Source organism: Centropristis striata, chromosome 20, assembly GCF_030273125.1.
Source record: "Centropristis striata isolate RG_2023a ecotype Rhode Island chromosome 20, C.striata_1.0, whole genome shotgun sequence".
In the NCBI taxonomy this organism is placed as follows: Eukaryota; Metazoa; Chordata; class Actinopteri; order Perciformes; family Serranidae; genus Centropristis; species Centropristis striata.
Genome location: NC_081536.1, coordinates 21,643,156 through 21,704,103, shown reverse-complemented (window position 1 = coordinate 21,704,103; position 60,948 = coordinate 21,643,156). Strand labels below are relative to the sequence as shown.

At 39.1% G+C, this 60,948-nt stretch overlaps 2 long non-coding RNA genes across 2 annotated transcripts; one reads left to right on the top strand and one right to left on the bottom strand.

The window, feature by feature from the left end:
* Positions 1-12,611: 12,611 nt before the first annotated feature.
* On the bottom strand, positions 12,612-51,603 carry LOC131993655 (uncharacterized). The gene is made up of 4 exons (XR_009396338.1): positions 51,463-51,603; positions 48,661-48,788; positions 44,219-44,333; positions 12,612-13,032 (listed from the first exon to the last, which is right to left on the bottom strand). It is a non-coding gene; the product is annotated as an uncharacterized LOC131993655 (long non-coding RNA).
* Positions 43,254-44,151, top strand: LOC131993656 (uncharacterized). The gene is made up of 2 exons (XR_009396339.1): positions 43,254-43,316; positions 43,985-44,151. It is a non-coding gene; the product is annotated as an uncharacterized LOC131993656 (long non-coding RNA).
* Positions 51,604-60,948: the final 9,345 nt, after the last annotated feature.

Genomic DNA, 60,948 nt, shown 5'->3' with positions numbered 1-60,948 from the left:
ATTTTCTGCAGCTTATCGCCATGCACCTTAATGTCATTAAAGCTCCAAAATTGCTCCAAAAATCCTTGAAATCTCTGAATAAATAATTATCCAACAACATTTGAACCATTATTATATTTCATATCCTGATAAATGTACCTGACACAGCTGTCAAAAGTTTCAAGTTATCGAGAAGTAACAACATAAGTAAAAATTAAAGTCACATGATTCAAAAAACCTGTCTATAATGGAGCTTACATAATCAATCTCGTAACACTATAAAGTATTATGGATGGTAAAGGGGAACATGGTGACAGATTTGCAATACATATGGAGAGACATATACTTTTTGTTTCTTCCTTTTTGTAGATGAAGCTGATAAAACAATTGGTTTCAACATCCTGACATTCACACCTGATCAAAATAAAATGATGGTGGCTCTGATCCAGGAAGACAAAGAAGAAAATGCTGTGTACCCTGTAACCTCACGGACACAAAGGCCTTTTAGTGACACAGATTTGCGGCTAATAAAGCACTCAGCATATTTTAGCCTTCATCTGCCATGCAATAAATTAATATATGAAAATGTTGGATATCCTCATCTGAGCTCCCATCCAGACATGAATTATTCACCTCAGCATGGCTACTCCATTATGTACTCTGCCTGCCACCAAGGCTGGCTCCTCCTCAGCCCCATGCATGCAGAGACATTAGACCCCTCTCTCTTACACACACATATATACATACACAGTAACACACAGTGCATGTGCACATTCAGACATACATTGGAATCTGAATGCACATTTTAAACCTTATACTTATATTTGTATAGCACATATAGACATATGTGTTGTGTAAATACAGTAAGCACATGCCTGCACACAAGACATTAATGCATGCCAAGGCGTTCAATAAAAACTTCCTATGAAAAAGACATTTCTCTCTTTCACACACACACACACACACACACACACACACACACACACACACACACACAAGCACACACAGAAACCAAACAGTGTCCTCTTTATCTCCTGACTTGTAATCAGTGCCATGTCGAGATCATCTCTTCTCCCAACAGTGTACACACTGTAACCTATCATTCCACAAACCCCAAGTGTCATTATCGACTTCCCTCTCAGTTTAGAACACCACTCCTTTATCTGGAGTAAGTTGTTATCAGCTGTTTGTTTTGCACACAACCACAGGTAGTACAGAGGGAGAAGCGAGGAAGCGACCTCTGGCAGCCCAGACTGATGATGACAGCTTTACGGGCCCTGATTGGAATACAACCATCAATTATGGCGCACTGCACGTAAAAGTAGACAGTATCAAACTCGCTTGGCATGTCATCAAACTGCCAACTAGCCACACTGGCAAATAGCTGAACATAACAGCTTGTGGAGAAATCCTGCTCTAATCTATAGTGGGATTTTACACCGAAACAGGTGTAATATTAGAAAAGTATGCAAACAGCTGAGTCTATAATGGATTGTTTTTTATTAGCAGTGCAAGCTTAGTATCTTAATATATCTACATAAACGGTATCATCCTTTAATCACTGAAAACAAAGACTCTCACTTGCCCTTTTAAAGACAATGAAACGTTAAAGTTGTTAATAAAAAGACAGTTTGTAATGGATCTGAGATTTAAGATTTACACCCTCTTTTACAACATGATTGCTAGTGGAAAAACTCTCAGCTCACTTTAACTTGATTTATACACCTTGCGGAACACTTTACTGATAGAACAACAAAATATCAAGCGCAATTACAAAAAACAAAACAGGGAAACCATCTGTTTTTTAAATATAGACCAAGTATGAACATAAGCGTAACAACAACAAAAAAAACCCTGAAACACTCAGACAGTAAGAAGATTACCTTTGGCTGTCGCTGCAGTTCAGATTTATTACTGTAACATTATAACTCATTGAACACTCAATGGCAGAATTTATTTTGGGTCACCAGACTGAAATTTCAAGACTTCTCAGTTGCGGCGCAAACATTTAGGCTCATTTCATCCATATAGACCTTCTCCAGCCAAAGCGAAGTTTCCCTCCTGTTCTCAAAGAGGACAAAAACTTGAGAATAGCCCTTAAGTCAGTGATTAACTTTCTTCCCGTCTGCTGCAAGCCCAGCATGCCTCTAGTTCCAATAGTGCCGGCAGTGTGATACATTACACTACGTTCTCATTATGGCCACCTAGGGTTTTCCAACAGCTTGTACGGTCCGCGGTGAGTCTGCTCTCCCGTAGCGCTCGGAGGGTTGGGCACTGCTGCTAGCTAGCACCAGGTGTGAGGAGAAACTGGAGCTCCCTTTCCCCCCTTCCTGTACCACCACATGCATCTCAGAGCCAGAATCACTTTATTTTCATCAGGTACAAATGCACAAGGAGCTAAACTGGGCTTATTTACTTGCACCTGTGTAGGTTATCAGAACAAAAACTTTTCTGGGCTCAATTTCTGTCTTATTACTTATGGCTTATTATGTTGTATATTGAAGAAAAAAAGGAACTTCTGATCACTTATCCAGTGTTGCTAATAAAGGAAGTAAAACTTTCTTCTTTTAGATCGTTTTGCCCAGAAAAGTGGCCAGACTATAAATATGTTAGATCTTATATTAGATCTTGCTGCAATTAAATTATGTGAAAACACACAGTTACACATTAAAATGTGTAAAAACAATTTGACCCACAACTACATGTTATTTTTTTTTTACATATTATGTTACAGTATGTACTTATTCCAAATGTTTCCAATAATTTTCAACCCTAGAGAAATCTGTCAAGATAATGATTTATTATTTCATTACCACTCATTTGGCTGCCCATCAATGGCATCATATCCTTTTTTGTGCATGCGTCAGTGTTGTGATTGACTGCCAGAATCTGTCAGAAATTGACATTTTAATATGTTTTAAAATATGTTTTGAGACACATTTTCACAACTTTTTAGATCTTTGTCATTTTTAACTATGTTTTTTACCCAAATGAAGAATCTTAAGCCATCAGCTGTGTTTTTACTAGTTTAAATACCAGGTAAGTTTTAGAGAGGAGGAGTCATCTGTGGATAATTTGGACTTCTGGTAAAAAAAACTTCCCAAACTAGTTATCAGAGAAACAAGCTCTGCTCACAGCCCCTCTAAGATGCCCTCTGTCCACCAAACAGCATCAGAGAAACACAGGTTTTTAATGTGAGACTGCTTTATTCAGAGTTTTTCCAGTTTTAATCGCCTGGTCTTGGAGAGGAGGAGATCTTGGCAGATAATTTGGCTCCTAAACAAGAACACTGAAGGAATCCTAACCAGAAAGAGCTGATAGCAGGTAATAGACTATCCTGGAGCTCCGTCTTTTGTTATTGTTTGGATTGAGGGCCCCTAGCAGCAGAAAATGACAAATCTTGCATTTAAACTTGCTGTAATCAAAGCCTTTGTCTTGAATTAATGGATAAATATATAAATTATTAACCCGCTTCATTTACGCCACAAGAGTCCTGTTGACCCTGTACTATGTGTATTAGTGTGCACTGTGTGAGCTGCAAGTGTCAGTGAGAATTCCTGCACATGTATTATACTTGGCAATTAAAGCCATTTTTGATTGTATCAGGGAAAGAGAGGAAGCCTGCAGAGGACACTGTAGGTTTCGGGTGAGAGGGGAGCTGTAGCCTCAATCCACAGCATCACCCCATGAAACATGCATGCAATCAACAAGGTCATAGCTCCACCGACAGTTTCCAGCCAAACTCATCCATCACAGGGAAACTGGATCTGCGGGGGCCTCCATTCTGGCTCTGCACTGACCAACCCACCCGCACAGAACGGTCCATCAGCAGCACGCTAACACTAACAGGACTACAGAGCAGCAATACGATACACGATAAGCTCTCTCCTAACAGCTCTTGGACCAGTTCCAATACTTTTTCATTGTTTTTGCTCATTTTCTGCACCCCCTGGTTCCAAAACCAAAAGGCATTACCTCAGCTCCGATGAGGTGATGACTGAAATGTCAGTGGCTATAACATTAACGTGACATGGCGTAAAAATTTCTAAATGAAAACCAAGGAATGGAGCTCGGCGGGCTGTAATGTTTCAACATGAAACCCGGTCCCATTAATGTGGTCTGTGTTTTCAAACGAAGAGAGCGGCTCATTTGATGTCCGGCTCTCTCGCTCGTTCACTTTCAATGGGTGGAAATCAATTTCAAGCAGTAACGTAGAGAAGTTGGTCAGGCCTTTGGATGTTTTTCCCCTGAATCCTCTATGTGGTCAAAGTCACAGCAAATAGTGGAGACATTGATGATGGATTTTTTAAAGAAGTGATTGTGGTTTGCCATCTTTCGCTACATGTAATGAACAATAGTGCTCAATAAATATTAATTTATTTTCAGTTATAAAATGCAGTTAAAATGGGAGACCGTTGTATCTTTCCATCTGAACCAAAATCCTGCACTCTTCCAGTTTAATTACATTCTCTTCTCTGATGCAGTGTGCATATCAATCTCCTCTTTTCCCCTCTGTCACTCTCCTTTCGACAGCTTTATTCGCCTTGTCGACGACCACACATAATAAATTTGGGCCATCTACGCTTAATGTTTATTCTTTGTACGAGAGCTCCCTGTGACGAACCATTAAAAAACTAGATTTACTGCTCCGCTGAAAGCCACGCGTAGGGTTATCACGAAATTCCAGCATCACTTCCTCTTGATTTTGCTTGCCTATCCATATGCAGTGGGAGAACACGTTGATGGTGCATGCGCTTGCTCGGCTAAAGTAATACATTTCAATGCGCCAGTTAATCCTCTTTTCCTCGGCATGGGAAATGGCCAACCCCTTAAATCAGCCACAACACCGGACTCAGCGCGGCAGGAAGAGGAGCTGCTGTATCCAATGCCCCTGGCTGACCCTCTTTAAATAGGATGTCTGGATGTGTTATGGGGGCTATTGTTTCCTATAAACATCTAGCACCGGGGCAATAACAATCGCATCAGGCCAAATGAAGTTATCTGAGAATGGAATTAAACTCGGTGTGACCCTGCTGTCTGCTCGGCTCACAGGCCCTCCATTAATAATGCCTAATCTAATCAAGGAGCTAAGATGGATGGATGGGAGGTCTGGATGAGTGTGCGTGTGTTGTGTGTGTGTGTGTGTGTGTGTGTGTGTGCTTGTGCGTGTGTGTGTGTGTGTGTGTGTGTGTAGGGGGTTTGATGTCTGCACATATATGTGTGAGGCTGTACGTACATGCATGTTTGTGTTTCTCAGCACTTGTTTCTTCCATATGTACATACTGGCGTGTTTGCAGCTTTTTGTGCAATGTGTGTGTCCATATGTGTGCATGCCTGTATGTATATGTGTGTGTGTTACAGAGGATCAGGGCCAATGCCAGGCTCTATGCCAGACCAGTGTTCTTCTATTCAGGCCCTAACCAGACCCACGTCTGCTGCAAAGAGCTAATGAACACAAACAGAAGACAGAGGAGAAAAAGAGGGGGGAATATGAATGTGTGCATGTGAGTGTGTGCGAGCAAACGGGGAGAAAGAAGGGGAAAATGAAGACAGAGGAAATGGGGGAAGATAAGGAGGGAGAATGGACAAAGGAGAGTGGACGACAGACAGAAAGTACAAGGGAAAGAGGACCACCACATGGTTTCATCCTCTGTTATCTCACTCTTGGCAGAGACATGCCCTTGTAACTGATAGACAAATAACCCTACTGTGACTGATAAAGCCTGGTTACAGATGGAGAAAGAGAGGGAGGGTAAAGAAAAGGAAGGGAGGAAATGAGGAAGGGAGAGTGGGAGAATGGGCGCAAAGGAACAGACATGGAAGATAAAGAAAGGGTAAAGGAGAACTAAAGGGAGGAGGAGAGAAGGAGGAGGGAGGCAAGATCGTGGGAGTGTGCAAGGCAGGAAGGAATACTGGTGGGATGGAGAGATGGAGGAAGAAGGAGATAAAGAGATAGGACAGAGAGAAAGTTAGAGGGGATGACAGTGAACACAGACAAAACTATACGGACAGACATTACTCATTTAGTGTCGATTACTGGAAGAACAAGACTTCCATTTGTCTGTTAATAATTGTTTTGGTTTATAAATCCAAAGACACAAATGCTCAGAATATATAAATGCTCAGTACGCAATTTACAAAAACACAAATGCATACAGCACATAGTACATGAAAACACAACCACACAGATCTGCAATTCACCACAGGAATTAATAACACAGTTAATTAATTCATGGTCAGAAGTATGTGGACATGCAGTTTAGATCTGAGCTGCTGGTGGAGGCCCTTTCCTGAGTCAACATGACAACACTAAAGAACGTAAAGAGAATTGTTCAAAGCCCTGATATCATCCCCATCTAACACCTCTGGGATGAATTACAACACCAACTTAGAGCCTCAGAAGAGGTATTTTGCCAATGACTCCCAAAATGAAATAAAATGAAAGAACCGTTCTATTTAAGGTTGTCAAACAGTCACAGTTTAAAAACATGTGATTAATGTTGTGAAATGGAACTACTTGGTTAGGTTTAAACAACAAAAGTACTTGGTTAAGTTGAGGAGGAGATCATGCTTTTGGTAGAAAACAAACAATGTTACATGACATAACTGCTTACCTCCCTAAGCTCAAATAAGTCAACGTTAATTGTTTGTTCCACGCAGGACACTAAAGGCTGGCTGGTGGGATGTATGAACTATGTGGACTTTGTCACTCTTCATACTTCCTCCTTCATTCCTGCCACAATCACTACAGCCACTAGAGGTGGACGCCTCACAATCAACGTTTATATTGAACATAACAATCTGCTTTCACAGACCTCCTATAAGTCTTTTTTTTTGGGGCCAGGACAGCCATTGAATGCAATGTTCAACAATCAGTCATTATTAGGTGTCAACAGTTTTGCCATGTAGCGTACATGCTGGATTTCTGTGTTTACAGGTCCAACTTTACCAATGTATTTACTTTAAATGAGCTAATATAAATCCAGCAATCACAGTCTGTGGAATTGTACTGAAGAAGTTGTTTAAGTTAGTGTAAAGAGAGTCCAGATAATCTACTCAAGGCAAAACTTTACTCCACCAAGTTGGAAGAACAGTCACAATACACATGATATCCCTGAGAGAGAAATGTTCTTTGATTTGTGCTGGAGAGCAAGGGCTGCCATCAAATAACTGGTGATTTTTCAAAGACGAAAAATGATGTCAATGTAAAAAGAAAAAAAATCATTTTAAAGGAATAGTGAAGAAAATATAAACAGGAAGTCTGGGGAAGGGCAGAGAAAGTGCAATATTTAAAAGACAGACAGAGAGAAGAGAAGAGAAGAGAAGAGAAGAGAAGAGAAGAGAAGAGAAGAGAAGAGAAGAGAAGAGAAGAGAAGAGAAGAGAAGAGAAGAGAAGAGAAAGGAGGGAAGAGAAAGGAGGGAAGCAGAGAAGGGTTCAAAAGCTCTTGGAAAATCGTTGCTATAATAATAATCTGCTTCCTGCTCTATTGATGGAGAAAAAAATGACGTTTCCAAACATCTGAGAGATCCAGACATGGGAATTTGTAAATGAGAGCCAGACCTGGTTCAAATAGTATTTGCAAACACTATTGATGGTTTGTTTTAACTCACTGTGAGTGCCAGATGGGGAGATTTACCACAAAAGACAATGAAAAAAGTGTGAATGATTTGACATAAAGGAAAAAAAACATATGAGGCATAAAGCAGTTTCTGATAGATTGAGCAGGTTAAAACAAAAGTCAGCATGCTTGAGACACATTATGAGTGCTCAGATTTACAAGGATTTATACGTAAACGAATAAGTACAGTTGTATTATTCAAAATCTACAGTAACCTGGGCCTATTGTACATACATTGTGGATCTTGTTCATAAAACACAGCATAACAATTTAAAGGTACACAGCAAAGATTTCTTGTTTACACTCAGTTCCTGGCATCGAACAAACATGTTGAATGCATTTACTTCCTTTGGCAGTGTGAAAAAATAGACATTTCATGTGATAGACATGGCCAATTTTAGTGGTAAATGCCACTTTCATTCAGCATTACAATGATGTATTTTTGCATGCCGGCTTTACCTTCTCCACTTTGTCCTACAGCTTTTTTCTGCTATTCTATCATCTTTGTTTTTCATGTTTAATGGCTACACTTTTATGCACTCTGGAACTTACGATACAAAAAAATGGGGGGCCAATCATCAGAAAATTGTGCCATAGCGCTACTATTGGTTAAAACTCCACAGCATTTTTCATAATAGGAGATGTAATAATTTAGACTGTCGTCAGAAATGTGTTTTGCAGTCATAAACAGGGGCCAAACGTGCAATCATCTAAACTATCTCTAAAGGTCGTGCAAGACAAATTTGTCCAAATTAAGACAACGTGAGATCAGGTAGTGCAGCGTGTCGACATGTTTACACGCTTATAGTGCATCCTGATTACGAGACGCTGATGCATTTGGGTTGAATATTGTCTGAGGAAATGATGGCATAACTACAGTATGTGTTTTGGTGAGGGAAACAAAAATCATGTGTCAGTGTATATGCTTAAATGCCAGGTCCAAATATAATCCACCTACAGGACATCAGATCCAGACACAATCTGGACACAAGATTCCTGTTCAGTTAAAGGAGGACTCACTGTTTCAGCCTCTCCAACAGTTTATTCTCTCCCTTCGTCCTGTTCCTCCTTGTCGCTCTCTCTTTATCAGCCCCTCGGCCCGTATATATTCATGAGGCCTTATCTTTATATCACCCCTCTTCTTTTTTTATTAGATGTTGTTTCAACTTTGAACTGTGCTGGGAGTCGATGGACATTTCTCTTTTTCATGGGAAAATCGACTGACTGAAACTCACACTAAAGGCGAGCATGGACAAATTATATGTGTGTGTTCATCTGCACTTAACCTGTACATTATCAGTAATCATCATTAGTTTATTTAGCTGTTTTTTAACTAAAAGTAACTGTAGTTTTCCCAATTTATAAAACATTTAAAGGTATTTACTCCAAACAAGATGTTTAACCTAATTCTAGCCACATACTTTTTATTTTTTAAACCTAAAAAGTTGTTTCGGCACCGAAAGCCAATGAAAGTGAAAGTGAAATGTAACAAACCAACAGCTGGTTACGTTTAAGCATTTGCATCTACTAGAAAGTGGAGAAAGCCCCTACTACCCCACACCTGTAAGGATGACCACTGATAATTCTGTGATAACATTCAAAATGGAGCCAATAACAATGCAATAAAGGCAATAAATCAGAATTGCAATAAATTGTTAATTGTTTTAAACTTTTTTTTTTCTAATTTCCCCTCCATTTTGTTTTGTTTTGCCATGGTACACAACACATTTTGATAATATTCAAGTATTCATGGGACACATTAGTTGTTCCAAATATGACCTAAAGTAGGTTATGATGTAATCCTGAAACACTGTCGCTGATAAAGATGAATTACAACACACTGCCTGGCTGTCTGGCTCAAACCCCTTCTCATAAGTTGCTGCAAGTTGTAGCAGTGTAGTAATTTAACGTTTATTAAGTTATCAGCAACATTTTCTAATTGTAAGAAACTCTGTTTTGTTTAGTTTTTTGGCTCCGTTGAAACAGTTTGTCATGTTTATCCATATGTTTTTATTTGTTTTGCTTGCTCATTCCTGATTTCATTACGCTATCTAAGGTTTCCTCTGACAAAGAGGTTCTTAACATCCAAAATGAAATGAACCCGGGATAAGAAAGTGCATGCTGCACTACTTAAGATATAAAATATGGCCTGTGTCGCTGAAAAATGCATTCCAGCGAGGCTAACTACTGGGGGCATGGATTGGTCATGACATAAAGAATCAGATAAGCTCACCAACTAGCTTACCTTGCTGTTCCTTTTTCTGCACTCAGCCTCTTCCTCCCCTCTCCTCCTTCCCCTTTCTGACATAAACAACTCTCTAATTTACGACCAATAATATCCTGATTCAATCACCTGATTGATTTTGGACTTGTATCCCACTAATAAATCTCAGCTCTTCTTCTCTTATTGAGTCCGCCGTCGGATCTCCACGCTCTCCCACCCAAACACACACAATCATGCACACACACACACGCACACACATATAGTCTAATGGTATTAGAAAATCAAAGTCTCTCATTTTGTCTCAGTATATCTGCAGGGCCTGGTAATAGATCTGGCTGTACTTATATCCGGAGAAGGGAGGAGGAGGAGGAGGAGGAGGAGGAGGAGGAGGAGGAGGAGGAGGAGGAGGAGGAGGAGGAGGAGGAGGAGGAGGAGGAGGAGGATAGGAGGAGGACTACATGCAGGGGGGAAAAGTGGAATTAAGCAGAAGAAGATGAAGAGGATATAAAAAAAGAGTAAAATGGAGAGCATAAGAGCAGCAGATATAAAAAGCTAATCAGGATGTGTGGGGTTCAGTGTGTGGACTGAGGCTGAATTTACTGAATTAGGACATCTTTATCTGGTCGGCAGCAGAGCGACAGGAATAGTAAACTACAGCAGGCGGTGGTCATAAAGTGTTCTGCACTAAGATGGGCTTCAATCTGCTGCAGCTTTCAGTGCAAATCACCGTGGATAAAAGCACCACCTAAATATCCTAAACAGGCATGGAGGTATTTTAATGTGCATTATGTTGCCTGGTTAAAAGGATATAAAAGCTGCTGGTATCATGTGAAAGAGGATCGAATGCCAAACATGTCATACTAGCTTTACAGAAAACAGCATCAGTCCAAAGTTCTGCAAAATCTGAGTGAGGGAAAGGGTTTCCTCAACCTCTGACCTCTGAATGTAAATGGACTCTGTTGGTACTCACAAGTCTCTCCTTAACAGAAATGCCTGCTTTATAATAATCACATGTAGCTTTTTCTCATGAGTTATTTTCACCTATTTTATTTGACTAAAGAGTATTGGAATTGCATAAATTGGATATGACTGCAAAGCTGTCCAATTTCATTCGTGTGTGATGATGTTTTTTATAGTCATAGTAGCCATTTGGTTGTAGTGTGACCATATCTTTTAATTAGCTGTAACCTCCAGGATAAGCCTCATTTTCTTGCAGAAATCTCCAAAAGTTTTCATATCAAATTTATTTCATGGATTTTTCAGCAGTGTTCCTCAAGGTCTTGCATACTTTATATACAGTATAGTGGGAAAATGCAGCAACAACTATTATGAACATTTTAACAAGATGCACAAAAGAAAGGAAAAAAAAACAAAAGTTTCAGCAGAGGAAATCACCTTTTCGAAGCAGATTTATACAGCTGCATTTACAAACACCACTACAGGATAATAAAAGTCTTGTCTATATGCTGACAGGCATGTACAGCAGCTCGGCATTAGTCTGAAGAGTGCTGTCTGTATAAAAATACATATGATATATGTGGCCACACACACGCACACTCTGTGTAATCACATCTGACTTTACGTCCGTACACACGTTAGCCAGTCCTCTTGCTGTGCACCTTGTGGCCTCCCCCCCACTAATATAATTAAATCCTACTACAAACTTTCCCTTTGAAACAAATTAATTAAGATGCTATTATTTAGCCATTGAGAGGTTAATGACCACCATTAGCAACAAAGGCTACATCCACCATCATCAGCCAAACTTGGTTATTTGGTCCATTTTGGTTATTTACTGAGCCGGAGATTGATGGCTGCTGATACTGCTCGTGACGCTAATTAGCTTTTAAAACATAACACACTCCATCACTGCTCAGGCCGTACGGCAACCAGAGAACAATCCCATCATCCTTTGCTCCTGTCTGAACATAGAGGACAGTGAAGCAAATGGGATTTAGAAAGGACATTCTGTTCTATACGGTGTGTGTATGTATATATATATATATATATATATATATATATATATATATATATATTTACATATAATTCCAAAATATTATGCGGTTCTACCAAGATGGTTATCTAGTACCCATAAAATATTATAAAACAAAAAAAAGCACTAAATCTATCGTGTTTACCTTTAATTTGTTCTTTAAATGGAAATTTTGTTTGTTTTATTATATAAACTAATATGTTGCCATCAGTCATGTCATAGTAAATTGTTTTTACAATCATAGAAAGGGGTATGACATTAAAGCTTAAGGCTACAATCACTGTTCAGGGGAAATTTACAACTTTGATTTTATACGTTCAACTTAAAGTGAAGGATATGTATTTGTTATATGATTTGACGAGCTTCTCCTGTACAACATCTTTGTTAAATTAAACCTTGAAGGTATATGATTCATGAGAAAGATTGCTAGCTTTGGTATTGGATGATCTGGGAATGAGACTCAGCAATCAACTATCTTTCTCAAGCATCACATACTGCACCTTTAAAGATTCTTTAAAAAAAACTACATATGCATGAGAGTTTACATCACTGAATCAACAAGCCAATCCACAGGAGTGTTTCCAGAATTGGCGCCCTTACCAGTGACAGGAGATCAACAAGCTCCAATATGTATGTAAAAGTCTATGGTTAGGCACTACGAGAGACAGTTAAAAAAGTCAAAATAAATGCACATTAATGCCAGAAGTGAGGTGAAATGCAAATTAAGTTACAAAACTTTTGGTTTCACACGGGACATAAACACCTGTCTTCATGGTCAGAGGAAGCCGCTAATTAAAAACGTATATAAAAAGATATATATAAATATATAAAACTTCATATTAAAGGAGAAAAATGTGTGGCATGTCTTTTAATAAAAGAGCTGATATTCACACCACATTTCTAGTTGTGTACAATGTATACTGTTGATGGAGCGGTCATATGCAAATGTCCTGCATCACATCCAAGCAGAGCAACTAATCTACAGCTGTGACAACAATAATCCTGTTCTACAAACACACAAACCATCCCGGCCATAACACCAATATTATAAGACACAATAACATTCTCCTTCACCTTCGTTTCACACTTCACAGAGTTGAATTAACGGCCAGGCATCATGATGTCATCGAGACGACAGTCGGGGTCTGGCGAGCGTTACACCCGGCCCCATCGGGTCACCTGATTGGTGGACCCTGGAGCCATGGCCAATGGGAACACTGGTTGAAATCACAGAGGGGGCCGGATGAGTAATGGCCACACTAGTAAAGGGCACTCAAATGACATTGTGGGGATAACAGAACTTATTGTCAAGCGTTTACACTGCGGGCGATTTACGGCCGCTCCATAAATGTTTATTAGCTTTTCCTCTATTTATAACTTCTGAAAATCATGATGGGCCTGACTACGCCCTTGTGTCTCTGCACTTTTATGATCTGGGTGAACATACCCTGACGAGCAGCACTGAGGGATCTTTGTGTGCACACTGCATGTGTGTGTTTGTGTGTGAGAGTCTACAATTTATAGCACCTACAGTATATTTGTGTGCATGTATGTATTTTCACAGGGCTCTTATGTATATGGTTTTACATCTGAAACACACACCCACAGCGTCTCTCTCTCTATCTCTCTCTCTCTGTCTCTCTCTCTCTCTCTCTCTCTCCCACTCCCACTCCCACACACATGCAGCTGTTCTGTACAGGCATGTGATTTAAGATGGATGACTCTGACAGGCTTTTATCTGCAAGTGTGTAAATCAGCACAACTTTACATCAGGAGAAGTCGACACTCTTAACCAAACTGAAAAATCACTGTGCCACAGGGGTCTAAAAAGAAGAAGACAGGGAAACACTCACACATATAAATGCTTAGATTTATAACATTGTTAAATGATTATTAAAGTGATTTTACAATATAATGTTCTACACTGAAAAAAGAACCAACTTAATTGAATTGTTTCATTTGGTAACACCTAAATGAACTAAGTTCTTTCAAATTAATTTAATAAGTTAGATTAACACAATTGATTTTAAATTAATTTGAAAGAACTTAATTCATTTAGGTGTTACCAAATGAAACAATTCAATTAAGTTGGTTCAACTATTTTCTTTTTTCAGTGTACATTGTATTCACAAGAATAAATATTGCTCAAGACTCAACATAATAAGTCATTTTGTGAGGAGGTCTTGCTAAAATATTTGATAGTTTGTAGATGATTCAGAAGCCATATGTTTCATTTAAACTGATTAGTGTTGTGATTGGATGTTACCATTACAGAATTACACAGATTAAAAACATTAGCATATGACAGGTATGTTGTTCTAAAGCTTTTTTGAAAAGAACTTTTTGTCACATTGCTGCAAATCTCACTATATCCTGACAGTAGAACATGTGACAGACAAAACATCAAGAAACAGAAACAGAATCAGAGATATATGATTATTGGTGGACAGCTAGCTGGCTTTGATTGACACTGTGTTACAGACTCCTCCCAGCTCTGATTGGTTGTTTTCCTTTGAACACAGTGGATTCCTGCAAAACCATTTGCATGGACCTGTCTACCTTTTAACTACAGTATGTGTTATGTACTATACTACCAATGTAACATGAGTAGCCTTTAGCCTGACATGTCAAAAAGTTTCGACACCCCTGTTGTTCATGAACTTTTACCATTATTATTCAATGAAAGAAAGATGACATGATGCAGTGATATACCTGTTTGCTGTAGGCATGAAGGCTGCACCATGGAGAGAAAAACTATACATTATGTATACCTGGTAGCCACTGGTGGTCAGTGTCAGTAGACAAACCTAACATACCCTACGGTTTACAGAGCAGAAGAAAAAAGTTTTTGTACACATTTCTGTCGTACGATTGTGTGAGTTTTTTCCCCCAAATTGTATCCAATAAATAACCCAGTCCAATAATTCACCAGGTGTGTTGGCAGAACATAACAATACTAAGAACAGCACTGTACTTCTACAACCTCTTGGGTCTTAAAATGTGTACCAGTCCAGAATGAAAAACAGCTTCACTGTTTGAAATTACTTCAATATGTTGAGATGTGCATAGAAAAGCCAAAACAATTCAACCTTAGATGAATGAAACTAGTAAATATCATTGCCATAAAGCCAGAGCTTCTCCTAATAATAATTAATTATTGGCATTGGTAGGAGAGGGTAAAATGTTCCTGCATCTGACGCCCTCAGCCCCCTCCGCCTCCGTCGACTAGTCATGCTGAAGGTACTTCTACAAATTGAGGTAGCCGTGCTATTCTCCCTGGCCGCCTGCCTTTAAACGTTAATCACTGGCTCAGGCTTTCAAGTGCGGGCCAACTGTGGTCATCTGTGACAGCAGAGGTGTAACTTTATGAAATAATTACTTCACAGGCCTTCGGAGTATGTTGAGGGCTGAAAATAAACAGCACTGGGGGAGAGCAGGGGGAGGAAAGGCAGAACGGAGAGACGGCCAGCAAATGAAATGCAAACGCTAGCCGCTCTCCCTCTCTGGGACAGAGATTTATGGGAGATGTACATGACATGGCAGCAGCTCAGAAGAAACCCCTCTCTCTCTCCTCTTCTCTCATCTATCTCTCTTTATCTCTCCCCCTCCCTTGATCCCATCGCAGCTGTTCCAGCCCTGGCCCACTTGCTGCACCTGCCCAAAAAGGCCCTCGATCAAGGCTAGCACGAACAAATCTAACAACTCTTAAAGGGACACTGCTACCCTTTAATGTTTTCGTGTAAAATTCAGGATCTGACGTTGTTGTTTTTTTTGCCTCTGTTTGCTAAACAACAGTGAAATAGTGTGAAGCCTCTCCCTGATTAGAACTGTCTAGTCTGTCTGTCTTCCTTGCTGTTAACTCCCTTCTGACTTTCAACCAAGGTGAAGAGATTTCCAAAATTTACAGCATCATGCTTTAACCCCAAGTCGCATGATTTCTCTGAGCTGTAACCACTCCTGGCGCTGTCCGGACAGAGGCTGTCTAGTGCTAGTCCCAGTGTCTGGGCGTCCGGGTTGATTTATATGACTGAGGCCAGTGGAAATCATCACTGACTCCCTGTCCCAGACAGGAAATCAAAGAGAGGGAGACAGCATAATCAGTGGAGCAGCCTGACCTGGATTCAGAGCGTTCACAACCTTCACGGCAGGCAGCTGCTATCAGCACAGGCCCGGCTGGTTTTTGAGATCAAAATTTGCAGATGTGAAATACAAGAACGTGTTTGTGGAATTATTTCAAAAGCTATAGGTGATAAAGTCTGCAAACAGATAGGAAGAAAGAAGTGTTTTGCCAGTTTTACTATAGACCATTTTCTAAACGACATGTTCGCTTTCCATTTGCAAACCATGCAAGATTCAAGATTAAAAAAGATTAGTATGACCGAGAGGCTATACAGACAGAAGCCCAAAGCAAATACATACTGTACATCATCCACAACACAGCACAAGATCGATATCTTCTACATTGTCAACTTGAATCATGGAAAGAGACGACACAATGACATCCAGAGTTATAGTTTGTTATAAAAAAAAAACAGTTGTCAAGGGCAATTTTATTTTTTTTGTTAAAGGTTTTTATATTTATGATAATGCTGTGGAGCCTTTCAAAGCCAATCAATAATGTTCTGTATGGATAAGTATGACTTGGTCTCAACTGTGATGGATTACTGAACTCAAGCAGGCTCCAAGAGTCTTTTAATTGATAATTGGCTTCCTAAACTGTTTTTTAAAAATTCTAAAACTTACATCATTTGAAGATGGTCAACAAAAATGTATAATAAAGTAAATATTAATCATGTCTAGGGCCTAAAATGTGCACAAGCAATTAGTATTAGCTATCTTTTAAAAAATAATAATATTGGTCACCATCAAAATCTGCATCTTCTCCGTCTATAACTCCAGTTGCCCTTGTATTCACTTGGCCAGATGCTCTTGTGTACATCAATGTTTTTATTAAGTATTCATAAAAAGTCTCTCTGGTGTCCCTGTAATGGATATACAGTAATTCATCACAGTTATTAATGCAGGGAAAGAAACTAATAATTATGTATATGAGGTCATTTTGCTTGAAGATGAAGGAAACGGTGAGTGTGTGGCCCTTCTGCACCACGGTTGCATTAGATAACAGTTATTAATGTATCCCTCACGGGCGTGTCAGTGTTTATGTATATGTTTGTTTGTCTGTGAGTGCACACAAGTAATGTGTGAAATGGTCAATATGTGTGTTTGTGCATGCAAATGTTCTCGTGTGCTCATGTATCTTAGTGAAGAATGTGCCTCTAATTCTCGTTAGAGCCTTAATGCAGCCATGAGTTGACAGACTGCCTCAGCCGACCGCCATGTGCATTAAACTGACTGAGGGAAGATAAACGCACAGTACCCAGATTAAAGTGACAAATAGACTCTGCATGCAAAGTGGCAAAGGTAAATTGTGTTGCTAAATGCGAGTGGAGACAGTTTCTGTGACTGCAGCGCCCGGGCTATCTGTGATAAATGAGGGATAAGTGCTAGAGCACCCAAGTAGAAGCCACTAAATTTCACATTGCCCTCTGACCACTTGTTTCCCTCCAAAATCATCAGAGGCAAAGTAAAGCGCTGGTTGTAAATCAACTAAATGCACTGATATGCAAAAATGCATCATTTTAAATGAACCTCTGATTTTTTTTTCTTAGCTGAGTGAGAACACATCTGTTGGGTGGATTATTTTAGGGTGCTCACTGAAATATGCAGAGAGAAATGGTGATACGATAGAACAGGCAGCATTTGCTTGCTTGTTTGTGCAAGCAGCTTATTATGACCCATGTTTATGTTTATTGTTGGTAGTAATAGTGATGGGAGCAAAAAAGAAAGTCAGGTGAAGTTGTATAAAATGTGATAAAGCTTGCGTAAAGACAAGCTGTGGATGGATCAAGCAAACATGGTACTTAGACCCAGGAGGCCGCTGCTCATATCAACTTTCACATATTTGAATTTGCAGATTGGTCTCCCCTTGTCACACTTGGGGAGGGTGGGAGGAATGAACAAGCGGCAGACTTTCACCCAGGAGAACGGGGTTTGTGTCCCGTGTGAAAACAAAAGTAAACAATTTTTATGTAATTTCAGTCAATCACATTTTGAGAGTCACATTTTTAACATATCTTACTTTAGTCACGTCACACCTGTAACTACTTCACTTCCGGCATTTACATACATTTATTTACTGTTTAAACTGTCTTTTATAACATCTAACCAGAACATTTTTTACCCTAAACTTTGATTAGTGTTTTTTGGCCTAAATTCGCTGAAACTACAGTCTTTTTTACAACCGCGAACCGTATGTGTATGTATAATGCCACTGTACTGTGAGCTGCAAAACGCTCACATGAGTTGTTATGGGGGGTACTGACAAACGGCCTATTCTGTCGTTTAGGTTAGAGATCTTGTTGGAATTAACAAATTCACACAAGTTAACTTTCTATGGGCATTTAATTTAACTTGATGTAACATGGTTAACATACATAACATACTTAGCTACGAGACTTAGGTTACATAACATACTTATTCAAACTCAAACCATGAACATTTTGTTACAAAAGCTGAGCCCATTACACGTTGGTGAAATATTACATTAAGACATCACGAACACCTTTTCAAATTACAAATACTGACATCAAAGAACATTGCTAACCTCAAAACCAGGTCATGCTGAATTATTTTGTATCCTCTCACTGTATTAGACGACTTGAATTTGCTCTATTTGTGACACACTGAAGTCCATACATGTTTCCCCAACAGTTGTCTTCATACCCACACATTAGTGTATGACAGGTATGTTGTAGCCTACGTGAGCCATGTTCCAGTAGCCCAGAGCAGACCATGCACCCAAATCATGTCTGCATGTTTTCCTTCTCACATGACAAGTCAAGAATCAAACTGCTGCACAGACACCACACTCAACTCTGAGCAGCAGCAGTAACACAAGTAGTTCAGTAGCAGCAACAGCAGCAATAATGGTAAGTTTGGATATCAGTCTGAGCTGTCACTAAAGACATAGATTTGGTGGCTGTCGTCAGAGAGCTTTAGCAGTTAATTGTCGAAGCAGTAGCAGGGAAAGTAGTAGGCATCCATGTCTGCCACAAAGTAGGTTTGCATATAAGTATTTTGCTAACAAAATTGATTCTAGTGAATGCGGCTGCCACAGAATTATGTTTAAATATGTTTCTTACACAAAACATAAAGACTTAATTGAACGTTTAAAATCAAAGCAGTGAAGTGGAAAGTTACATTCGGGCCCTTAAATGTTGGATCCTACACTTCCCATGATGCAAATTAAAAATGTGTGTTACAACCTTCCTGTCTGGTAAAAACCAACAGCTTTTATGCTGCAATTTTGTACCAATGCTGGCTGCTGGTCTGAGACAGGACACAAAGCTACAGATGTATGTTTGTTTGTTGTTTCAGATGATGGATTAGTTCACAGCAATACATTACACTGCCATCTTCTGACAAAAGTATGTTTATGTAACTTTATTCACTCTAAACCTGTCGATGGAAACGTCCCTAATTCGTATTTTCATTTATGCAACTTTTCAAAATTGGAAACACGGCCAGTGTCAGATGGAATCCTAATTAGGATTAGGATTAGCAGTTGATTAAAAAAAAGAGTCACAGACTGTCTTTGTTTGTACTCACAGCTTATAACGACATATGTTTACATTTGTAGTTAGGGGGCGACCTCTAGTGGCCATAGTAGGTATAATGGGAGCAAAGGAGGAAGTCAGGTGATTCAGCCTCGAGAGGAGACTGCTGTTTGTGTAACCAAAGTCAATGGTGAGTTATTTGAACATACTCTCAATTGTATTCCATATGTATATGCCATCTACTTAACTACCTAAGTTATGTAACAAATAAACATACTTATTTTGACCCAGATCATGCTGTTTTTGTAAAGGTAATCAAGTAGTTTGTTTGTTGCCTAAAACTAACCAAACGGTGACACAATGTTAACCACGGGTTTAAAGCTGCAAATTACACATGCTGCATGTCAATCTAATTCATATGAGATTGATAGTCTTGGTATTAACATGAGCAGCTTTTGTAACTCTAGCAGAAGTTACAGTAACATCAGCATTACTACAGGTGCTGTAATCGCTCGTACTGTAACAGTGGTGTGTGTTTGTGTTTGTCAGTGAGGCAGAAAGACAGGTGGCTGATAAGGGTGCCGCAGGAAACATTGATTTATTGCTTAATTTGCATCTTGGAAAAAATATGTTGTGTTGAAACACAACTTTATTCTGCTGCCTGTGGGTTACGACATCACACTGTACTCTTCAACTGCACCTGTGCCTCACCCTCACGCAGATACCGCCAAACACCGTTTTGGCAAGAAAAATGTATGCAAAGTTCTACATGACAACACGAGGTAAGAAGAGCTGTGCCGGTTTCCAGGCTGAAGCTGCAGGAATTATTAATGATGAATTGTCTGGCCGGTTGGTTTAGGCAACAGTTTCCAGAGTAAACAAAAGAACTGGATCCACACAATTATCAGATACAGGGGATTAACGTTAGGAATTTATGCTGAAAGTTGAACCAAGTGTCAAGCTTTAGCTGCAGAAATTAACACTGACGCATCAAAGTTGTGGTAGAATATAGACCGAAACAGCATTGAAACTGTGCTTGGTTGATGCTAAATGCTCAAAATTAAACATAAAAAACTGTTATATGAATATGTAAAGGCATTGTGAAACAGCATTTTAAAGGCTTCTTTTATGTTAATGACTTCAAGTGTTTGGTTTTTAAAACTATGCTGAGGTTGAACATATTATTATGAATGTTGGAAAACATATCATTTTTACACATTCACCAAAGAGGAAATGTTTTCAATGCCTGAAAATAATAAAATAAAACCACATATTAATAAAACCACATATTTCTGGAGCGGATCTGTATCACAGGGCAGATACACTATTATTCTTTTAAATTTTACTTTGGTTAGCATTGGGAGATAGGTGTCTGCACTCTCCAGCTGCCCGTCTAAGTTACATTATTTTACTTATTTTATTCTTTTAATCTGAAAATACCTTAACATTTCAATTTGTTGTTGAAAACTGTCTCCGCTGCAAAATGTGGCTTATTTTTTAAATTAATTTTTACACAAAAAATTCCATCTATTACTGTTATACAAAAAAATGTATATTAATGAGCATTTCATTTCCTTCCCCACATTGCAGTGAGTCAGAAGACACTATCAAGAGCTACATTGTGGAAAGGAGAAACACACAGCCATTGCTACATAAAGCCATCAGCACAGTTGTTTCCCCAAAGTTGTTCTTGCCTGGTAATGCACCAACAAACCAGTAAACACAATCATGTATGTATCATGAACTCAGCCTTCCTAAATTAGAGACCAACCCTGATGACGTGACCCACACCTCCTTTTTTCCCCCTCGTGGTCAATGTGTGTCCATTTAGGTCATTTGTGTGTGTGATTTTGGTCTGTGCATTCCCTTCTGTGTTTGAAGATGTTGTGTGTCTGCATGTGAGTGTTTATATGTTTCAACACAGACCTGCCACTTTGGCCTGCGGGGCTGAAACATGAACCAACAGAGCAGAGTTTACATCAGTACACAGCAATCACAGGAGCCAGCTTCGCCTCTGACCACATCAGTGTGGCCTTCGAAACATAAACACAGTTGATTTAAGAACTGATATAGACATATAAAAAGGTGGATGAACTACATTTTACATTTGCCCTTTAGACATGGAGCTGGCAGTCTTATCCAGAGTGACATTTGTTTTGAGTTTCTCTAAGTGATCACCGGAAGGTGAAAAGCCATTGGGTTTTTATTATTTTTACTTTAATTTAAACTAAGCAAATTTGTACTCTGATGGCTCTATATGACAGCAGGAAGTAACTGTTTGAACTGTTGCTTGTTTAAAGAAATTTATTACCTCCGCCAAGGAGGTTATGTTTTCTTTTTGGCTTGTTTGTCAGCAGCATTATAGACAAAAATCGCGTGCCCATTTTTTTTTAATCAGTGGAAGGTTGTAGCATGGGCCAAGTAAAAAAATGTAAACTTTAAAGCAGATCTGAATCACTGGGTGGATGCACCAACTATGTTTTACTTTCATTAATATTTTGAGATAGGGCATGGCCTTGGGGGAGGTCCGTGCTCTCCTAGTGCTGTTCTAGTTACTTTTAAATTCTGCCATGTGATCCATGAAGTAAACTATAGGCTGTGATTATATTAAAAAATTGTGTTTTCAGTGTCTTGCAGTGATTTTTTTGAGTTGAGTTTTGATTTATCTGGAGCAGTGATTTTTTTTTCTTTCATCAACATTTTCCTTAAGCAGAAAATTTACAGCACATCTGTTAGAGGGAAGGAGACTTTCTTATATGTTGCAGCCTATTAGAATAATAAACTGGCATTTATTTACATGAAATGCATGAATTCTTTCAGCTGACACTTAAAGCACTCTCATATCTTCTACATACGTACTGCAAATTTATGAGATCAAATTTTTTTGTAGCTTTAAAATATAGTAAAGTATCCCATTTTTCAACAAATCAAGTTGTGTCATCCATGCATAAAAGTAGTTTCAGGATCTTTTAACTGTGATGAAAAGGAGAATTCAGCGTCTTAAGTTGGAATCGAGAGCTGTAGACTTTGGGCTGCTACATTTTTGTCAAGTGAAAGAGCCAAAGTAACCAAAACAAGTATCCCTCCCGTCGCTGCTGATCTAATCTGTTGTTGGGAGATTTACAGCACAAACTAATGGGAGTTTTGAAGCAGGGAGGAAATATTTTCCTCCATCAGAAAAGGGGGAGGGGATTTAATCTGTCGTATTTTTTAGTGAAACTATGTAATTTTCCCCTTCTTCTAGTTCAGGCAAAGAGGAGGATGATATAAATCAAATGAAGGGCCTCCGTCCTCAGGGCCCGGAGAGCTGAAACCCAAACCAAGCCGAGGTTAATGGAAGTTCAACTCAAGATTTATTTTAATTGTTCCATTGTAATTTCTTTAACTCAAACAAAATGTCTCCTTTTGTTGAAGGCATTCGCTAAATTATACCACATCTGAAGTGGAAAATGTAGAGTGTCAAAAAACTTTTTTTCCCCTCCACTCTCTGGGTTAAATCAATAGAGCGATACAGGATTAAAGCCAGTGATTAAACGCTGGTTTCAAGAAGCAGAGTGGGAGTACTGGAATTCTCAAAAGCAAATGAGAAAATATTACAACACTTCTTTTTCTTTTAGAATGAAAAAAGGCAGCACATTTAAACAAAAGATGTTCTTAATTATTATTTCTTTCTTTTAATAATGCATCATTCAATTTTCAAAGCATAGTCTGAGGCTTACATCTTAGTTCAGAAGTAACAGGATTTATATCGTGTTTAAAAAGTTATAAATACAGGTGAGTATTGACCCATTATAATATCTCCTTAGTTAAACTACAGTGTGCACTGCCTCCCAGTGGGACACAAAAGCCAGTCTAACATTACTCATTCGATGACAAGCAAATTAATTACGCACAAAGAGCTACTCTGGAGTTTCAGTAACTTATAACAATAGCACATGCAGATCAAACGGACGGTCCATTCATAACTATTAGACAGGTGCAACATTGTCAAGCAACACAGTGAAGGCCAACTCCTGCCCTTGATCAGTGAGCCGACGTCCGTCCTTGATCGCTGCCAGGGGAACTTGGTTCTGCATGAATCAGTGCAGGAAGACGCCACATGAGGCATGACAACCACACAAGCTTCAGTAGGAGTGTTTGCAAACAGGAACTAGCTGGTAATCTACTTCCCTCTCCCTGCCTGCAGCCCCAGCTGTGCAGGGGCCTATTTTAGACATCCAAACTGCATGCTGGGATACACTGACACCCCGCGAGTAGTGATCAGCGTGTGTTGCCATGAAAGAAGTGTGTGTGTGTGTGTGTGTGTGTGTGTGTGTGTGGCGAGGTTGGGAGCTGATGATATTATTACTAATTATTGAAATAACTTCCTGCCACCTGTCTTGCTGCTGCCTCGTGCCAAAGTACAGAACATAGTGATGAAACTGTTGAAGGAGCTTCTGCAGAAGTGACAGCTGATTTGGCAAACGGATGTGCTGTAAGCTCATCATGGATCAGCGTGGATGATATTGTTTTCACCTTGTGCGACTGTCTGTGTTTGTGTGTGTGTGTGTGTGTGTGTGTGTGTGTGTGTGCGTCTGTGTGCGTCATCATGGCAAAATGTCAGCAAGTGCCCCATACCATATGACTGCATAGGTTGTTTGTTCCTATCCACTAATACGACCCACAGGAACGCTTAATACATGTTAAACTCATCATTAACATTATCAGACATCACAGTTCGGATGGGTTTTGACAACAAAACTACTTCAAGTTTAAGTTCAGGAAAGAAAACTAAATGGTAAGACTTAGTAAAACACATTTAAGCTTGAAATAACTTCTGCCAGATGTGAGGTCGTAATGCTAGTTATGTAGGTTATGTAGAACAGAACAAAGCTATGCATGGAAGTTAAATTGCATATATGCAATTTAACAATTTAACTTCCATACATAGACATTTTATTTTGAAAGGTTACTTGTGGCCTCCATTGTAAAATTGTGTAATTGACACTAGAAAATAATACTAACTTTTAATATGAAGTTAACTTGAAGTATTTAAGTGACTTAATAGTATTGGATTGAAAATGATTGAATAGTGTTGAAGTAAAGTGAAGAAATTATAAAGATTGAAAATGTTCAAAGAAGTCAAATTACTTTATTAAAACATCATCACTTTGGATCAACACAAAATACACAGGTTGAATGAACATGAATAATTTGCGTTAATTTAACTCAATTGTTTAAGGTGATGCCAAAGCAAAATATATGTGTGCAACCACTTTCCATTATTGGAATAAGTAAATCCAACAGTTTCCTTTTTTCAGTATGTAACTAAAATAACAACAGTACAATTAGTTTAAGTGTGGACACATATACGTGTCTCCTGGTTTGAAAGTCCTGTGTGGACCTTTTCATTCTTCATACTGCATATCCTACTTCCTACTAAGTTCTAATTAATAAAATATTCTATCATACAGAGACAATACAAACTACTTTTCAGAAATATCTAGATAGAGCATGATTTTAACAAGCTTTACCTCTTGTAATGTTTTTGCTGAGTGTTAACTTTGGCATCTCACAAAAAGTCTTGAAGGAATATTTAGTGTGCTGGTTTCATTTAAACTATGTTGAAACAACACACTGATTAAAGCAAATATAGTGTCTTTAGCTTATAAGGTTTGAAAGTAGCTGAAGTCCTGAACTAACGCCTGGAGGATGTACATAAACTATGTTCTGTGTCACAAATCCGCCTTGAGTCATCACCCATGCCCTGGATCACTCTGCTCCTACTTACATCCAAATCCTCAGCCACACTAAGTACCAGAGCTCATGTAACTCACGCCAGCACAGATCTGCCTTGCCTCTTTAACACCTCTTCTGACCGGTCAAAGTGCTGAGCCAGCAGGGCTACGCTGAAATGAAACTGCTTTTAATGTTACAGAGTTTTAATCTGTCAAATTGTGTTGATGAATCATAACATTATGGATTTTTACTAATGATTCTCAGCAATAGTCTGTCCTTCCTCACCACAGCTGCTTCTCAGTGTACACATTTATGTCCAAGTGTGTTTTTGTTCAACTCCTCATTAAAAAAATAACGCTAAATATCAAAAATGTAGAGTTTAGAACAAAACAAAATAAATTTGTAACCAAGCGCAAATTTGAAATTGGCTGTAACCACCACATACACAACCTCACAAACACTTGGCTTGAGTTATAAAAGGAGGAATGTCTTAATTATAGGCAAACTTTCACCAATGACAAAGGAACTCCATTGATGCCTCCAACAAGTGTCAATAACAAGAGGTTCATCATTTTGGCCATGGTACGTGAAACAAAACAAACAAACATACTCTCATAAACGGGTATGATTTCTTATTAAAAGTTTTGCATCACGGATCATAAAAAAACCTACAAAATATGACATGTGGCCAGTGCTGATTTCAACATGATGCAGACACCGCAGCACATTGACATGTGTCAACAGCTATTGTACGACACAACTGCTGTTTTTTGAACATGTTACTGTTGTAAATTGGTTAGGTTTAGGCACATCAACTTAGCTTTCCTAAGGATAGGAGAAAAGAACAGGGTTAGGCTTTAAGTCCACTACTTGCAGACAATATATCAACAAAAAAAAGGATACAAACACCGGCCTCCTAGTTGAAAAACTGGGGTTTGGTCAGGCCCTCCACCTCCACCTCCACCTCACCCGGTAATTGGCCCACATTACCTGGTTTCGTCAGTTGACAAAATTTCATGGGATAAGTTCCAATTCCAGTGCATTACTTTTTCGTAGGAAATTATATAAACTGTTCATCAGGACAGCCTGAAATAAAACACACCTACTCACACGCACACACTTGACTTCCATGCCAAATTTCAGCTTCCTATGCACTGAAAGTGTGAAATTTTACTGGACCGACCAATCAACTGACCAACTGAGCAACTAATTACCATAAATATGCTTGTCTTGTCTACTACTATAATTTACTACCCCACTTCAGGTCATCAAAAAAGTGGCGACCAGTTTTAGCAGGTCCAGGCTGGTCTGGACCTCCGTAACAGCACCAGGCATGGTCAGTCTAAGATTTGGCACACAGATACTTATTCTCCTTTCCTGTTTTAGATATGTGCTCTGTAAAGTTTGATTATTATTAATACTCCATGACTCATCACTTCTTCCATCCACTTTTAAGGTGAGGCTATATCGCTAAACCTGCAGAGAGACAGACTAGCTGTCACTATGTCGCCTTTACAGCTCCATGTGCTGGAAGACAAATGGGTATAAGTATACCTGCTACACTCTGTGGCATGATGGGAGGCTGTGCCAGGCATACCGGCCCAGACCACAACTAGACCGCTTTCCACTACAAGATGGTGGTGTTTAAACCCGCTGCTATCTGTGAGCAGAGACTGAGACGCTGATATTTCACACTGTCTTGATTTTCTCCCAGGCTATATGATGCCGGGCTGGCAGCCATGTTGGAGCTGTAACTGCAGAGGGAGATAAGTGTCGTGACTCCAAGGTTTCATTACCTCCCGCACAGTTTAGCACTGGATAGCATTAGCTGTTAATGGCCCTTCTAACTAAAAGGGGTGATTCAGACAGACAGCATTCAGCCCATAAAGCCACCATGGAAAGCATCTTTCTAAATAAGGACATGCTCTTAAAACACAAGGTGTCGTTTTCAACACTCCACGTGTCCGCTTTCAGATAGCACGCATTTGTGACACTTTTCAAGAGTATTATGTGTTTATTAACACACGCTGATTCAAGTTTGTAATGTTTGGTTAAAACAAGTCAAGTTAAGTCTTGAAGAATGATGCAAGACTATGCTGACAGACTAATTTATTAAGGCTCTAAAATACTTATGATGGAGCTCAAAAATAATGTTTGTGAGCGTGAAAGTACTTGATGGCATTTAGATTGGTGATTGATTTGTCATGATGAATAAACATCTGCATAATTATACGCATTTAAGTGCTAAATTAAGATTATTTTGAGCCATGAAACAAACAGCTTGATTTGTAGTTCTATAGCCAAAAGGAAGACATCAACACAAGTAAACTAATATTAGCTTTAAGATTTGCCTTGATGGTCATAAGATGAAAGCTGTACCTCGGCTCATCTACAAGTATGTAACAAGGTTAGCAAGATTTGATTTCAAGGAATCTAAATTTAGCCAGGCAACTTATTAAATCAAATAGAAAAAAGATGTACAATCAGAGTTTGGGGCTGCTAAGATCTATTATTTAATAAGAGACTCCCGACGTAATCTAAAGTGTATCCAAGAAATTTACTGCTGTGCACTGATGTTCTTGAAATTAGATCTGTCTTATTTGCTTTTTATTCATATGCCTAACGTGCATGTGTGTGAATAAATATATGACATAATTTCATTGTTCTGCTTGACTCTGCTCAATTTGTGCTTGTAAAATGAAATGAAGATTGTGCGTGCATTTGACTGTGTGCGGCTGTAATAGATTCTCAGCAGGGAATATGTCCAATTCCAAATCACTAATGCACCCCTTTCCATTTGTTTTAACCACATACTGTATGTCAGTGTGTAAATATGTGGTTGTGCATTGCAGAGAGGAAGAAAAAAGACATTTAATATCCTCATCGTACCGCTATCTCACACTGCCAGAGCTGTATTGTGAGTGTATTCATTGGTGGACTCTTAAATTAAACTACTAATGTTACTTACAATTTTTTGATAAACATTAAAGATATGTTTATAGTACAGACAGTCGCATCAAACGTTTTTTTCCTTGGCTCTGTTAAAATCCCTGCATCTTAAATTGACATGTTTAACAGGTCCCCTGATTGGCCTTTGACAGAGAATACATTTATTATACACTAAGTTATGTGACACCGTATACTGCCTGTGTATGTGCTGTATGGCTAGGTTTTCCATGCTGTAAAATTGGGTATTAAAGGTCAAGGGCCGTTTGGGCATGTCGAGTGGATTTGGCAGCACATAACAGGCATCTTGTCTCTCTGATATGTAATAAAAATCTAACAAATTAAAAGCCCCGTGCAGCTCCCAAGACTGGTGACATTTACACACTGATCACTCTGTTTATGGCGACGGCGTTTGCCAAACTCGGGCTGTTGTCTCGACATGTGGCATTGACCTATTTTTATCCCAAATATAGTCAGTTATGTTGGCGTCTTTGCACTTGTGAGAGGGCTGGTGCAACAAGGGAAAGGTCAGATGTATACTTGAAGTATGGCCGTGCACTGTGCTGCAGGGTAATGAAGAGGGCAGGGACCGTTTTGTTTAATTGCTCACATTCAGAACCGCTTTATGGCATGCCGTCTGCGACTTTATATTTGCAATCAGAAATGTCACTTGACGGACTATGAAGAGTAATTAAACAGATGTTACACATGTTCAATATATGATTTCTTTAAATATTCAAAACAATAGCTGTCCAGTGGCACTGTCAGCTTCCAACGGCCCATTTTCCATTAAAACAAGCATATGGTCATGTGCCATCAGCTTCATACGCACCCTTAACTGACCATGTGTCTGACAGATATCATGCCTCTTTGATACAGTGATATATGGCATACACACAGTGTTGGAACATTATGTTAAAACATAGCATGTTGTCGGCAGGGGATACAGACTCAAAGAGTGTTTGCGCTGGTTCACAATGTTCGGCGGCCTTATCATTCCGAAACTAATCCTGCTTGTTCGTCCCTGGACTCACAAACAGCAGAGTCGGGTTTCTACCCCTCTTCAGTCTACTCTGGGACTGTGATGACAGGGGACAATCCTGTAATAGAGTTCAGCTCTTATTATCAACATGCTGTAAAACTGTATGAAGGTGATTTTCATGGACTAACATGGAATGTTTGCCTATTTATCACATCTGATCTATGGACTGATCTGACACATGCTATATAAACTGCTGTTATCCTATGCTTTGCTGACAGTAACGGGTCTTTTTTTTATTCTGTTAAAGCTGTTAATCAAAAACTATAGTGTACTAATAGTGTTTTCTGTAATTTATCTCAACTTCTGTCATTCTCAATCATTTGACCTTTTTTATCAATCCACTGTTGTCTCAAGATAGCCTCACATGTCTTGGGATTAGGCCTCTTTTCTATCACACAAATTTAAATAATTACATTTTTTTTCTACATAAATAAATTCTAACAAATGCTTCATCACAGACAGACATGACCATCATTAACATGACTGGCTACCCCAGATCATTAGCCTCACTGCAAGCACAGGTATTTGACAAGTCCAATACAACTTTGCATGGATACATAAAAGCTGGTACAAAAAAGGTCCATTAAAATAAGTGTGTGCCACGTGCACGCTCACCAAAATAGGTTATCATTTTCATACAACATCCAGCCCAACCACACCCCCCTTGGACACCACATTGGAAAGGTCCTGGAGCTGCCATTCATCCTGCATGGTCTCTTGCTGCCCTCTAGAGTACTGTTACACCTCTTTCTTACACACAAACACACACACACACACACACACACACACACACACATGTTCAGTCGCCAAAGGGCCCTGAGAAGATCAGTGAAACAGGGAAAGTCCAAATAAGTAAGTGATGATTAATTCCTGGACCACAAACTGAAGTTATGAATCTATAGATTGATAGAAAACATATTTATGCCAAATTAAACTGCTCCTGTCCTGCACCTACATATACAAAGCATAAATGCATTTCTTCCAGGTGTCATACTAGAGGAAGTGGAGTACATTATGAGTGTAGCTACAGCAGAGGTTGTGGTATAATAGTGGTAGTAGTGGCTGTAGGAATAAAAATATTGGTTGCTGTGTAGTCAACAGAGTTAACTCCAGTCCATGAGTGCCTCTTCAGCGCACTGTTGTAATAGTTAAAACAACTCTTTAAAACATGACGGTGCCTGCGGTCTGGAGATTCATCTTTCCCTTTGCATAGCTATGTGGTGATGTCTTCATCAGCGAGGCGTGTAGCGAGTTGCTTCCGTGATCCGTTTAGTGTCGGCAGAAGTCCTGCACGTCCCCTCAGGTAAGCCTCTGTCAGGCTCCAGACAGATAAAGCAATATGAAGAATAACAAAGCAGACGACGTATCCCAGAGTTCCTCCTCGAGGCGATCGGGCAGTTTGTTTTTGCCCAAGACCTGTCAAATTCTGAAGAAAGGCTTACAGAGGGAATAACCCCGAGAGGTGAGCGAATGGTGCAAGACAAAAAACAGACGTTCAGCCTTATAACTTTTCAGTGGAAATATGCACAATATGTTCTACCACAAAGACCTGACAAGTGTTAATCATATCAGAGTGATGTGTTTACAGCAATACGTTGAAATGAAATATTAAATATATTCATCCATCTGTCATTCTTTCTACCGATGTGGTTACCCACTTTTTTTATCAGATGGGAACTTTTGCAATGATAATGACCTTGTTTAAGATGGGATGGTGTTGACAGGGACACTGTGGATTGGCCTGCTTTTTTCTTTTTTTTCTTTGACTGGCTGCTGAGTGGCCATCCAGGGCGGGCAAGGTGTCAGACAGCCTCTCGGGTCCTCAGGCCATCTGTTTGGGGTCCTACTTTAGCAGGGGAGATATGTGGCCGTTTTCTGCTTAATTAGGTCCAGTAAACAGGCACTCATCAAAAAGCAGCTGCTAACGTCCCCATTAAGATACAAACACACACACGCACACACCGGGGCACAAAAACAGCCGTGCTGCAGAGATAAAAATCAAACAAACACATCAGTAATGGCTGCAGTGATGATTAAGGTCAGCTCAAGGGGTGAACTCTCTCACCTTGACCTCTTGACCCACACAGACACCTGAGAACCGGTTATGTTGAGCCGTAACAGATATTTCGCAATCCTGTGTGTCTTAGTGTGACTTGTTTACCACTGCAGTGAGTCTGTTTGCTGCACATGTGTGTGTATGTGTGTGTGTGTGTGTGTGTGTGTGTGTGTGTGTGTAAAGACGGAATAGTTGCCACATTATCACCTCAGAAAAATCACAGGGAGCATGAGAGTGCTAACAATCAAAAGCCTAATAGCACAATTATGGAGCTGTGTGGATCGCCTCCACAGTAAAACAAAACAAGCCAACAGGAGAAGCAAGAGCCACATTTCCACATCTCACACCCAGCCTCCTTGTTTGTGATTTCACACAACAAAGTTGTAAACTGGAGGGAAATATACTTAACCACACTGGACGCTTGCCAAATTTCCATAGGGCATTAGCAACCAACTGGTGCAGGCTCATTAAAGAGCAGAGAAACCTATAACCATTAAAAGGCCATTAGGCAGCATGTAATTTTGTGGAACTAAATGGCGGAGAGTAATCAAAAGCACATGAAGCCCAGCTGGGCGACTGGGCAAACTGTTTCGATTAGGGAGGAATCCATCATCGACAATGGCAGCTTTTTGGGGGGTCAATTTTCCTGTGCACTCGATCACTTTCACTCTCTCTGCTTGCGGTTTTCATCTTTTTTGTTATGAGGATCATAGTTACAGTAAAGCTGCAGTAGACAACATTTCTATGCAAAAAATACAAAAAAAAAGCCATAACCTGCTCCTTAAAATGATGTTCCTATACAATGAAACTGCATTTTTAATAGGATTCTTTTCCTATGAAAGTGACGTCTTACGCTCATTTGCATATTGATGACTTATTATGTCAGCCTCGTGCATGGTGCAAGAGGAAAGGAATAGATCTTATGCTGTTGCCAGAAGAGCCTTGGACTGTGACAAATAAATAAATATTTCATGTTTTTTCCCTGATGGTCTGGATAAGTCACTGAATTTGTTGCTAGTAGTCTTTGCTTGCCACTAATAAGGTCTCAAGAGTTGTTAAATGTAGCGAAAAGTCGCCAAGCTGGCACCACAAGTTCTATGTAACATGTTATGTACGTTGTGTACCAATTGCATTTATTTTAACCAATTGCATAACAATTGTCGGATATTTAGCTACCATGTTGTTTCCAAAGACTTAAATAGGTAATTTCTGTGGTTTTATCTATTTTGATTTGAAAAAAAATTAGGCAGGGTGTTTTTTAGTGTATATTTGAGCGACACAAGTGACAATTATTGCACACTTCACTTCCACTTTAAAGTTCATTAACACACCAAAGTCAGAATGTCTTTTAGATGAATGCACCAGGGGGTGTAGGGGTGTAGGTAAGGATACGTTTGTAAAAAAATAATAATAATAATAAAAAAAAGGATTTAATTTAGTCATGTTATCTTGCATTAACTTTCAGTAGTGCAATTTCCCATTTCATTGAACAACACCTGTATTTCCCTCATGCTTTATGTGGGGTTTTTGTAAAAAAAAAAAATTCTAAGAGATTTTATTATAAATAAATAAGAAGTAATACTTGCTGTGCATCTCTCTGTGTATGTACAATGTATCAAGACGCAAAAGTTGGGTGAATCTACAATCTATAAAACTTCTTCCAGTTTCATATAAATACCTTGTTTCTTCATCAGTAACTGCCCATCAGCCACACATGCTGCATTGACAATTCACATGCACAAAGGTTTAATCACCACCTTAACTATAATTTTCACCCCAGGCTAAAGCACTTTAGAGAAAGCCAACTACCCTGGGTCTTGTAAAAGTCGTGTCAAATTCTCAGACCGGCTCCCTGTAGTGGTAAATGGTGTCCAAGAGTAAGTTTATTACGTGTAAAATGTCATTAGGCCGGTCAAGGCACATATTTTTCAGGCCGCTCTGGCTTTGGAGGTCATTGTGACAGGCCAGACTCTGATTAGTCAAATTAGGAGAGAATTTGAACTGACACGCCTTTCAGGGGGTTAAATCAAGTACATGCCACCTTGTTTCAATCAAAAAGTATTCACACTCACGCCAGAACATTGGAAACATTCATCCTCTTTATATTAAAGCTTGGGGGTCTTAAGTACACTGTTGGCTCGTAAAGAGAGACTTGATGAGAAAAAGCAGGTTTAAAGCATATCCGAAAGTCTTTACAGGAGCCACAGAAAAGAAAAAATAACAAGTTTCTTCTATATAAAGACATTTCTGCGGAGCAAACTGTGGACTTCCCATATTAGGAATATATAAAGAGAGTTCACATTTACATATTTCATGTTGCGTAATAGACTGATACAAAGGAATAAACATCCATTCATGGTTCTCCCATAAAACACATAACAAGTGGAAAGGAGAGACAATCACTGTACCAAGAAAAAAACATATACAGTCTCGTGCAAAGGTCTTTGGCAGGTGTGAAAAAAATTCCTAGAAGAATTGATGCTGGTTTGGTCACACCAAATATTGATTTGATTTAGATCTTTCTCCTGTTCACTGACTTTGCATTTTGTTAATGGATAAAAAGAAACTATTAACATTTCTATTTTCGAAAGCATTCTTATTCTACAGCATTTTTCACACAAACTTTTGCACAGTACTGTATATAGAAGTTTTAAAGATGTATTTTGCGACCCGAAATAAACTAGTGTCTGTGAATGACTTATGTATTAGACCACTAACTCGACCGAACTTCACCAACAAACACATATACCAAATTGCTTCCCATGTGTACAAACAATAAGGAGAAAAGGTATTTAAAATCGAGCAAGACAGCAAGAACATCAAGTGTAAAGAAGGGGGAGGAAAGTGAAGGAGGATCTAATATGTCAGGTGGTGGAAAGTGGAGAAGAGAGGGACATGAAGGGTTTTTCTTTCAACACCTCATTTACTACAGCTGCACATCTGTCTGTTTAACCGGTCGCGGCACATAGGAAACATCAGGGCTTCACGCACTGTCCATTCCTCACAATAAAACTGTATGAAGGCCATGGTGGTCGAAGGGGAATACCAAACCTGAACTAGGGTAATAAACTGGCTTTTTTGTGGATGTTTAAAATTCATGAGATTGAAGAGATGACTGTTATTTCTGTTTTGCAAATATAAAAACTAGAAATCCAGGTCTTCTACACACACTGTAGGTCAGTCTTAATAAGAGCATTAGCTGCTTAAAATTGAAATGCATTGCTTTCATTTGCAGCATACACACTTTTAATCTAAAAGAGTGCGCAGAAATTATTTGTTGAAATGCAAATTTACGCCAACTGAGTTTTTATTTGTCCGTTTTGTAGAGGACAGATGTTGCAAATCCAACTCAATTTAGTTGATTTCATTTATTTTACAGAGTCACTGACATCAAGCCAAGACTTTTAAACATGCAGGCCAGTTAATCTGGGAAATGACGGGGGGAAAGTGAGTGTTTGCCTCGTAAAAGGTGCCGCATGCCTTTGCAAAAGAAAGTAAAGTTGGAAAACACAATTCATTACCACCCACTTTACAGCCGTCCATAGTTACTGAAAAAGCTTTTGGTTTTAGTCTGATGATCTCTTAAATGTTGTATTTATGTAGAGTGCATGCTGTGCGAGTGCCTCCACTTTATTTCTTTGCTGTTTCTTGTTTTCTGCTCCCTTGTGTGCTGCTCTACTGCATGAATAAAATCTGAAAAAATAATCTACATTTAAGGGATGAAGAATTTATGTATTAAAATTAATAAAAGTCCTAAAAAATATTTTATATTCAATCATGTATGTACTGTAGGGTGGCTTTATCTGACTCAATTTTACTGGTAAAATTGTAAAATATTTTACATGTACAGTAATTATTGCAGCATTTATTATTATTATTTATTTTTATAGCCAACACCACCACAAAATATTTTTGTAAGTTTATTGTATACTTTTGTATTTCATTTGTAATTATAATTTCTTATTTATATTTAGTTGATTGTCCTTTTTATTTTAGTTATCTTACATTTTAGATATTTACCCTAAAATGTATCCTGTAAAGGTAATTTGCCGTCATACAAACATATGATAATATAATAATACAAAAAGAGCATCAAATATAGACATTGCGTTTATACAGCAGGACAGTATTGTGCGTATAAGTACAGTATTGTAAGTATAATCCTTTCATAATTTTTATGCATTAAAAATGTCTGACTAATGAAACCACACAATGCAGCATTTAAAGAACCCCCTTGTAGTGATAATGTACTGTATTATGTAATGACAGCCACTGCTCATACAGTATGTTCTTTACCAGACTCCATCATCTTTAGAGAGAGGTGCAGGTTTACCAGAGGTTCATTCTGTCTGCAGGGCACAATCACATGATGCAACCTCCCGTACCTCTTTGATGAAAAGAAGGTGAAAGTCGGCTAATTATTTCACATGTTCCACAGGTAATAACTAGTGGGGAGTCAGGTGAAAACGGCAACTCTGAGCTCATTAAGGACCCTGTGTTTCAGAGATTTTGGCACTTCAGACGCTTTCTGTCCATTTGAAGTTGGGGGGGAACGTGGTGATCATTAATTTCATGCAGGAGAACGGACAACCTCTAAAGAGGTGGATGAGTGCGAGGCAAACTGATGTGGAATCAAATATCACTCCTCACACAGGCGGCCAATTAAAACGGAGCATGTTAGCTGCAGGATGGGTCTTGGTATAAGAGGTGTAAGTCATGGTGTTGGCATGTCTGCTGCAGCAATTAAGAAGAGCATGATCTGGGTTACAAAATACGGGATAATATAAAAGTATTCAAAGAAGTGTAATGGAGACCCTTGATAACACCTTTTGAATCATTCTTATCTACATGAAAATAATAAAAGACAAATTATGTAAAAATGGCAGTTTGGCTATTTGGCACTGCTTGGTGACCTTAACCCATCATGTTGCATTCATCACACTGCAATGCACATTAGTGTGTCCTCTCTCTGTCTGAAGAGAAAATAATTTCATAATCATTATACTGATGAAAAGCTTGGATCAGTGTCCAAAGTTATAACTCAAGCTTAGGCTAGCGGATGTCTGTGTCATTTTGACCCGGTGCATCATCTGCAGCACATTAACAATGATATTAGAGTCATTATTTTGGCTTTCTTTTACCTTGAAATATATAGTACGCTGACAGAAAGAAACTCTTCTGCTGTTTATGACTGTGAGCTGCCAAAAGGTCCATGCTTCAAACCCAGATCTCCTTTCAACGTTTGAAGAAGACAAAACTGTTTAAACACTTTTATTTTTATTTTACCAACATCATCTCTGGTTGACTTCATGCCCCCATAATGTATATCTAAAGAGTGCCAGATAATGAAGAATACATTTATGTATTTGCAGTAAGTATTTACATTAACATATCTGCTGCACAGCCTTTGATAAGAACTGAAAAGTAGCAGCTAAGGACAGGTGGATGGATTTTAACAGGGGTAATGCTTTGGGTTTTTCAGCAGAATTACAGAAAAACTACTGCTTTTACTACAATTTACAATATAAACATTGGCAAACATAATCCATATTCAACATGGAGCAAAAAGAAGTAATGTTCATTTTAAATAAGTCACAATATTACTTGTCCCTCACTTATCAAAGTTATCAAACTAATAATCTAATCTTTTACTTTGGAATATAAACTATAGTTGTGTTATTGGCCCTCTCTTTAAGGTTATGCTATGCTGTCACTGTGTTGATGACATTCACACAAAAATAGCCTAGTATTCCAATGGAAAACTAAAAAGTTTTCATGTTGCACTATCCCCCAGAGCACGCTCAGGTTATTTTGTGCAATGGAACAACTCTGTCTGTCTTCTCTGCTCCCTCACCAACCTCCCCCTCCACCTCCACCTCCACCTCCTGAGCAGTGTCTGACTGCTGTGTCCCTTGGCTGTGTCAGGCACTTAAGCCCCTGACTAGTCTGATTTACAGGGATGAAAAAAGGGGGAGTTTCGATGTTAGTCGATGAACTACAGCTATGCTAGCTTTCAGCGCTGTCCTGACTCTGCCGTAACAGTATTTTACCGCCGCCCAACAAATTTACTGCAGCATCCAGCTTTGGGGTTTGACATGTGCAGGAATCGCAGCCAAAGACGTAACAAAGCCAACAAAGTCCTGCTGCTCCAGACAACCACAGGCAGCCGCTGCAGACACAACTAACAGCACACAGACAAAGCTAATAATTAGCATCTGACATGACAAGGAGCTGTGAATTATATCACAGTCATGCTCGATTTCCAAACAGTCACACAAGAATTCATTTCTTATTATGGATGCTATTACAGTATTCAGCATTGTCCTCTGTGGTGTTTCAAGAAGGTTTTTCTTATTAACCATGTGCTAGTTAGGTTTGTTATATTCTTATTTTTGTGTTAATAGTCCTAGAAGGTATCCACAGTTTAAACTAATTTAAATCATATATATTTTCAGCTGTAAATAAACATCAAAACATTTTCTTTTTGAGTGCAGAAGGCAAATCATGATGGATTTTAAGCCTTGGTAAAAGTGATTTTTGTACTTGTACTGCAAAATGAGGTCATTCTTTACAAAAGGTTATGCACATAAATGTACTTTATAACACTTCACATTGTACAAGATATATAGTATTAGTGCTATTATCTCCCTGCTGAGTCGTTCCAGCATCACCCTCTCACCACAGATTCATCCCATATTTCCACATCAACCTCACCCTGCGATGGATGTGCAGGACACTGAAAGGCCCCACTATGCAGCCCTTCTCACAGCCACTACATCATATCTGGAGCTAAGAACACAGTAACCCAATATCTGGAGTTTCCCCTCAGTTCGCCGGAGTTCCCACCCACCTCTGAGGTCCACCCTTGGCTTCAGCCCTATGATTCACAGAGGACAGGAAAAGGCTGAGTGGAGACATGTAGTCCATTACTGGAGGAGACGAAAGGAGGGTGGATGATGGGGGAGGAAGAGGAGTGGACAGGAGATGGCGGGAGATATGTGGGATGGAAGACTGGAGGAAGGGGATTTTGCTAGTCTCCAACAGTTCATAACATGACTCCCACAGGCCAAGAGGAGCTGCTGGGGTGGAGAAGGGTGGAGCAGAATAAAATATGTCTTCATATCTTTGAAGGAATCATTTCTCATCACACAGAAAAGTGCATGACTCAGTGCAGCTAATTGAAATCAGTGATCTAACATTTAATAAGACAAAGTGTTTCCTCTTCCTAGTATTGCTATGCTGCAATTGTTCAACCAAACAGCCACATCTGGAACCGTCATGGAGGCCGAGAGAAGAAATGTGCAAAGAATGGCTTCACAAAAACAGATGCATGACACCAAAAGACAAGGAAAAGAAGTTAAATGTAGTTATTGTGACAAAGTAACTGCTCGATATAGGCCAACTCTGGAACATTCATTTGGACTTAAGGCCCTTGATGCAACACTCTGTTTCTCGCACACAAAATACAAGCATCCCATTCACTTCTGCTCCATTAAGAAAAGTTGCCATGCAAAACAGGATCTTGTTCCACTTTACATAGATTGATAGCTCAGTACATTCCTTCAGTGACCATGAAAGTAGGGCTTTAACTGGTCAACACCTCCTGCTCTCCTCAACATACTCAACACAAACAAATACACTTACATTTAATAATCAAATACCTGCTTTAGTTTCCCCTGTATCATCTCCTTATTTAGCTTAACACCTTTCAACATGCAACCTCAAATCTCTCCTGCCTCAGTGTTTTTTTTTACAATGTTCTGCACTTTCCTCACCTGCCTATTGACCTCCTTCACTGCTTCCTGTTCAGAACACCTGACTGACTCACCTGCCTGCCAGCTGCTCCTAATCCCCAATCAGTTCTTGTATTTATAGAGGCTAGCTAACAACCATTCCTGTTTGCCTGAAATCTGCTTGGATTAACTGTTGCCAGCTAGTTCATGTTTGTTTGTTTTTTTGACCTGCATGTTTGACCTGTTGCCAACTGTAAACCTTTACGCCACCAGACTCCTGTGACAAAATCTGTAATTTCCCCCTCAGAGAACAAAGGAGCTGCTGGTCTACTGCTGCCTCTATCAGATTCAGTTTGTTTGTCTAATTGTTTTTGGTGTTTTCGTATGTATTCACCAAAGTCACACAAGAACACAAATAAACAAACAAAACGATCGAGGCAGCAGTGGAACAGCAACTTTAGCTCAGCAAGATAAAATTACTGTTTTTATAACGGAGTCTGGTTGCTTTTAAGAGAGGATAGATTATGGCTTCAGTTCCCCTCACGAAAACTTAAACATGGGTGTTTGAAGGCAAGGTAAAGCAGTGAAAGTATTCTAAATATAAATTACACTTAAACCAACTTTTTTTTTTAAGTAGCTAAAATACGTTTTTCTCCCGCCCCCCTCTACAGAAGTGCATTGCTTTACCCACTTACCGGGTATTTAAAACAGCAATAGAAAATGAGCTCAAATATGAAAGTAATAGATAAGTACTTTCATTTCATTATCACTAAAAACGCCATCCAACTTCCTTAAACAGTTTAAAATGTCTCATCAAAATAACTTGCTGTGTTCAAGTGTCCTCAGATAACCACAGAGAATCTCAGAATGACTCTCCTTAAGCCGCTCGCTATCGCCCAAAATGTGTCTCCTTTGCTCCAGAGGACCCCTGCTGCTTTGTGGTGAGTGGTCTGTATTTATTTATATCGACAGAGAGAAGAGGTGGAGAAAGCTGAGATGATGAGAAGGAAGGATACCCACCCAACACATACTAGGACATGGCACTCCAGAGACGCACTGCACCTGCTGTGGCCCCTGGCACGCAAGTCTCATCTCCACAAACACCTCATATATTATACACACACACACACACACACACACACACACACACCAACTTCTTTTTAGCTCTGTCCATGTTAATTTCTTTACTTTTTGTGTCATTTGTGCTCTTTGTCCAAGCCTTATGAAGGAAAAAATAATAGAACTGTATTGGAAGTTAGTAGGGTTTGTTTCATACAGACAGTCTTATTGAAGTTAACAGTAAGTAACTTCAAGGAGAATTACACTAGGGGGAAAAATGCCGTAAGAGGAGTCCAATGCAATTAATGTCATCAGGTGAATGCTCACTTCTATTCAGTGATGTTGAGGATAGTTTTGACATGCACTATGATCAGGTATCACTTCCTTCTTTTCTATCAGCGAGATCACTTCAGTCCGCCTGTGCATCAAAATGCATTTGACAAAGTGACAACACTGGAAGCAAAAGGTACACCAGAGTCTCAGATTGTCATCGCTGCTACAACGCTGACAGATTAATCTTAAATCTCTGATTCAAACGATGTCGCATCCTATTTTAGATCCACTCCTTTCATTAAATCAGTCCACTGCTGCCCACATTACAAATAGAAACCAAATGGACTCTGATAAAAATCTGTGTCTACATGCTGGATTTGGTTTCATGGGTAAAACTGAGATTTGCTCAGTTCACATATTTCTTCTTCTTTCCTTGGTATGTGGTCTCTTTATACATTTGTGGTGCGTTCTAAAAATGGCTGTTAGGGCCAAAGGTAATTACCTGTCTGGAAAGCTCTAGTCGTGTGCAGGGTTGGGCCAATTCAGTAGGATGGAGGACGGAGACGGGATTGTTTATTTGTCAAACATGGTTATTACCTCTGTCAGGCCCCCTTTTGAAATCCCAGGCTTTTGAAACACTGATGCCGATGTAAAAGAAAAAGTGTTTTTCTAGTCAATTTAAGCCTCAGAAAACTCAAACAATAAACAGGTTCCTCGGAAAGCTAATATTTTCTGAATCAGATATTTATTTAAAAGGCAACGCTGGACGAGCTACAGATTATTTGTATGATCAAAAAGCACTTTTCGCTGTTCAGTTCGCAAAGCTTTCAAGTCGCGCCACGTTCAAATAAATATGGAAAACGGCCTGAAGTTTAAAATCACACACAGATGATGAGGGCTGATGTGTGTAGTCACACGCCGTGGGAGCCCATGTGCTCACTGCAGGAATATAAATGGAGTTTTTAATTGTTTCTGACTCAGGTCTGTGGGCTGGGTCTGGGTAAAGCCAATTAGGAGACTGGAGGAAACAGTGAAGGATTGTCTGCGGAAAAGGGCTCTGACTTTCTGGTGCGCAGGCAGACAGTGTACGCTGTTGTGTGTTATCGTGCACGTACATGTCTGTTTGTGTGCACTTTATGTGAGAGTACTGGAGCGTACTTTGTGTCTGCATCCGTACGCATGCATGTGTGTGTGAGAGTGCACTTTGAGTTTGGGGGAAGAAAATGTCATATGGCATATCTGATTACGTGTTGCAATGTTTTTTGTACAGTATTTAGTTTTTTCCCCCCGAAACTGAAAGTCCTGGCCATTGCAATGGTATCTGGAGATTGAAATCAGACCCAGAACTCTGGTCAGACTTGGAACTAAAATAGAGGGAAAAGTAATGCCGCGAAACCAGCTCTTTGGTTTTATGTGACTTATGTGGTGCTTAAATTTCACCCATTGTTTTGCATAGTCAAAACAGTGTTTCAGGATGAAGAGAAAAGCGGTCAGTAAAATTTATGGTGCAGTTCACCAAAGTGAAACTTCATACAGTATGTGAGCTTGTACCATGTGTGTGTCTGTGGAACTGTGTCATTGAGGGAGGTTCCTGTATTTTTTATTGTATTTGGCATTTTAAGTAATTCTAAATCTGAAGTACAACATTCGAGAGGCAGACAGAAACAAGCAGTCAGAGAGAAACAGGAGTGCCTTCATGGTCAGAAGCAAAGACACATTGCTTTTTGTTTAGCTCTTGCTGTGAATTATATGTTCCCACTCTTCTCTACTCCCACTACAGTGCCAGAGATTTCTTTCAGGAGTATATTGTGGCTGATTGTTTGTGTCGAATGATGGATCTTGGTTTCTGATAATTAAGGCTAAAACCTGACATTTACATAAATGATTAGAATCCAAAAGTGTCATTATGGCTGAATGTATGTCACATACATAACTTGGATTAACTTGCGTACATAAATTACATAACTTATTTTATTATACTTATTTTAACCCAAAACCTAACCAAGTAGTTTTGGTGCCTCATTCTAACCAAAATGCTACTGTTTCACAACGTGTTTAAAACTGACTGTTACATTCAGATATGAGGATGTGTTTATCATCCGCCACCAATAGGGGCAATAATTTAGGAAACTCTGTGGTGCGTGGTATTAGAGCGAAGGATTGGGGTTGGAGGACTGGTTGAGATTAAAAAAAGCATATTTAAAAGTTGCGTCAAACATTACATCACTGCTATAATGTTTAATCTTAAATCACAGATTCCAATGATATGGCATCCCATTTTAAACCAGTCCACTGCTGTCCACAGCACAAATAAAAATGTCAAAACCACCAGTAAAAAAAAGCATCTTAAATGGCTATTTCTACAGTTTAGCAGTGCATTAGTCTTCATAATATTACTGTTAAATGATCAGAAGTAACTCATAATAATGTTGTTAATGCTGGAAAATGTTAAAAAGCCACAGAGCTGCATGTTTTATTGAATTGAATTTTCAGTACCAGGGTGGAGAAACTAAACAAGAACTAAGTCCCTATTTATACCTCATATATTTACAATGCAGTGTTATTATAAATAATGAGGTCCCTAAGGTTTGCATGCTGACAGTGTGCTAGTTGTTACTAGCAGCCATTTAGCCATACTGAGGTCCCTGGTGGCCTTTAGACTCCCAGAAAGAGAGCACTACAGTAACACACTCATTTCACTACTGCTGCTCAAACAGCACATTATCCTGATGTGAATTCATGAATGTCCGCACAGGTGTAGTGAAGTAAGTGTAGGTATGAAGGTATGTACGCTGTGTTTCTCTATGTGCAGTGTTACTAATGTACACTGTGTGTATGCCTGCTTGCTGTATGCTCATGCATGTGTATGCCTGAGGGTGTGAGCAAGTGTGCATGTATGGGTGTGTTTGCAGTGCATAGATTTACATGTAAGTGTTTGTGTGTCTGTGTGTGTGTAAAGGCAGATGACCTGATTGGTGGCGGGGTGGCCAGCTGGTGAGGGCTAGTGTTTCCTCTGGCATGAAAACTCTCCATTTGGATCCTCTCAGTAACGATGGAGGTGTGTGTGTGTGTGTGTGTGCGCGCAGGGTGACAGCGAGTGCATCAACACTGTAATATTTGTGTTTACATTTATTCAAGCGCATAATTGCCACAGGGTCATTTTATCTTCTGGGTTTTATTCACTTTTGTTTTTTACTGTTTTTAATGGCACTGAATAAATACAATTATTCTTAAACCACCCACACATGTCCACATGAGCTGTATGAAAATACAATATCCTTTTGTTGTGCAATTTCTGAAATTTCTAATAGGTATGTTTCAGACAGGAAAATCCACAATAAAGGTATGAGTTTTAGTGAAGAATACTACAAACTATTTTACATCCTGCTTCGCACATTTTCTAAATTAGTCTGTGATTTTGAAAACCAATTTTAGTTTTTTCTAGAAACCCAGAAGGGAGACCTTTTATAATCAAGGCTCCATTAATACTTTCTTATGCAAAGACATGTAAAAGTCTTTCAAATCAGGGATACCATAGGAGACACACCTGCAGAACCTATATGTACTTTTTACATACAGGTATATAAAAACTGAAAAAGCTGAACCTGAACAAATCATGTTCTGGCCATTCATAGTGCTTGAATGCTACATACGGTGGGCCTTGCTAAGAAAGCAGGAGGGATTCATAATAACGTGCAACATTTACTTTTCTTGCTCCCTCCTCAGATATCTGACCGATAAGCAGAGTAAGCCGTCTCATGTGGAAGAAAGAAAGAAAGAAACTGAACTATGCAAATTCATCAGCTGATTTGAATTGACTTCAAGAGTTCACTGCATATTAAACAATTAACAATTCTCCTTTGCTATATTCAAATAAATATCTCCTAAAAAGGTGAGCCTGTTTTTCTCAGATTAGCTTTCTCCATCTCACTTCACATTTCCAGGCCGAGGATCACTCACCTTTTTTTTCCACTGTGTGTGCATCTGGCCGGGGGCTCGCTCTGGTCTGGCTATGGGCAAGGCAGGTCTGCCTGGGGCTCTTTGGAGAGGAAGCTTCTGCTCACCTGCTACTGGCCTAGTAGGATGGGACAGAGGGAGAGTGAAGCAGTTGAAGAGACAGGATGAGCAGCTTTAAAGATGGAATATAAACTCCATTGTCCTCACCAATTTAATTTTACATAATAACTCATTGTTAGTTTTTAGCATTAGTATAATTCATGGAAATGAAATAGAGCAAATGTCAGAATGGCCTTGCAAGTTTTGGAAACTAATATTCCTAATTAATACTGAACTAGATGTAACTCCTGCCAGTTTTATATTAGTATAACTGTCATTGCAGCAGTCCCACGAATGGTTGGTCAATGACAGTAAACATACCAATATATCCAAGTGATATTGATGCTTATAGCTGAAATAATTGCTTTTTGAACAACACGAAAATATAAGAAAATCATCATAGATACACAACAACATATGTTAGGGTTTGTGAAAAGTATTTGCATCTTTAGCTGTTATTTCTCGGCCATATTCACCAGCCGTATGTTTAATCTGTCCATCTGTCATTTGGTATCAGACAGGTAGTCTGCAGTAAGTTCATCACAGCTTTTTTTTGCAAGAAGTAGCTGCCGACAGGAGATGAGACAATAAATGTCCAGTAAAACCAAACTGGGATCTCAAAAGAGATCATGCTGCGTTACACAGAGTGATTTGATTTCACAGTAATATTAAAGACAAAGGTTTAAACATGCCATTACATGCCATCGCTGTGTTTGTTTCTGTGTAGTGCAGTTGGCAAGTATAAGAAAGTCAGAAGGACAGCGCAGGAATAATGGGGAAGTGGAAGAGAAGGCAGGTGGCAAATTAAATAATGGAGGGAACATAAAGAGCATAAAGTGTGCGGAGCGGCAGGGTGTGAAAGACTAAGAAAGAGAATGCCATAACATAATAAAATAGATGAACTGCAAGCATTCACCCCAAGACCACAGCGCTGTCGACTTTTACGGCAAAATGGAAACTCCACTTTTACTCTGATTTATTGCCCGAACTGCTACAATTCCCCCACTTCTCTCTCTTCTGCTCACTTTCCCAGTTTTAATCTAATTTGTAGTGGTCAAGTTGCTGCCCATAAACAAAGTACGTGCCAAAGATTAATGATGCAAAGACACACACACACACACACACACACCCTCTCTGCCTTTAGTGTATCCATGTCTGGAAAGCCTTGAATTGTCAGTGAGTTACACAGACAATGTTGCTGTGGTGGGGTTTTCCTGAGAGAAGCTGAGAGAGGTAGTTTTGTACTTTGTTTCATGGAGTGCAGTGGGAACTGATGAAAAAGACTTTGGGAGGTGTTTGATGATGTGATGGCAAAGGTAAATGTCAATGCATTCATAGGACACACAAACACATACTGTACACTCTCTCTCATACACACACTCTCACACAACATACAAACACCAGTGTTTTTGCAGAATTGCATAAAGCAAGTCAACAGAATGCATGCATAGCAAAACATCAATCAACAAACACAATCTACAAGCGAAATAAAAAACCTCCTCTCCCAAACATTCACAAACAAATGTAACCATACGTGGAAATAAAAACGTGTACTTTACTAATATAATACACACATAGAGCTTTTAGGCCACTCTTTTGTCCCTAACACACAACACAAGAAAATCTGTGCAAGAGCAAGTGAATGACAACACACACCAGGGAGAGCTGACCTTCACCACCACAGACACAAACATCACTTCATCAGCCATCTAAACTCTGCCGCAGGCCAGTTGGAGGGTGGGTGGGTCGGTTGTTGTGGTTTGCAGACAGGATAGACAGACCTTGTGCAACCAAAAACATAAATAGTACACAACAGGTTCTGGTGTTTGCCCCTCAGAATCAAAAAACAATGTCCTCTTTAACTTCACACCAGACAGATCAATAGATCCCCTTTGGACGATGCTCCAAAATCACAGATTATCAAATATTTAATGTACAAGATCTTCAATTATTTTTTCCTACAATGGACATTTCTGACTCTGTATTTATAGTTTAGATTGGGCAACTAAAACTATATTGTAATGTTGTGCCGATTTCACCACAAGGTCACCACATGTCTGAGCTTTTAATCTCATAGTGTGATCTCTACAATCAAATTAAGTTGTTCTGGAACTATAAATGTTCAAATCTCCATTTTATTGAGCACATTTAAGGTATTTTCATCCATGTCGACTCAAAGCTGATAAGAAAGCAATTTGATCACAAGGTCCATTTGGTAGCTGTTACAGAACTTTTTTTGTTTAAAGATTTGGGAAAGATTTGTGGTAGTTGAAAGAAGCCAAATTTAAGTGTTACTAAGGTGAGGTGAGGACCCTCATCGCTGGCATTACAATCATATATATATCAATCCACCATCACACCCATGCTACATATACATGAACACTGCCATTGGATATAAATCTAACTTTAAATTGCTGTATTACCGGCTTTGTTTGAACATCTTGGACAAAATACAATTTCCTTTTTTTTTAAGTGATCATGATGATGATACCTTATGATTGTTATTGTAAGAAAATCCAATTATTCAGTGCTTTTCTGAGTTAAGTGTCCAACTGGTGTCATGCTGACACTAATGTATCACATGACCTTTCACATTTTCCTGCAGCTGCATTCACACACACAGACACAGACACACAGAGAGAGAGAGAGAGAGAGAGAGAGAAAGAGAGAGAGAGAGAGTGTTGTAGCTCAGGATGGATTCTCTGGTTCTCTGGGGGGCAGTTTAGATGGTCACGCCTTTCCCTCTGTGCCACTGAGGCATTGCCACTGTCTGTTTCACATTTAGCATGGCACTCTCTCTCACACACACATAAAGAAACACACATGCACACACACATGTAAATGCTTACACTGACACTGCCTGTTTCACATTACAAACACACACACACATACTGTGCATGCATACAACACATACATTCATCTGACATTAACTGACAAGCATGCAGAAACACACACACACACACACACACACACACACACACACACACACACACACACAATGCTTGTGTCCCTGCCTGTTTGACATTAAAGTCGAGTCCCTCTGCACCAGAAGGCAGTTGTTTATGTAGATATAAACTATTGCTCTAATTACCCCATATGTAGTCCTCCAAAAACAATGACGCTCTCTGATGAATATTTAACGACTGAACTCATACATATGCATAATAATGATATGTGTGCACACCATCAAACACTGCCTGATTAGAATATATCACAGACAAACAGTATGAAAATGGCTAATCTTCTTCTCCTCCAGTAATTATGGCTATCTCAAAACATCCCTTTCCCTTTTCCACAGTAGTTTTGTAAACATGATGGAGGCTTGCTTGGCCCAATAATGAAAAATCTGAATTTAAAAGACACACAGATAAACTGCTGATATTTAGATGCAATTCCTGCTATAAGTAATCTTTGTACTTTTGGAGTGCTTCAAGTCAAAATGTCACCTTAACGGAAAACACTTGTGCAACCAGTCTCGACAAGCCACACTCAAACAGGCCTCCACTTTTGGCATTAAAAGGCAGGGGGTTAACGTCATATTATTATGGCCATTATTGCATGTGACCAGTGAACAAAAATGTTCCGAATTTTTGCGGATATAAAATAAATGTTGAAATTTAAAGATTATAATCATTAATTAACTTATCTACCAAAATCCATTTGAATATTTGCTTCTTAAGGCAAATATAGATGGATTAATTCAGATTAATTTATCACAAGCATGTAATTAAGTCAAATTTAATGCATAATTCTATATCACATTCTATATTTGGCCCATATCAAACATCATAGAGTAGAAATCAGCCCTACTTGGCACATAATTCTGGCCTATATGTGTAAAAGTGAGCTATTTAAGAGAGCTGCAGAGCTGTCCAAGGAAGTGATAAACTTGCAGCAGGTGGTTGGGACAAAATGCATGTAGTCTTAAATATGTTAAATTATAGAATTTGTAATTTCTGATTTAAAATAACTTCTTGTGACAGATTTTCTGTTGGATTTAAGCGATCCATCTACAAAGCTGTGCCCATGCCGTTGCTCTTGCAGTTCTTGCAATCAATGCTTATTTGGCAGCAGGAAGCAGCTTCCACAGCAACTATATCTGATGTAACAACTATAATTATTGCAACTCCAATATCATGCACATTCAATCATTTTCCTGCCATTAAACTGAGAGGAAGAAGAATTATTTTGGTGGTTTCCTTGCATTCATCATTACTTAATAACGGTTGTCCAAGCATAGATGATGAAACCTCAGTGTAAGGGAATGTTTGTTAATCGAGAGAATACAAACCAACATTCATGTCTGAAAGATACATGAGAAGTGTCAGTGTGCTGTGTGTGCTTACCCAGCAGAAACAAGTGTGACATGGTAAACAAGGAGACCTTACGGGGTGAAATCCAAGGCTTGGGGTCTGATATTTGGGAGGGTTATGGTCTGCAATTAGTTAGCATCAAAGAGGCAGATGACAGCTTTCTGTGAAGAGGCAGGACAGGGGAGAAGATAGATTTCAGTCAGACGTGGTAAGTATGAGTAAAGACTTCCAAGATTCACTCCTAAGCATGCAAACAGGAACACATGAGCAGGAAAGAATCCTCAGATGCTTTCTTGCAGATCTTTCACTTGTTGGGTAGAGATAGAAAGAGACATTCATTTTGTATAATGACTGTAAATGAGCAAGACTGTTGTTAAAAACTGCTCTTCTAGTTTCTTTGGAAATCTCTTTATGATTACAACACTAACATGTGTTTTGTGACAGAAACAGGGTTCTTGAATATCACGTAATACAACTTTTATTTTGTTATAATTCAAAGCTTCCTCAGGAATATTAATTGGCTTTATCAACAGCTGTTCTTGCTCTCCAACAACAAACAGAATAGTATGAAAAAGAGAGATGCATCATACTCTTTGTGGCAGGAAGCATCTGAGAAAGCTTTTTTTGTTTTATTTATAAGTCACCACTATCCACTTTGGGTACACTCAATAAACCAAGATATCACTATTTTGTTATGGGCTCATTGATGTTCAAGCATGCAAAAATAGTAGCTATCACATAACAGCTGGAATCGGAGTACATTAGTGAACCCTTATATTCATTTTCAAAAACACATACTCAAGTCAAGCCACGTTTAACTCCAAGTCTCTCTTTTATGTTGTAACTTATGGCGGATAGTTCTGCATGTCAAAACATTGAAAACAAATTGTTAAATGGTAAACATACTGTTCATGACCTTTGATGAAGAAAATATGGAAGTTTTACAAAGTTGTGACAGAAAACTCACAACGTGCCAACCCATAAAGCTATACACACACAAATATGTATCTATGCGTTCTGGCACAAACACTCATATTTCAAGGCATACCTACAAACCCATACATTCATAAAAAAGCACATGGCGTTGGTCACCCATGTTTTCATGTTGGTAACATGCATTTTCCGTCTGCCATTGGACTGTCGGGACACACGATCCACCAGTGTTTGCTGGAATCAGTTAGAGGTCAAAGAGGCCGAAATATTACACTCCTTAACACAGCCACAATCTCTCTTCACCGCGGATAAATGAGTGCTAATCGGAGTGCAGCGGAGAGAAAATAAACTCCCTCCTATATATGATGAGTGAAAGAGAAGGGTGAAGATAAGCTGTGCTTTAAACTTTGTAATTATATTGAGATTAATCACATTTAGTGTGTGGGAAAATACACAAGAATGCATGCTCATAGTTCATACACTTATATATACATACACTGAGCTTAAAGTAACACAATTCATAAAATTTTATTTTTGCAAACTAAAATTAAACTAGAATTATTGCTGAACATACATGCGCAACGGTTAACAGTTTACTGTACATACACTTAGTTTGTGTTTTTTTGTTTAAAAATTAACATTTATTAATAGAAAAATAAACTTCAAGTAGCAGCTAGCAGCTTTGGAAATAAGCGTATCTAAAACATTTTCATATTGTACATTGAAATCTTAATAAAATGGAAATAATAGACATACCCCTGTTTTGGGAAGTGTGTTTTTAATCTGGACAAGCAGCAATACTAATAGTGTGAGGTAGGAATGGTATGTTTCCAAAAAATGTTGTAATTTTTGCCTGAATACATGGTAGGATACCTGGACAGGCCTTTGGAAAGGCTGTTGTAATCCAGAGAGAGACAGCCAGGAGAAGAGAGTAGAAGTTAAACGGAGACACAGACAGAAAGAAAATGTGTGAGTCAGGGAATCACGACTGAATGGGTTCATGTGAGCCCCCCAGGTAGCAGTCGGTGTTATGATATCACTTCTGGATGAAATTCAATAAGAGGAAAGGGTCTGCTGGATCTGAGCCAGTCATCACTAAAACAATACAGGTTAAGAGTCTGAGATGAGTAAGCAGAAGGTACTAAGCGCTCCACAATAACAGGCCAAAACAATAGCCTCCAGTGTGGCTCACGCTTCTAAGATTCCTCTATGAGAGGAGGCAAAGAGCTGCTTGCTCTTTTCACAGCTTTACCTAGACATCAGACAGGTCTTTCTGACGGGGAACTAGGTCTTTATCTGTGCTCTATTCAGAGCCACCAGACAGTCATTTTACCTCAGGCTGTCTGACTGATATTGACTATAACTGATATGGATTTATTGGGTTGTCCTGCTTTTAGTAGGCTGAATTGAAGCCATGTTAAGCCACTGAGACTACCTTCCTGATACTAATGCTAACCAAATTTACACATAAAATAATTTAAACAGGAGTGCCCCCCAAAAATAAGGTGGTTAAAAGAGCACAGTTATCAAGGTAACCAATTGTTGCAGGTCACTGGTTCAACATGATATTAAGTTATGCTAAAAAAAATACTTAACTAAATGCCTAACAGTTATAAAGAAGCTAATGTTAGCTTTTAGCTGCTCTTATACTAACATTTATTAGCATGGCTTGAAAACTAATACTAATAGCAGTAGTTAGTGTGAAGTGGCTAATGCTAACTCGGCTAACTATGCCATCTAGTTTCTGTAGAGATAGCTTTAAGCTAAAGATACTTTTTAAGATGCTTTTAAGCAAAATATTTGTTAGGGTAGGTTACCCTCAAAATAAGTATGAACAATTTAGCTTTTTTTAAGTTTAGCTACATTTAAACAGACATTTTTTTTCCACAAAACATTACTTACTGGTTTTGTTCAGTGCAGTAGTGTTAAAGTCCTGTGTGTCTCCAGGTGCAGCGTGGAAAAGCTCTCATATGCACACAACCAGGTGACTGGAACATTTCAGTGATTTTGATGGTAAAATAAGGCTTTGAGACAAAACTCCAGAGAGTAGGGATATGGATACAGACTCAGGTTAACCCATAAGAACCCGTGGTGACACCCATGTAACAAACACTTTAAATCTTCTAGAATCTCCCATATTCAGCTTTATGCTTCACCTTAACTCATTAAATCCCTAAACGACACATACTCAACACCCTGGTGCAACACCCTGGTGTGGTGGTCATGTGACTTTGACAAGAAGTGACTTCTCCAAAATATGTGTGACTGGAAACTGGAACTGGAAACTGGAAAAAGTAGCTAATTTCAAAAAGCTTATTTTTTGTTCCGAGGCTAAGTTCAAACCCATTTAACAATTCTAATCTGTTAATAGGGTGTCCTGTATTGCATTTAACTTGTTCTGACCATATTTCCTGAACAAATGAAAGTCACAATTTTGATATATGTTATGGAGATGCAAACAAAAAGGCAAATTTATTATTATTTTTATTTATTATTATTGTTATTTGTTTTTATTTATTATTAATTTATTATTATTTTGTTACTTAAAAACAAATCTGAAAAATAATTTGTTGTTAAACAGCACTATTAATGTCACAGTTTTGATAAATGTTGTGGAGATGCAAAGAAAAAGGCAAATTTGTGTTTCTGTAAGCAGAAAATGTGTCTAGTTTATTTATTTTAATATAAGAAATATCATAAACATAAATACCATAAATGCCCAATGTGACACATATGTCACATCACAGATCTTTGACATTTAGGGGTATAATTTATTTTTTTTAAAACATCATAAATGTGTTCTATGTGAACCACATGGTTCACTTGGTCTGTGGTGTATCCCCCATAATTTTCCTTTTAGGATTACTGGGTTCTGGGTTCTTATGGGTTAATGTTAAAGTTCAGATAGAAGAGGCTGGAAAACAGTACAGTACTGTGGGGGGCTAATTGGTGAACAAGGAACAGGTGTGCAGGTGGAGTCAGATGACTGGGACTAGTGGGAAAGTCTGAGGGCATCTGGTGGTTGGATTGATTGACCACTGTGATAAGTATTGTTCCACACATTTAATTATCGTCCATGCACTTAAAAGCACACACAAGTGTTTGAAATGCCATCACACGGATCCAAAAACTAATACCAAGTGCTTCACCTATTTAGCATTGTAAACCCTGTGAGCCTCCATAACACATTTAAAATGAGTCAAAGCACAACAGTTGGCATGGATTGTCATCATTTCACAGTTGAATGAATAATTAACTGTGTAGATTCACTGTTGACAAATTATATTTGTAGCATGTTTTCATGTAGGCCATGAGTAAAAGAGTTTTTATTCATCTTTGGTGCCCTCGTTGAGGCATTAAAAAAGACACTGTGGTAGACTGTAGTGCATGCTAATTATGATGGTATGGATGCCATAATGGGTGGGAAAATGTGTTTTCACTTGCTTTTAATTTATTGGTAATGTGTTACTTAGGAAAGAAGCATTGAGAATATAAAATTCCACAGATTTGTAAGCAGTCAGAAGCCATTTTATGGTAAAAAAAAAAAAAAAAAAAAGAGAGAGAGAGAGAGAGAAAGCAAAGAGAAAAAACGCAACAGTGAGTGGAAAATACAATTCTACTGACGTTTTGATTTTCCAGCAGGTGCAGTTGTAAAGGAATATTTAAAGTAGCACAAAGCCACTCATCCCTGCCAATAAAGAACAATCACACAGGAACCACTGATATTGTAAAACGATAGCGACACAGTGAAACCCACAGAGGGGGAAGGAGGGGTGAACTCAAAAGCTAAACAAACCCCTCAGCGCACAAACCTATTGCTCTGATCCGTCACCTTGTAACCCAGTTCCAACAACACTACAGAGCGCTGACACGTTTCCCCTGGTGTGCCACCTCAGGCGTAGAGGCGCTACAGTCTTGGTGGATTTGTAAAAGAGGAGAAGACATGCTGTATAGAGTGAAGTCTGGCCCAGAGGGAACAACAGGCCTGCCCTTCCCTGCACCTCCACCTCCCCAGTGACCTTTCACAGAAAACAGCACCGGCATATAATACAGGTCCTATCTCACCAAGCTTTAAAGGATCAAAGAAGCCATAGACCTGGAAAACACAGACACACAAGTGCTGGTATGAATACACTTACACACATGTGTGTAAGTGTAGACAACACTTATGTGTAGTAAATGCATAAATGGCAACCATGCAAAACGTTTAATTATACTTCATTACACACAAGAAAATCTTGGTGAACATAATTGCAACAGCACACATATGTATCCAAACACACACACACACACACACACACACACACACACACACACCACACAGGCAACATGTACTCCCTCACACACCTGCACTGACACAAAATCACTCCAATTACATGTGGGTTTTTTTTTTTACTTCTCTCCTTCAATGCAGTCCTGAGGGACAGAAGATGGGAGCGATATAGAAGAAGAGGATAAGAGGATGAGAAGGGTGCCTGGAGCCAAAACGAGTTGGTTTTCAAGAAAAGAGTCATCTAAGCTTCCAGTCCCTGTCTTTCTTTTTTGGAAAAAGTTAATCCCCGGTCCTCTCCCAGCAGATATGATCCCTCGTCTACAGGAGCCTACCGGCATGAATAGGAGCAGGTGAACTGTCTGAGGATTCTATCACCGGAGCAGCGATTGGATTCCACAATACGGAGATGAGCCTTTTTTCATGGGCCAGCAGAGCTATCTTTCCAAAAGCAGGTTCAGTGATCAGAAACTTACCTCTGGTTGTACCTAATGTGTGTGCCAGAGTGAAATGTGAGCATAAGCACATTGATGTGTAAACTCGCTTGTTATAGGCTTACAGATTACAAGCCTATTCAAGCACACTTTTTGAGTCGTAAGAAGTAGTAGAAGTAGAAGTATTCATAACGGATAACATGCCCCTTTTTTTTTTTATAGCAGCCCAGTCTGTGCCAGACACTACCATAATATTTGAGCTGAAATACTTATATAATACCAACTCAGTCAGCTTGAGCTGGTTATTAGCTGTCAAGCTCAGAGACATGCTAGATTAGGTAGTCCTTTATATGGTTATAATGGATTTTTCACTTTCATCAAAAAGCAGCCAAAATACTGTTTAGCAGCTCTATAAAGACTTCATGTCTTAAAATACTTCATGTTACAAGATTCACTTTTCTGTATTTCGTTTTGAAGCACATAAATTCCTACTTCTTACAATTCAATAACATTAATAGGTTCATTAGGCCATGAACTGTGTTATATAGGCCCTACTTAATGATAACTAATTAAACAACATATGTTGTTCATTGATCCCCTATAATTTCATTCATAGGAACTTTCCTATTTTAGCATATGTCAAATGTAAAACAGTTGCTGTTTGGTTAGGTTTAGGCAACAAAACTACTTGGTTAGGCATATGAAAAAAATAGTTGTGGTGTAAAGTAACAACTGCCGGACTTAAAGTGAAGTGCCGTAAAACGTGACAAAATTATGCACGGAAGTAAATCACTGTAACTTAAAATAACATGGTTGACTTTTGGTTCCACTGGGGACATGAACACTGATCTCTGGTTCAAAGTCCTGAGTGTTCATTCCATCCTACTTGGACATTGTTGTTCTTTATACCCTATATCTTCTTTTGCCATAATTACTGAAGCTTCTAGAGGGCCTAAATATGGGTCATAATAAGCTTTTGTAAAAACAATTATTGAGTTGTTTTTTATTACCTTATTAACATTTTTAGTCTGTTCATAGGGGCTTAGCCTTGTGCTTTTGTGTCATTGTATCGACCTTCATTGAAGAAAACTTTGTTTTTGTGAATAATCCAATTACTTACTGCTTCAACCATTAGGGGTGGCTGTGGCTCAGGAAGTTTGACTCAGTTTCAGTTGTGCCACGTATAGCTGAATTACAATATAAAAATAGTTTCATGTGCATGTCACTTAGAGCAGGTGCATATTTGTTTATACAGTATGTATGTGCATAAAGATATGCACTTGTATCCATAAGAGTGTGTATTTATGTGCGTTCCCCTATGTGATCATGGTAAGCAGCTGTGAGGGGGCCCCAATCTTTGGGTGGTCGCACACCCTCGTCCATAAATTATTACCCCACTCTCCTGCTGTTGTTTTTGATGTGTGTTGGGGTTAGGTTAACACACTTTGATAGAGTGTCCACATCCTGTAAGTAGCGTCTCCTTCCCGACTACCATGAACATAAAAATATGGACCATCTGGTACGGTTGGATACGGTTTACATTTTCTTGATTCAGATTTTCCTACTCTAGTTCCAATTCTGCTAAAACGCTGTTTAAAATAACTATAGTCTATATGAAAACACAAGTGTGGTAAAAGCAGAATCAGAAAGTATCACATGCTTACTTAGATTCCTGATTCAATGACCATGAATGCTATTATTTCTTTCTTTCAGCCGGTGTGGCCAGTTCTATAGCCAAAAAACACACAGTATTTCCTCTTTTCTCAGCGATTACATGTGCTGTACATGTATTCGCTGAGAAAAGAGGAAATACTGTGTGTTTTGGTCCACTTAAAGATAAAGATTATCTTTACATAAACAATTAGTCATTGCAGTTTGGTTTGCTTTATCTGGCTTTGTTTGGACTGCATTTTATTGCAAATCTGTTTCCTTGTTTGATGAAAAGTACTTAAATAAATTTGGGACTAAATCGACTTGAACAACATGACAGAATTGCTCTATAAAGTTTTATGTTCTGCAGAGCATCGGTGCATTCTGCATTGTAATTGTGTGGCATTATGATCTACACATCATTAGCAAAAGTTTATCCAAAAAAATACTTTTACTGTCCATAAAGCTGAGAGTAACTGGCAGACTTTGCGTCTATGACTGACACTTGAGACGATAACGAAAACACATGCTTGAATAAAACACACAAACAAACCGCCACATGCTACTTAAAGCATAATTCACTGCATATTTTGCTGGCGTTTAATCATTCCCGTAAGTATAAAAATTGCTGTTATTATCTTTGGCTATTATATCTAATTGTTGCCATAGCTCATATAATCAGTTATACAGGGCCAGAGTGTGTGCATTTTTAAAAGTGTTTGTGAGTGTGTATGTACGTGTGTATAAATGAGAGGGTGTGCATGGTTGTGAAAGTCTGTGTGTTTGTCTATGAGTGTGCACGTGCATGTGACTTAAACAAACAGTGTGTTTGGGAGGAATGTGGTGTGTCTGGAGATTGCAGGTCTCTGAGAACACAGCGCACTGGTGCACTTAACATAGTTGTTCATCAGCAGCAGCGTGATAGGAGACTCTCTTTCCGACACGCACAGGTGTACAATACATAAACACACGCACATAACTGAGCATTCTGAGCATAACTGAGCGTAGTTTCCACACACAGCGAAGAGTTAACTGGTGGAAAAAGTAAAGGGAGACAGTCACACTAAGACAATTGTCATTTAAAACCTGCTCCCGGCCGCCCACCGATGACCCCTAAATACAGTATTAAAACCTTCTGTCATCATCAATCACTGTCAAACCAAAAATTCCTTTAAAAGTGCTTTTAGCAAAGTGTGGCCAACCTTTGCTAAGAGCCGCAAAGTGCCTCACAGAGAAAGACAGAATGACAGATAAAAACAAGACACGTACAGTAAAAAAACAAGGAAGACTAGACACTTCACAAACTCCACCAAAGTTAATTTCACCGTCCCCAGCTCACCGCATGCTAACCTCGAGTAAGCCTGGTCACATAATAAAAACAATGACTCTTTGAGCAGCTATTACCACTATTTCTCAGGCGCTGACATCAATTGTTTTGACTCCTTCAGAAATCAAATGGAACCATGCTTTTGGCGTCTTGCTAAGGTTAATGCTGCAGCTCCAGAGCCAATTCAAAACATGGCTCTCCACCAAGGCATCCACTGCGCTGCTGAGTATTATCAAATTCCCAGCGACACTTTCCTCACCGCTTAAAATGCAGAGTGAGATTGGGAAGTAATATGCTCAGCTGTGTAGGACAGAGATCATTTTGATACTGTGAAAAGATTGGAAAAGCACAGGGGACGCACAAAAAGCCTCTTAGATTGTATAACTTAATCATGCATGAAAGAAGGCAATACAGAAACATTCAGGGCCTATTCAAAAACACTGAGAGGTTTTTTTCAACCCCTGCTAACCCTGTCCAAGTTCTGAGCCTCATAGGGAGTGATAGCATTATTATGAAGCCAAGCTTTTACGAGCGTTGGCCCTTCAAGTTGATGATGGGATCCCTTTATAGCAGAATGACTGTTTTCTGCTAATGACCTCTGGTTACTTTAGCATTAGCATGCTTACATAGCAAAGGGAAACAGGAACCTACAAAATACATGGACTCTTCTTTATTGACAGCATAAAAAAATTCAATGACTATTGTCCTTCGTCAGACACCATTGACTCGCAGTAAAAGAAAACAAAAGAAAAAAGAGAGAGAATCATTCCTTGTGCTTGTTTTCCCTCCATCCCAGGGAACAGATGTTGTTCATTCTGCTTGGCTGTGCTGAGGAAGAGCACCAAATCGTGCTGTTTTCAGCCCAAATAGCTCACGCACAATTACTCTGCCGGGGATCTGTGTGCGTTGGCACGTCGCTGCGGTTCCCCCTTTGTTTTCTTAATAATTAGCTTGTGTTTTCACAGGGGGTTTATATGTGTGTGGGGAAGCCAGCCTTTTCAAGGCTACTTAATCTACTCCCTAGTCCGTCTCCTTGCTTCTCCCTGTCTCTCACCCTTCCTTAATCTCCTCCGTAGCCTCTCTTTCCCATCTTACCTCATTTCTGTGTCTCTCTCCCAAAGCCCAGGGCCTGCATGATGAATGAACGAGAGCTCAGGTGTTTTTGCTGCTGCACATATTTGATTTGAGGAGTGAAGTAAAATGATGAAAGGTGGCACATTTTTTGTATCATCTGCCTTTTCTTACCTTGAAGGTTTGTGAATTCTTGAGAGGATCAGAGCAGTGGTCATGGTAAGTGTTGGGTGACTTAAAGAGACAGTTCACCCTAAATTTAAAAAAATATATATGTATCCTCCCTCTTACCTGTCACGCAATTTATCAATCTAGATCATTTTGATGTAAGTTGCAGAATCTTGGAGATGGAGCTGCAGGGATGTCTGTTCTCTCTAACATAATGTGGCTAGATGGTACTTCACTTGCAGTGCTTAAAGTACCTGTCTTTCATGAACAAAGTACTCAATTCACAGACATTCTTGTGAGCTGTTTCATGTAGGGATGAGAAAAGACACTGTTGTTGAAATTTTCTAATTTCTTTTAGGTTCTTTGAGCGAAGTGAAGTGCCATATTGTCCAATTATATTTGAGAAAAGGCAGACATCTCTACATCTGATATTTCCAACACTGCATTTCCAACATTTTTTATTTGGGGGCAGAATTCCCCTTTGATGGCAAGGCATATGGCTGGAAATTGTATCAACTGTTTTCAGATTTTATTAACTGATAACATGTTTTGCACAATACAATTTTAAGTCTAAAATAAAAAACAAAAATACAAGCTGTCCTGTCCTCATAGGGTATTTTATTACTTGGGCTCCACTTCCCTGTCTGTATCTGTACCTAATGTGTGTTAAACACATGAACTCCACTGTTAAACACACTTCCGCTGTAAACATGTCAATCAATAGCGGCTGTGTTTGACCAGTGGTCGATATGCTCTGTGTGAGCCAATCTCATTGATTTTCCACCTGCTCAGCCGCCTCGATCACCTTGACCCCGATGGGATGTGTTCACATGGCCTCTGTTAATTAAACTGAACCGAGGACATGCATTTGATAAAGCACACATACACAGATAAAGACACAGTCACTTGCACACACTTGGGAGAGCAGCTGTAGTCAGCTGGCTTACACACACACACTTTCACACAGACACATTTTAGATGTTACAGAAGAAGCACTGTGACTGCAGGGTCATCGGTTCAATCCTTGAACCATCTGGGAAAATATGGGCAGGGAAGGTGAATGAGTAACATTGCCATTAACAGCTGCTGCAGAAGTGCTCTTTAGAAAATCATTTCCTTGGCAAAGATTAAGATTTCATTGTTTAAGTTGGTTAAAAGGGTAAATACGATGTATAAATATAAAGTGAACCTAACAGCCAACTTTTCAGTGACTTTTGGGCAGACATGCATGGATCATATTCATCCAATAAAACAAAGTCTGCAAAAGCCAGGTGGCTGAAGATCAACTGCTCCTGTAGAGCTGCTTCGTGCCTGACCCTGACAGTACAAGACTGTGCAGAGCTGGTTCCAGGTGTGAATTCATAAAACTGTGTGAATGTGGTGTTGATGTTTATAGAATAGGCCATGCATGCTTAGTTGACTTTCAATAAATTCTTTAACAGAGAGAAAGAGACTTTCTCTCTTTTTCTCTGTTGGCAGTCTCCCAATTCAGCTTTGTCAGCCGCTGAATAACCAGATAACCTTTGAGGTATCAATGGGTCACGTCCTCCTGACAGTCTGTGATCAACTCTGAACCCTTCTGAGAGGCATGGCTGGATTAGGAAGCAAAGGGCCCCACTTTATTGTTGTTTAGCCTTTTGTGTTGTTATTTTGGGTCACTTTTTTAGACTTATGCATCTCTCTGCGGTTTCCTTTCACAATGTGGTCAGTTAGTGTCACTTTGTAACGCTTTAGGTCTTTTAGTAGTTCTTTTGTGTCCGTGCTTTTCATTGTATTGTAGCTTTGCATCTGTTTGTTGTTGCTTTCTGTCTCTCTGTGGTTATTTTTGTTTCTCTTTGTGGCTGTTTTGCTCTTTCTCATAGTGTAATGATCCCTTTGTGTCTCTTTGCAGCTGTTTTGCATCTCTTTACGGTAATTTTCTGTTTCTTTTGGTTACCTTGAAGCTTTCCCTGTCTGGTACTTGTCTCTTTGAGTGACCTTTTTTAGGTGAAGGTCAAGGGGGGCCCTGACACTTTGGGCCCCTGACACAGCCTGGTATGTAATCCATCCATAGAGAAGAGTAGTGGAGGTGTTCAGTCAGACAGATATAACAAGTGGCCACTGAAGAACATGACTGCCATTTATGGTAATGGGAGAAAGTTTTGCTTAAACCATGCAAATATGCAACATGTTCTTTGCATTTCATGTTGCTCATGCTGCCAGGATGAAAGTTCTTGTTTTGCAATTCAAACAAAAAAATGCATGCTACCCCGGCACTGTGGGCCACAAAATGAAAATGTCAACCGAACAGCAAAAGCACAGACATACTGTAGGAATCGGTGGAAACTGAGGTCACTGGCAAAGAATCTCTCTCAATTTGGCATCAATATCTGCCAAACCCTCAATGCAAACTGACGTCAAACGTCATTGACATTTAATAGTTGTTGAGCATCCAAAACCCGCATAAATATTATATGGTCAACAATAAA